Raw genomic sequence first — 72,089 nt, forward strand, 5'->3', positions numbered from 1 at the left:
TCTCCAGAGGCGATGTGGTGGAGTGGAAGGTATAAATCTAAAGAACTGGAATCGATAAGATTTGGTTGAAATCCTGCCTCCAACAGATGTGACCACCACCAAATTATTTAACTTTATTAACACTCAGTTTCCTCACCAGCAAATTAGGAGTAGCCATGCTGACATTGCACAGTTACTTTGAGGAGTAAATGAGTTAATGCATGCAGATTCCCTGGTCCATAATAGATGGCCAACAATAAAAATAGGGATTTGTATTCTTTTTCTCATCTTCCCCTTCCTGCATCAAGTATAATTGACCTAATGACCTAGAAACATGTACATATTATGATTCAACAATTTCTGTTTAAAATTTAGAGGTAGTCATGGTAGGATACATCCAATCTTCCCAACCGTGGACTGACCCCACTCCATTTCAGATGGGTTTAGCTGGGAAATGTGAATGGTGCTTCTTTTTTCCTCACTTTGAGTAGCACGGTGGGAGAGGAGGGCCTTGGGGAGGCTGGCAGCTGAGTCCTAAGCTTCTCAAGCACACAGAGGATTTTGCCAAGGCAAAGCACACTATTATTAAGATTAACAGTTTTCAGATGGAGTCAGCCTTTTCAACTAACTGACTGACTGGTAATAATGTTCATGAGATGCCATTTCCTGCCAAACAGTAAGATGTGGAATTTGTTAAATTAAGCCATGTGATGGGTCTGAAATGTATTAACTTAATCCATAATGAATGTCATTCCATTCCTTTTAACATGCTTCCCCAATTAAGTTATTTAGGCCTCAGATATCTAAAGAAATTGAGCTGTCCCACTTGTTGCCAATTGGTTAATTCCTTGATGATGGATAAAAGCTACTAACTGCTTTTGTTTTTAAATCTGTTTTTTTTTTTCAGTAATAGCAACCTTTTAATCAGTGGTTACAAAGAAAATGTTTAATACTCCATAAGAAAATGCTCAAGAAAGTAAAAAAATTAGGAAGACGAACACAAAGAGGCCCTGCTCAGCCTACCCGAGCCACTCTAACAGGACTAGCTGCCATTACACTCAACATGCCACCTGGAGGAACTTGGTGTTCATTTTTATTTTTTTGCCCTGTGTTGGACATATAGTAGATGTTCAGTGTTTGTCGGGCTAAACTGAACTAAATTCTGGAAGACTCAAAGTTTCTGACAAGTGTCTCTCCACAAGAGGAGCATTTCCAGATTTCAGCATGCCCTTTTCATTCTCAGGAGAATGTGATAGAAATTCTCGGTAGGAGTACTATACCCATATCTACAGGGAGTGAGGACAATTCTTACGTAGGCAAGCGACCACCACACACCACAAGTGACTTAGCCATGTTGGGCTGCCCGTGCCTCAGCTGCCCAGGTGAGTATGATGCTCAAAGAATTTCCTGGACAGTCAGTGTGTAATTTGCCCACAAATGTCTGGTATGATCTTTCACAGTGTGGCCACCTGACAGATAATCAGGTGCAATATTTCAGTTTGTCAACCTTACCTTAAATGGTAGGATATACAATCTGAAAGAAGCTTTAGACAAAGACCTGTTCAGGGTAAAATCAGCTCCTGTGATAAGGAACTAATGTTTGTTTAGTTTTGTTATCTTGGGGCCCACTCAATGTTACAAGACATGATCTATCACCGAAGCCTCTTATTACAAGAGAAGGAGCTTGGTGGGGAACCGTGGTAGTTTATACCGGGGTTTGGCAAACTGTAGCCTATGGGACAAATTCAGCCTGCTGCCTGTTTTTGTGAAGTGTTATTGTAAAGTTTTATTCATACTCATTTGTTTATGTATTCATTGCCTGTGGCTGCTTTTGAGTTACAAAAGTAAATAGACAGAAGTAAATAGTTATGACAGAGACCATATATTTCACAAAGCCTAAAATATTTATCATCTAGTCGTTAACATTAAAGTTTTGCTGACCCTTAGTTTTGATTTTTTACAATATACTCACTCTTGGGCAACCCGGGTGGCTCAGCGGTTTAGTGCTGCCTTCAGCCCAGGGCATGATCCTGGAGACCCGGGTTCGAGTCCCACATCGGGCTCCCTGGATGGAGCCTGCTTCTCTCTCTGCCTGTGTCTCTGCCTCTCTCTCTCTCTCTCATGAATAAATAAATAAAATCTTTAAAAATATATATATACTCTTTCTGTCTTCTCTTTGGTAAGACAATTTCCCCCACTGATGCTGGCTTGCCATATTATGGTGAACAAAGTGTATGTCCATGCCCCTTGATTTGGGGTCTGCAGTAGACAAAATTCAAGATTTCTGTCCACTGGCTAGTCAATTACACAAATCTGGGCATGACTGAGAAGGGAATTTGCAGAAAGAATTAAGGTTACAGATCTGAAATCAGGAAGAGGGTTCTGGATTATCCAGGTGGGTACAATTTATTCACAAGAGCTCTTCAAAATGAGATATCAGTCTGGCTGAAGTCAGAGAGGTGTGGCAGATGAGATGCAACACCGGGGATATTGGAGAGGCAAGAAGCTTGAGAAGGACTTGGTGTGCCTTGCTAGCTTTGAGATGGATGAGGAACTCAGAAGAAATGTGGACAGGATCTAGGAGCAAAGGTGGATCCCTGCCTAACAGCCAAAGGGATACAGGAACCTCAGTCCTGCAACCACAGGGAACTGTATTTGGCCGATGGCCTGAATGAATTTGGAAAAGGAATCCGTCCCCAGTGCTTCTCTCTAGTAAAGAGTATGAGACTTGTGTCAGACTTCTGACCTATAGAACTGTGAGATAATAAATTCGTGTTATTTTAAGCCACTAACTTTGTGGAAATCTAGCATACGGTCTAATATCTTACTTGATTTGACCAAAGTAATGTTTGAATCCACAGGATTTAAACAATGACTGCAAATGTGCCAGGGCTTCTACCATCACCAAAAGAAATGTGTTTGAGGTTTTCCATCATCATAAGAAGTAGATGATCTGGCTAACCTGCTGATCAAAAGAGGATAAAGCGCACCTAGAGCAGACCTGGACCCAACTTGCAACTTAGAGTTGAGTCCAGCTGAGCCCAGCCTGTATCTACCAGCCCCTAGGCAACCCATGGACACATAAATTAAACATATGATTGTTTCTAAGAGTCATTAAATTTTGAGATGGCTTATTATGGAACATCATGGTGGACAAATGATAAATAAAAAAAACTGTATTGGAAATGGATTACTCCCAGAACAAAAAACTTAAAATCTGTGGCAGTGGCTGGGAATGAGACAGTGCTTAATATACAAATACTGCAGCTAGAAAAAATATCAACCTGATAGAGGAGTTGGAAAACTAAGAGCCCATGGGACACAATGGCAAACACTGGTAAAATGTTGCCCGCAATGATCTAGAAGGTATACATGGTGCATATAATGAATTTGCAGATTTGAGAGAGCATATCTGTGGCAAAATGTTGAAAGCTAAGCTGTAGCTACTAGCAGCATTTGAGAAGCTGTGTGTGAGAGAGAGAGAGAACTCAGAAACAAACTGGCTATTTTTTGCAAGCAGCATTTTGAAGGAATATAGAAAGTCCAAAAATCTCAGTGTTGAAAATAAAACTGAATCTCACTAAATCAATGGTGTGACTAGTATGGTGAATTCTATTAAAAATAAAATAAAATCCATGTGTTGACAGAAGATGTATGTTTAATGTAAAGACCAAATCAGAGGTATGACTATAACACCCTTTGTTTGGCAACAGAAAATACAGGGCTTCATATATTGTCTTGGCTGAACAAAAAGTCTTGTGGAAATGTTAGGGCATAGTTCCACAGAAGCTGGATGAGGCTGAAGTATGCACAGTTGAGTTTACATTTGGAGAGGTATTGTTGGAAATAATTATGTGTTTTGGTACATGGTGTTGACTAAATCAAATATCTAGAAAACCCACGTGGCTTTTGAGAGATCTGTATTGTCAAAAAGCACCATTAGACGTGTAAGAAGATTGAGATTTTTCAAGGTATAAACATTCCTCTGGGCCCCTCAACTTTCTAGAGATAGGAAGAAGTCTGAGAAAGCTGCTCAGATTTTAAGACAAATATATTCTCTATTGGCTTCATTGGAAGTGGGCAAAGAGGATGTTGGAAAAAAAAAAAAAAAGAACTTCCAGAGGATAGAGTCAAGGATAGTGAACAAGGACACAAGACAGATGCATAGGGAGCAGAATTGGGGCCAGATTGGGAAACATTTCTTACCTCTAGGGAACAGGCACCAACATCATTTCCCTGCAGTATTTGAGACTTGCTATGATCAGTGGCAGGTATATGCTCAGCATTCTTTCCTTGTCAAAGAAGAGTAGACCTATTCCTTTCCACTGTTGTGTGTTAAGTATAGAGGGAGCATAACAGTTGTTTTTTACTTCTTTGGTCTTTAAACTAAAAGGAGATAAACCCAGCTTTGATATGGACCATGAGATCATTGGCTCTGAGCCTGATGCCATAGGTAGATGACAGTTTTGAGGGGCTTGGGATAGGTTCCTTCCATGAGCAGCTACATGGATGCTGGGTTTGAACTTGCAGTTTGAGTTGGTCAGTAAAATATTAACAGAAGTGACACGGAGGTGTGACTTGTCCTTATGTAGTTAATCTTACTCTTATATTCTGCCATTGCCATGATAAGAGAACGCCCTGGCTAGCCCACTGGTACATGGAAAATGAAAGACACATAAAGCAGACCTGAATCCAAACTGAAGCTTGACGCTAAGCCCAACTGAGGCCAGCCTGGATCAGCCACCTTCCAAATGATCCACAGACATTTCATGATTGTTTTAATTCCCTGTGTTTTGAGGTGATTGCATAATATTACTCTAACAAAAGCTAATGACACAGGGATTTCTCTTTTTTCTCTCGTCTCCCAAGAATTTCATCATCATGAACAGCAATGGCAAGTCCTATATCTCCTGATATTTTTAACATGCTTTCCAATTTACCATGTTGCTGCCAGACCTTGACCTTGGGAGCCAGAGAACCTGGTTTCTAAATACCAGCTCTGCCATATATTGGTTATATGATCTTGAGTCTGAAAGTTAATACTCTTGAGGTCTCAGTTACTTCATCTATGAAATAATGATAATCATCCTAACTTCATAGGGTTCTATAAGGATAAAATGAAATAGCAGATTTCAGGAAGCACTGTGCTGCCTGACATAAAGCAGGACCTTAATATAAGTTGAGCTTAAATAATTGGAGTGGGTTAATGGATGATTTCCAAGTTTATTTCAATGCCAACAATAGCTTGGTGCTGAGAGATTCTTGATCTCCAACACAATACCTGCTCCTTGACGCTTGTTTAATGACGACAAACATTTATATCCCACTATTTGAGACAATCCTCACTGAAAGAGTTAACACATTGACTTAAATTTGTACTCGGTTGTGAATGACTAACATCAGAGCACATTTTAATCGATATCCATGGGAAAGACACAGTATTTGTATTTATGATTGGTTTCCTGGTACCTCTGAGGTCAGTATTTGGAAATGACAGAAAATACACCCAGTAAGTTGCAAGCCAAGCAACATTTGTGTATTGCCATAATCCTAGAGGAAAACACTCAAAGAGTATGTATATATTACAGAAAAGGCACCATAACTACTTTCAAGAAATCAGTGTACTATTGGTTGAAATGCAAACTAGTAAAGCCACTGTGGAAAATTGCATCGAATTTCCTCAAAAAATTAAAAATAGAACTACCATATGATCCAGTATGTCCACTACTGGTATTTACCCCCAAAGTATGAAAACACTAATTTGGAAAGATATATGCACCCTTGTATTTATTGAAGCATTATTTACAATAGCAAATTATGGAAGCAGCGCAAGTGTCTATCAATAAATGAGTGGATAAAGAAGTTATATAAATTATATAATAGAATACTATTCAGCCATAAAAACGAATGAGATCTTGCCATTTGCAACAACATGGATGGACCTAGAGAGCATAATGTTAATTGAAGCAAGTCAGAGAAAGACAAACACCATATGATTTCATTCACATATAGAGTTCAAGAAACAGAACAAAGAGAAAAAGAGACAAACCAAAAAACAGACTGTTAACTATAGAGAACAAACTGGTGGTTACCTGGGGGGGGGGGGGGGGGTGGAGGTATGGGTGAACTAGGTGAAGAGGACCAAGGGTACACTTATCTTGGTGAGCACTGAGTAATGTGCAGAACTCCTGAACCATTATATTGTACATCTGAAACTAATAGAACACCATGAATTAACAATACTGGAAAATAAATAAATAAATAAATAAATAAATAAATAAATACTCCCCTCAAAAATAAAACCAAACAGTGTAGAGCAGTCTACAGCACCCAGGCAAAAACAAAACAAAACAAAAACAAAACAAAACAAAAAAAACTAGCATAAAATTGACTCAGTGACTTATTTAAATTTATTTTTGAAATATATTGTATTTCACTATATTTCTAAGTGCAGTGAAAATCTTTACATATGGAAGCCAGAGCTTTGGAACTTAATATATCTTCATTCTCTAATCTTTTATTTTAATCTGTATTGTTGAGAAGAGTACGTACCATACACAAATTTGCTTTCTTCTTGTGAGACATGAATATCATAAACTTATTTGTAGTTTTACTTGAGAATTCTGGGCACCGCCTGGTCTCTGGGTCATTGTTGTTAATAGGAAATCTTACAGTACAATACTGAAACCCTACCAGGTAGCAGAGCTTGAAATAAATGTCTACTAATTCCATTAAATACTGTGAAAATGAACTTTCTGATTAGTTCCCCAACAGCACCTCATTTTGCTATGACTCTTGCCCTCAAAATGGAACATAAATAGAAACAAACAGTAATAAATAAAAACACAGTTCAGGTTATTTGAGGATTCTGTTCAATTTGGGTTTCAGTTAATTGCAGTTTTGCTGCTTTTCCTCACAATGCCATTTCCCTTACCATAACTCTGTAGATTACCAGAGTGGACTATTTCATGCACAATTTATTGCAGAGACAGGCAGTATTTATCAGTTCCTTCATGGCAAAGAAGAATCATCTGCTTGAAGGCCATCACTCACACCGCTGTCAGCAGAGTGGTGAAGAGCTGAATAATAAAAGAAAAGATCCCCCACAAATACTGGATCTGTGATAACTTCATTAATTTGAGAATTAGGAGACTTTTCAAAATAAGGGGGGAAATACCCAACCTTTTAGCACAACATCCCAGATAAGATAGAGTCCAAGCCTTGGCTCATCCATCATTGTTTAGAATTAGCTTTCATGCACTTGACCTTAACCATCACTCTTTTTGTCAAGCCTGGGTGTCAACACAAAAGAAATTGGTTCATGGATGAGAGTGCTGAGTATGCATCTGATCACACTCCTTTCAGGCGCTTACCTTCTCACAGTAAGGGATCAATTAAAACCAAATGGAGCAGATTTCTCTGGATATCTGGGTCGTCTATGTGGAATGCTATGGTTTGGGCAAAGAAGCATTTAACTAGAGAAGAGAGAAAGAAGCTCCTGGCCCGAGCACAAACAGGCCAGGCATGTATGTCATAAGCTGCAGGATGTAAACACATTCAGCACTGGACACAAAAGGACAAGGACACAAGAGACCGTCTGTCATGTCATTACCTGAATATCTAGCTGTATTATTTATAAACCAACTTGCGGCAGATGTTGTCTTTTTTAACACAAATCCTCCTTCCAGGGCATTATGCATGAGGCCTAATTGTAAATGCCTATATTGTTTCTTTCCCCCACTGATTTATTGTTCTATAGACATCTACATGGGAACACAGTGTGGAACTGTGCTGTTTTCTCTATTAATTATTTTCACTCTTTGATTACTAATTTCGGAAGACAAACTTTTCACTGTTGACCTCCTCGGGAGTGGATTGTTTTACAACGAGACTATATTAGGGAAATGAGTCCCCAGTGAAAGCAGAAGGGCATGAAAACCTTGTGTCTTATTTACATTAAACCCAAACCCAACTTTCCCAGTCATTTTGCTCTTAAATCTTTATCCATTCGTACAAGGAAAAGTCAGAGGTCCTCAAACAGTGATTCTATTGGAGTTATTGCACAATATCGAAGCTATTACATTAAAATCAAAGTCTTCCCACCCTCTTACCTACCCCCCCCACACACAAATCATTATTGTTAGACACTAAAGCAGTTATCCATATCTCTGCACCAAGGATGCAAAACCATAAGCCACCACACATGGCGCACAAAGTAGGCTCTCAGAGACTATGAATGTCCTTCAGATTTAAAATTTGACATGATTTCCAAAGTAAGCTTTCAAGATAGAATGAGTTACACTTGGGAGGAGAGGTTAGAATTCTTTTCCTGAGAAAATTTTGAAAACTTTTATTATGCTGTAGGATTTGATGGGTCCCCTTGCCCAAACACTGATCTGTGTGTCTGTGATTTCTCACCCGCCTGCCTACCAGGAAAGAATCAAAATTCCTGGGGAGCACCCAGGAAGACTGGCCCGGACTCTCTTTCTCATTCATCTCCACTCCCTCCCTCTTACCTCTGCTCAATAAGAGGGTGTACTCCATATGAGCCAGGGCTGACATGCAGAAGACAGGGGCTGCTGGTGCAGTTGTCCTGAGCCCTGCTGGGGAGATAAGGGTGGACGTGATGGGGTAACACTTGTTGCTTTGGCTACTGCTTGGGCCCCACATGTTCCTCAGTAGTCTCTGCTGAACTTGGCAGAGGCATGTGAACTTGGACTTGGGAAAGTCAGGACAGACTGTCCCCCTCAAGTCTCTATCCTGTGCAGCAAACCCTTCTACCCCAGATCACTTAAATGATCATCTAGCTTCATTAGGGATGCCCCTAGAATGGCAACCACTTTCCCTCTTGATTAGCCCCTCATTCTGTTTTACAAAAGTTGGAATAATTAGGGATCCTTAGTTGTACCTAGGCTCTGTCCAGAGGAGGCTTTGCAACTTTCTATCCTATCTGCTTTCTGGAGCCACACAGAGCCATGTGTCAGATCTCTTGAATTGTTTGGTGACAGCATGCAGGGCTACAAGGCCAGATTTCATTCTGGAATATGGGAGAGAGAGTCACCTTGTGCCCACCATACCCTGTTCCCCTCAACTTTGTCAAGGGTGGTCAGGCATCCTCCCATCCTGGGGGAGATTGAATAGGTGAGCCTGGTTGGGGCAGGCAAGGATGTCTACCCTCTGGAGAGAGAATGAAGGAGCAGATAGGAAATATGAAACTCAAGGTCCTTAAAGAGCTCAAGTGGCTGGGTCATCTTGATGCTTGGTTTTCCCTAAAGTGATGTTCTTTATTTTGCTCTAGTAAAATCATTCCATTTCAGGTACTAAAGAACTGGCCTTGCAGGCCTGCTTTATTTCTCAGGAACAGCCACATGCTTATAAAAGTTCAAAGGTATTTTGTGTGTAGAAGATCTGCGGGCCTCACTCCCTGCATTGTTAGACTTCTTACCTGCCTTTCAGAGTGGGACTATAGACATAAAAAATACTGACTCTTGGGCTGCAACACTGACAGGCAGCCATTGTCATTATAATCATGACTGATTTGTTGTTAAAAGGCCTGTTTTATGATCAAATGTATCCATTGCCTTACATGTATAGGTTCCACATTCCATTCCAAACCATTAAGCCATTTTGCGGTAAAAATAAAGGACTGCAATTCCCCTGCCATCTAGTTGGTGTAATGGGGTCCTCCTTTCTTCTCACCTTCATTCAATCATTCACCCAGCAACTATTCTCCACCATTTGTGTGAAACCATGCTAAAAACATATCCTCGGTACCTGCCACCATAGTGCACCCCCAATGAATGTTTATTGAGAAAATTTTGGTTGTTACTGTCTTATTGGAGCCAAAAAGTGGGTAGGCTCTATAAGGAGGCCCTGAATTTCAAACTACTTTTCTGGGAATGGAATGTTTGCTTATTTTCACTACACAATATTTAAAAATGCTTCTTTAGAAGTAATTATAAATTCACAGGAAGTCATAATGAGGCTACAGAAAGGTCCTATGGACCCTCTACCCAGTTCCCCCCCTTGGTAACATCTTCCAGGACTATAGCCTAACATCAAAAGCTGAGAACTGACATTTGTAGAGTCCACAGACCTTATTTAGAATCTCCCCAGCTTTACATGCACTCACTTGTGTCACCACACAATTTCTCAGTGTCTGGCATTCAGTACGTGGCATAAGACCACCATCTGGCATCTTAGGAGAGCTTACTTAAAACTCAGAGCTGAGCACCTTTCTCCCAGGGGCCCATTCACAGGAGCTTCCTAAATGGATTAGCTTTCTCAAATTCTCAGCGCGTTCTCTCTCTCCCTACCATCTCTTGGCCTCGCCTCTAAGAACACGGACAACAGCGCCCTGGCTGATGTGTGGCAGTGATGACAGGAGGTAAGAGGATCTCAGAATTGCCTCTGATAGATCGGCACCTGTGATTGGATCCAGCGGAAGAGGTGGGTATGGGGGGTGGGGTTATGCAAAGCAGCAAACCTCAACCCAGAGGCTGAGGAGAACCTAGGTCCCTAACCAGTAGAGCAAGACGGGAGCAGGAGGGTGGATGAGAGCTGATCCGTGACTGACACGTTCAGTATTTCTCAGCAAGGTTACACGTGCTGGGAGCTGGGACAGGGGCTTGCCTCCCCCACATCACTTCCCTGCACTTGGAGTTTGAGCTCTCTGCTTGCCAAGTTCCCTGGATCAAGAGGATCTCGGGAAGATCCAAGCACTGGGGAGGAAAGGCGGAAAGATGGGAGTCTTCCCAGCCAAAACCTACTTCAATTGATCAGCCCGTCTCTGAATAGCAGCTTTTGACATCTCAGTGGGTTGTGAGGGAGGTGTGGTCATCACAAATGAAACAGACCACAGGGTGTGGAGGAGACCTCTGCAGGGCCCCTAATCAATTACTAAAAACACAGAGAGGGTCCAAGGAAAATGAGCGAAGGAGACAGATGCATGCTGACACTCAGTGGTATGGCTGGGCACCAAAGGAGAAGTTGGGGGATTTTTAACTTCACAGAGGAAGAGGTGATTGTTTTCTTTCATCAGACCTTGCCCTCAGAAAACAAAACAGAAACCAGAAGAGAAACATTGCTTATGGAAAAAAAAAATACATATAGTGGCTGAAAAGGATGAAATAGGAGGAATGGAATTCTGCTTTTATGAAATAATTTAAATAGTCTTGAATGCCCAGAGGGCCCAGGCACTATATTATGTGTTACAGAGAGGTTGGCATCTCCCAAAGGGGATATGAAATGGGAGATGAATATTATTAATCATCCCTATTTGCTACATGTTAGGAAACCAAGGTAAAGTGAAAATGAGTGATTTTACCTCCTGACTCACACGCTGTGGCAGCCACAGAGCTGGGATTGACAGACAAAAGCTTGATGCCCTGCAAAGCAGACTGATGGAGTGCTTGCTGCTGGATGTAGCAATGGCTGGGAACCCGACATGCTACATGGCAGAGGCTGGTCATAGAAACGCGAAGAACCCTGTGACTGTGGCCGGGGACTCCCATCTTGGGTCACATCCACCGGCAGTTTACCTGCGTGGCCCCGACTGCTTCCAGTTCCATCACTGTAACACTAAAGGATTGGGCTGGTATTGACCTTCAGTGGTCAACCTGAGCTCACAAAGAATAGACTAGAATAGCAGATTCATTTGGATAGGAATTGTCTGTTTAAGTCATTTCAATATCCCCGGGCCCTAGACCAATGCCTGGGGCTGAATCCATATCTGTGGGATCATACTGACTGCTTTCTTGGTGCCGGGCAGTGACTGGCACCAGGAACAGATAGATGCCTGAGGCAGCCATTCTCAAAGTGGTCCTGTGAGGTATTAGTAGGTGTTTTGAAGGGTCAAGAGTAGGAAGTCCTATGGGAAATGCTACGTTTAGCTTTGTGTTGGAAAGATTTCTCATTGCCTTTAATGAGTGAATATGGTTTGTGAATTTCCAGGAAGGGTATAGGTTTGTATCACTTCCCGGGTATACCTGATGGTAAAAACTCCTTCTTCCCCTTCCCGCTCACACTTCAGGTATATATTGCTGTGGGCATTTGTTCCTTGGAAAAACCTTCCTCAAGCAGTTTATAATCTCTTGCCTAAGCTCTTCAAAGCTGTAACTAGTCTTCCATGCTCATTGGTCTTGGCAACGGTTGAGATCAAGAAAACTGTGGCCACCAGTCATTGCACCCTGAGGCGTTTAGCCCACTCTGGAGCCTCCACAGTGCCTCTCTGGTACCTCACCGGCCTTCCAGCATGAGCATGCAGCTGCTGGATCACTCCATGGGGCAGCCTGGGCCATGTTGGCAGAAGTCTCATATCCAACCCAGAGTCACTTCTAACTTAAGGCCTAAGCTTGCACCCCGATTATTTAAATTGAGAAGCGTCAGAAACCTTAGAGGCAGTTCTGTCCATTAATTCCAACCCAGGAACACAGAGTCTAAATCCTCCCACCATCACAGATGCAGAGATGACTAACAAAGAAAACTGCTCTTTCGACCCCCTCCCCAGAAGGCGCCTTCATAAGTTGGAGGCCAGAATTGTCAACGTGTGACCCTCCGAGTCCCCACATGTCAGCCTCTCTCACGCATGACGGGGCGCGCATTGTCTCAGGCAGCGGACTCTACTCTTGCCACAGCCCAGATAAGTCACGGGTGCCCTCGCTGAAGGGAGCTAATTGCATTTGGAAATACTCCAGGTACGGGGGGGGTTCATTTGGTCAAAGATAGGGGCGAAGGTAGGGGAGCATGTGCACCCACTTTTATGAAACACACGATAAGAATACGAGGGCCCGTGTTGCCTAATTTATAATGGATACCGCACACTCTCCTCCCTGCGCTCCCTTCCAGGCGAAGCATGTGAGAGGAGCCATGGCAGTATTTTTCTTTTAGGTATAACAGTCTGTCAGTATCAAATTCTCTCAGTCAGTGGGGAGCAAATAGTGTTGATTTACTGAAAATCTGGGATTATGTCTGCTCTGTGGTGAGTGTAGATTTAAGAGAGGAGAGGTAAGGGGTCTCCAAAAGGTGAAGAAAAACACAAATGAAAGCTAGCAAGGAAAAAATAGCTTGACAGTTAAGATACAGTGCAGCCACCGTCAACATCTCCTGGAAAGAAAAGCCCAGGAATGAACACACACACACACACACACACACACACACACACACACACACGCACAGGGACGCACACGTCCGCCTGCATCAAGCCCCATGTACTGGAAGGTTTGCAACCTTTTCCATTAACCCCTTTCTCTTTGGGGCATTATGGATGTGTCAATGAAGGCTTAAATACTGTCATGCCTCACGCTGGAGAAAAATTGTGACAACAGACACAAAGTTTTGTTTCAGTTTTGAAGAACTGGCTTTTAAAAACAGACTTGCAAGGAGCAAACAGGGAATTCTTTCCTTCCAGGGCCTTCTGACACTTGACCACTTTCCTGGACCTTTGTGTCACCAACATTTCATTATCCCGATCATGTCCCCAGTCTCCCGCGCCTTCTCCCCTTTGCCTCCAAATAACTGTCACCCTGTGTTATTTTACCCCAGGAATATTCCCCAGCAGCGCCTCAGACTCCCTGTTGCCCCTACTTCTTTAACTCTTCTTCCTCTTAATCTCCTTTGAGATGGAATACGATAATTAAGTGGAATTAAAATGTGGAGAGGGAAAAACCCAGCCCTGTGACAGTACCTAAGAGCTCTTGAGAAGGGATTTTGGCATCTTTCCCTTCTCTGGGCCTCTCAGAGCTGTAGGCAAAAACACTGAGGAGGGGGTAACATAGCTGGTGGCGAGTGGCCAAGGTGTTGCACCCCTGCCCCGTCCTGACCCCCACCAGCCCCAGAGGTGCTTCGGGTCTTTAGGACAGTTAGCAGGTGAGCAGGGACTATTACTATCAAGGGTCCCAACACTGTCACTGTGGGTCAGCTGCTCTGGAAAAAAATCTGATTGGAAGGCAGCGGGGAGGGGCTGAATGTGGTATTTGGGAGGGTCCCCAGGAGCTGCGGAGGAGCGAGTGGCAAGGGATGGACACCCTCAATAGCCCTTTTACTGTGGCCAAGAGACACAGGCCTGCTAAGTGTAGAAGAGAAAGAAGAGGAAAGAGCAGCAGATAGTATTAAGAAGAGCCACTGGGTGGGGCCTGGGTGGCGCAGTCGGTTAAGCGGCTGACTCTTGGTTTCAGCTCAGGTCCTGATCTCAGGGTCCTGGGATCAAGCTCCATATCGGGCTCTGCGGTCAACACAGTCTGCTTGACATTCTCTCCCTCTGTCTCTCTCCCCATGCACTCTCTCTCTCTCAAATAAATAAACCTTAAAAAAAAAAGTTGCCTGTAGTGTTTAGCAATTCTGGAAAAGAAAATAGAGCTCTCCAGTGATGCAAGAAATGCCAATGTGTCTCTTTATTTGCTCAATCGCAAATCCTGCATCTCCGTAGTTGGGATTCCTACGTGCTTTTGCTAAGTGGACTCTCTTAGCTTCAGATTCTCCAAGACGGGCATCCGAGGTTAGGACAGAGGCCACGTGTGAGGACTTGTGGACTTGTGGCCTGCAAACCGGCCAGGGGATCGAGGGGTCCAACGTCATAGCTTGGCCTATACCAGTCTCAGCTTCTGCCTTTTGTCCGCACAGGATTATTGACAACACCCTCCTTTCATTCTTTAAAGTCCTGGTCTTAACTATAAATGCTGAGGCCAGCCTACCTGGAGGCACTTGAGGATCTCTTTTAATCAGGCCTTCAACCACCCATCTTTTGGGGGAACAAAAACTGTCTGTAAAGAGTTGAGAGAAAAATGAAACTCCAAGGCAAAGAATAACTTCTCCTTCTCAGAGACCAGAGCAGTTAGACCTCAGAAGAGGCCCCATTCCTGTGTGCTTGGGCTCCGTTTGGACAGTGTTTCCCTTTCTCTTTCTTCTTTTCTTTTTTTTCCTTTTCTTTTCTTTTCTTTTCTTTCTTTCCTTTTTCTTTTCCCTTTCTCCTTCCTTCTTTTCTTCCTTCCTTTCTTCCTGTCTTCCTTTTTTTCATTCTGCCTTTCTTTTTCTTTTTTTTTTTCTTTCCTTGTTTCTTCCTCTCTGTCTCTTTGTCTGTCTGTCTGTCTGTCTGTCTTGGCACTCGCGTTCGGGTACTCCCTGGCACGCTGTGACCAATGTGGCTCACAAAGCAGCCTCACAGGGGCAGGGGTGATGCAGAGACCCACCTAACACCGGGCCCCGCAGAGGGACCCACGAGGGAGGGCAGGCTGTGGGCGCGAGGAGGAGCCTTTAAAAATGCAGCCTAAAGGGCGTCTTTCACTTTATTATCAAAACCCAGGAAAAATGCTGGAGACCGCGGGAGGAAACAAACCGCAACTCCTCTCAGATTCTCGCGTCCTGCGCGGTGCAACAAAGCCTGCCTTTTTTACATTTCAAAAGAGGCTGCTTTCTCTTTAAAAAGTAGGAGCTACTTGGTCTGATGCGGCTGCCTTTATCAACCATGAAGTTCCCAGCAAGGTGCTGTTAGTGGCTGATTAAACCTCATACCAGCCCGCGTCCCCCATGGTAACCCAGAGGACATCCGCTGAGACCCGAGCGCTGATTCGGTTTAATTGCCCCGGCTCTCTGTGATGGCCACGCTTCTTGTCTCTCAAGGCCTGGAATGGAAATCCATGTGATCAGATGAACTATCCGGGTGTCTTGACAGATCTGAAATATGAATATGGAGATGGCATTGTGCTCTGCAGCGACTTCTGAAACCCCAATGGTAAAATACGATCTGCCACCGAAACGATTTCAGGCCTGTGCGATTCACGTAAAACTCATTTTTTAATGGAACGCTAATTATTAATAAATCAGGCCAAAAAGAGGGGGAAGTACACGTGTCTGTGGGTGCGTACACAATTATGTGTAATAATGCACGTGCATACCTGTGTGTGAGACGTGCCTATGTGTGTATAAATATATATGCACCTGTACATACGTACAAATATATAGGGCTCCTTCTAGACAATATTTCCTTATATGTATCTGTCTTTGGGTTCTCGCTTTTGGGGGGATTTATAGGATAATAAGAACATGCATTCACAAAGCATCGTATTCCAAGGAATTCAAACACTGAGCCTACGTGGGTTCTTCTCCCTCTTCCACGATGACTGTAGGAATGGATGATGCCAAGTTCTTCTGTTTCCTGGAGAGGAAAACCTGGTGGAGGCCGCAGTGAGCAAGAGTAGAAACTGCAAACCCCTGGAATCCGACCACATTCCTGCCCCAGCGGAAGGAGGAATGCCAGAAAGGAATCAGTTGAGATCCTCTGACAGACCCCAGGCCCACTGAATTCCTCATAAAACTTCCCTTTCTTCTGGAAAGGCATCTAGCCTAGAGAACAGAGCGACCACTTAAGGAACATTGAAGAGGGACGATTCTTGACTTTCTCCTCTCCGAACTCCCTTTTAGAAATTGATCGACCCCCTCCACCCACCTCAGACTATTCCCTTCAAAAATTGTAATCTACTCGACAAAGTAGTGGGGCTGGAGTAACAGCTTGAGTTCCGAGAGTCACACACACAAATCCCTGTGATGACAGCGACATCTTTCCCATCCGCACAAATTGTCCGTCCTTAGCACACAGGCTTGCTCTATTTCTAGTCTCACTCTAACCAAATCAAAGACACTTTACTGATTTCTTCTGCAGCCTTATTCTGAGTAAATATGTGATTTCCATTAGGCTTTTTGAAATATGTAAAATATATAGACTCCCATTACTACCTTCAGGACCTCTAGGTGTTTGGGGATCCCTTACTGGGAATCACTCCGACGCCCAAAATGAGTTTGAAGATGAAAATTATTGCTAAGGGGAAAAGAACTGTTGGTGTAACAAGATATTTAAAAGCAAAAAATTTTCCCACCTGGGTTGGTCAGGGCCAAGCCACTGAGAAAGGGATGTTTTCAAAATGAGAGTAACTGCTAAGGCAAAATGTGTAAAACTAAGACAGGAAGCAAAAAAAAAGGAAGAGTATTAACTTATAAAAGAAGGAGATTTTACTGTGTTAGCTGTTTCCCTGAAATGGTATTTCTATTCGGCTGGGCAATTTTCCGGGCTCCCAAAACTTTATTAGGTTTTTGGCAATTACCCCAAGGAGACCCAAAGAAAGGCAGGTTTATAATTACACAACCGACACGTGTAGCGTGATAGAAATAAAAGAAGCTGCACAAAACTTTTCATCAATTAATATATTTTTCATCAGCGCAGTAAGGAAGGAAATTGTAAATTTATAATCCAGCAGGTCTCTAAGTTTTCCAAGAATGTTGCATTCTATCAAAACCCTGACTTGGCTCCTACGTTACTTAAGTAGGGCTTCAGAAATAGTCATAAATCTCTTTATTATATTTATTATTAATGCATTTTAAGACATTTTCTTAATTCTAAAACTCCAGGACGTTTCATGGAGAAAGGCTGACTGGGAACCACATCCTGCTAGAGGTTTGGTAGCATCTGAGAGCAGGTCATCAACCAGAACATTTTACCATGTCCACAGGGAGCACTGTTTGGGGTTCCGCCGAGGAGGCTTACGGATACTCCGCACCCAACACTGTAAGGACTAGTTTCTGGAAAACAGACAGCAGCACCTAGTGCTTTATCACTGGCTTAACCACTCTGTTAATAAGCAGAAAGGAGGACGGTCAGTACTAATTTCCCATTAAGTCGTTAATGCAAATAAAGACAACAAATAGGCAAAATTTTTGACTTTCTTTCATTTATAGAGTTTCTGTATCTCAAATATAAATGTAAAACCTCCTACACTGAGTACCTTATAATTTTGGTCCACTGATGGATGATCCAGAATCAGGTTCACAAAGGCAAATCTTTTCTCCCAAAGAGAAGCCACTTAACTTGATGGGATGAGCACTGGCTATTATACTATATGTTAGCAAATTGAACTTCAATAAAAACAAACAAAACAAAATAGCCATCTCCCTGTACGGATATCCAGTAAGTGTCTCCTGCAGGGGGTGCCGTGGACGCAGGAACCCAAACCCACCGCCAGGGGAGGAGGCTGAGGAGCTGCAAGGAAGCAAAGAAAGGAAATTTGACGGCTGGGTATTCGGAAAGTATTCCTTACAAGTCAAGTCCACGAGGCGAGGGGGGTGTCTCTCAAGGGGAAGTGGTAGGAACCCCACGATTAGAGACACTCCTTCTAGGAGGCCTGGCTGGAGCTTCGGAAAATTAACCATAGGGAACAATCGTGCCCTGGCAAGGGATGGAGGAGACAAGTTTGAGATGTCTTTCCAGCTCTAATTTCTAAGAATCCGATTAGACTACAGAGAAAACAAGGAAATTTGAAACCCAGGAGGGGGGACGGCAGGGGAGGGTGGTTGGGGAGAAAGAAACAAAAACCAGAAGAGAGAATAATGCAATCAAGTGAAGGCTCACAGTGAAAAACACAGCAGGAAGGCCCTGACTGTGAGCCCATGCCACTGGCCTGGCTGGGCTCCTACCTGGGCTGCCATCTAAGGGGGTGTCCTAGGGGAACCCAGGCAGGGAGCTGAAGACCCCAGGGGCTGACAGAAGACCCTTCTGGACTGACTTTGAATGCCATGAAGAACTTGGGGGCCCTTTGTCTGAAGAAAATACTGAAAGAAAGACACCCTGTGGTAGAGCAACAGCCGAGGCTCCTTGGCTGGTCGGGTTTGACACTTCCATTTGGTTCTTAATCAGCCAGTCACATTAAACAGTCTCCTCCCCTGTGAGGATGAGTGTGGACTTGAACTCTGGGCTCCTTTCTTTCTAAAGGACATCAGAGGCATCACAATGACACCTGATTTCCCTGATTTTCAGCATGCGTGGTCACAGAGAGTCTGGATATCCAAGGTGCTAGCTAGTTCCTTCACTCTCTGCCCTGTTTTTATTTTTTTTTAAGGTTTTATTTATTTATTCATGAGAGACACACAGAGAGAGAGGTAGAGACACAGGCAGAGGGAGAAGCAGGCTCCCTGTGGGGGAGCCTGATGCAGGGCTCCATCCCAGGACCCAGGATCATGACCTGAGCCAAAGGCAGACGCTCAACCACTGAGCCACCCAGGCGCCCCACTCTCCTGCCTTACTAAACTTAATTTAAATCAACCCAGATTAAATACTTAAATGGTATTCCAACATGAGTCAACAAGGCCCACATATTTGTAACTGAGTGTGTGTGTGTGTGTATATCAAGAACAGTAAATATTTCCATATCATTTTTTTAAACTGGTCTAAAAAATTGTGACCTGAATTGAGAGTGAACCAGTTTCCAAAAAAGCAGTTTTCCTGAACATGTACAGACAAAGGAAATAGTTTCCTTACGGAAAGGAATCACTTGAAAGCTTTTAGACCAGACCCTGCTCCGGCTCAGATTTCCTTTCTTTTAGCCCTTTGATGAACAACTCATATGGAGATTCAGGCGCCTTGTGCCTGGTTTGAATTTACGCTGTTGCTGACTTTAGTGGAAAACTTTCATAAACTCAGCTTAGGCTTTGTTCCTTTCCTCTACCACCGTCGACCAATTTCTGATATGTCCTTGGATCTGCATCTTGGGTCATCCATGTCAACAACATGACAGCAAATACATTTTCCTCCAAGAGACCCAGTCTTCATTCTGCTCCTTTCTTCTGGAGCTCTGAGCATGGCCATTCTCCTCCTGGAGCAGGTGGAGGGTGGGGTGGAAGGGGAGGGCAACCAGAGTCTGGAAGGCGAGATGGAGCAGCCCCGATGCTTGCGCACAACTGCCCAAGATCACACATCTCCATGGCCGAGTTATTAGCGGAGCAATGCCACATGGATTTGGCCCAGCACCCGAGCAAGAGCGTGTTCTCCGTGCACCAACACCTCTCTGCAGCAAGGAGCTGAGCAGAGTACAGTTTTAAAGAAAAGGCTTTGCCTTCAAAACAGGGCTCTTTCTTCTGGTCACTTGAGAATAGCATTCTGAATGGATTTCCCCTCCTCTTTGCTGGGCTCTTTGGGGAGAGCTGAGAGGCGAGGATGCCCGGAACATTCTGTTCAGGAACCTGTGCTGCCTTCAGGATTGTGTGGTGAAAAACAAGAGCCTTGGAATCCAGCCAGTCTGGATTTGGAGGCCAGCTCTACCATTTAAGTGGGTAACTGTGAGCAAGTAACTTCAGTCTTCCTGGTCCTCAGCTTATCTGTGAATTTGACATAGGATCCTTAATTTATGGGTAATCATGAGGATTAAATGAGATTACATTTCTAAAGTTCCCTGTCTTGGCTTCATTCTTTCCCTCTGACCCCACGCTCTTGTTGATAACTTTGCAAATTCTCCTGGTCCTATGTAACGAAAACAATTTGTGTCCACTCCAAGAATGGAGGATCCAAGAATATCCCTAGGGTATGTGGGCCGAGGCAAATCACACTGTACGTCCCCACTCCCAGCATGTTTACAAAGACACGATCAGAACTAAGTGAATTGCAAGGGCAATTTTGAATTGAAGATGAGTATGTCACCAAAGAAAAAAATCTAAGGAATATGTGTGAAAGCACGAAAAAATGGCATTCTGTTCAGCCTCAAGATGGCAGTGTGGAGGGCTGTGACATGCCTGTCATGGACTTTCTGTCATCCATGTCCCCACCCAAGCAGCACTGACACCCAGATGGCTCACGCATTATGCTCAGTGTTTGCTCACTGTCACAGGACACAAGGACCTCTTGGCATAGCCTAACCACCTGATTGGTTCAGGGCTCCGGGAGTGACTGATCGAAACACTTCTCTCTTGCACAACACTTTCTGAACTTCAGGAGGCTCATTTGCCAGGGTTTCTTTAAAAAAATTGGTTATTAACAAGCCATATAGATCTAGCATGAGGCAAATCTGACAGATCACTACCCACACACCTACTTCAATGGAAAAATAGGTAATCCATTTATATAAAAAAAAAAAAAAACATGGAGGTGGGGCACCTGGGTGGCTCAGTTAGTTAAGCGTCTGCCTTCGGCTCAGGTCATGATCTCAGGGACATGGAATGGAGACCCAACCAAGTCCCTGCTCAGCAGGGAGTCTGCTTCTCCCTCTCCCTCTGACCCTCCTCCTTGCTTGTGCTCTCTCTCTTTCTCTCTCTGTCTCAAATAAATACAAAAATATTTAAAATAAATAATATAAAAACATGGAGGATGTAGCTACGTAACAGAGGCTTCATTCTTGAGAGTAGGCCATACGTGTATGATGGTATATCAGTTTCCTATTTGCTATAGCAAATAGCCACAATATTAATGGCTTAAAACAACACACATTTATTCTCTTACAGTTCTGGAGGCCAAAAGTTCAAAATCAGTTTCACTAGTGTCAACTTTGAAATCAAGGTTGATGTCTTCCTGAGGTTCTAGAGGGAGAATCTATTTCTTGCCTCTTCCAGCTCCTTATGGCCCTATGTGTTCTTTGGCTTGTGGCTGCATCACCCCAAGCACTGCCTCTGTAGTCACATTGTCTTCTCTCCTATAGTCAAATCTCCCTCCACTTTCTTTCTACTAAGACATTTGTAACATCATTCAGGACGCATCCACATAATCCAGGATAATACCCTCCTCTCCAGATTCTTAATTCAATCACATCTGGCAAGTCCCTCTTGACATACGAGGTAACATTCGTAGGTTCCAGGGATTGGGATATAGATAACTTTGGGGGCCATTACTCAGCCTATCACAAATGGTAATCCCCTTTCATTAACAGTTTGTCAGCAACTGCCTTGTTAGAATTGTTCTTTGCCCAACTGAACAGAAAAAATAACAACAACAATTCTTTGGCAAAACAAAACAAACAAACAAACCAATTCTTTGGCACCCTAATTTTAAATCTATAACACAGCTGCAAGACCAGTATATCACAGGAGCAACATTTCCTGTAACTGCCATTGTCTTCATCATCTCCAGAAAGGAGCTGAGACGCGGCTTCTAAAGACATTGACAATCTAAGACCTTGCTTCCCTATGTGCAGAATTACCATATATGAACATCTCAGTCATTTGCCATCTAATCAAAATTGATGAAGTGCTCCAGATCTGGCAAGAAAAATATGCTTTTTCCAGACACATAGAAACCTAAATATATACCCCCTTAAGGGACAGAGAGTAGCATTTAAGCCAGGAACGGTTGCCCAGTTGAAAACAGGAGGTTGAAAAGGGACAGCTATTTAAAAGTCAGTCTGATATGACCTGTTCCCCAAACAATTCATCTCAGGGTTACAGTCATTGTTGTTAGGTGGCATAACATTTATTACTAGAGTGTCCTGGGCTCCTTGGATTGGTAAAAGACACATCTATTCCTCAGAGCACAAGCAGAGTTGATAATGTCCTCTTACCCTAGGGGAGCTGAACTTCAACCGTCAAGATACTGGTTGACATTAAAACTTTGCAACACCTATCATTGTCTGTCACCTCCTGAGATATACTCTCTTGTGACTGGTTTCTCCTGTCACCAGCTACAGATGCCATTTTACTCAATCTCTTTTGTAGACTAGCTCTTGGGTCCCTGACACTGCCTGGTTTGCTGAGTTTGGTCATATGCTCAAAGCTAAATTCACAGACCTCCAGACCTCATAGTGTGATGGGATAGGAAATAATCAGAGGACCTGGACAAAATAAGACTGTCAGAGAAACTGCAAATTAGCAAAAGAATGAGAGCCCCTTGACCCTGAGCACATCTGCCACATATTTAATTCCACGTTCTTGCCAAGCCCTGAAAGCCCAGGCTAGGGAGACTTGGGAACAGCATGGGGTTACACAGTCTAGGAGAGCGAAGAGGTGAAAAGCCTGGCGGGTTGCCACTCTTGCAGTCCACTCTCCCGGAAGGAACCAGGTGCATGGGTGGTGGGGGAGGGGTCATTATAAGCCACAAGGATAGTCTTGGACATGAACATAAGGGGCTGCAGGAATGTCTGGGTGACCAGTTGCCGGTTGTACTGTATTGATTTTATTTGCTTTACTTTGCCAGCTGGCTTCAGACGAGAGGAAGAAAATGAGGTTTTAGCTGTTCTTTGGGTTTTCTGATCTTAAGGCTACATTAAGGAGAGATTCTGACATTTGGAAGGAAGTGAGCCAGTAAGATCCTGGGTGGCTCTTCACTTCTACATTCTAAGGTCAAGTTGAAAATAGGCCAGGTACAGGAAGGTTTCATTTTGGGAAATGCCATAAGGACCTTTGCGATAGAGCTCCACCCACTTGTCCAGCCTCATTTCCACTCCCCACCCCCCCACCCCCCACCCCCGACCTCGACCCCCACCCCTGACCCAAAACACACTTTCAGCTCCTGGTATTGGGAGGATCTACTTTCAGTTTCTCTTTGCTCTTCCCATCTTTTTGAGTTCAAATGCCACTGCTTCTTGGATTCTTTTCTGGATTTCTTAATCAGAATTAGTTTACCCTTTCTACATCTTCTTTAGTATTCCTTATATAATTTATTACATGAGGTACCAGAATAACTGATTTTTCTTACTAGGCCAAAAGTGTTTGAAGGTAGCTCTGTCATTATATGCCCAACCTGGTACATGATCATAATTACATCAATAGTGAGAAGATGGCATTCTTGTGTTAGACACTTGCTGGTGGGACAGACATGAGCTGTGGACCACTAGGCCTGGTGCCAAGAGTGATGGATGCCTTGGAAGGAAAATGCATGAAGCCTCAGTTCTTTTTTCATTATTGTTGTTGTTTTATTTTCTAATTGGAGTTCAATTTGCCATCATATAGCATATCAGCCAGTACTCATCCCCTCAAGTGCCCCTCACCCAGTCACCCCCACCCCCTGCCCACCTCCCTTTCCAATACCCCTTGTTCGTTTCCCAGTTAGGAGTCTCATGTTCTGTCTCCCTCTCTGATATTTCCCACTCATTTTCTCTCCTTTCCCCTTTATTCCCTTGCACTATTTTTTATATTCCCCAAATGAATGAGACCATATAATGTTTGTCTTTTTCCGATTGACTTACTTCACTCAGCATAATACCCTCCAGTTCCATCCACGTCAAAGCAAATGGTGGGTATTCATCGTTTCTAATGGCTGAGTAATATTCCATTGATATATAGACCACATCTTCTTTATCCATTCATCTTTCGATGGACACCGAGGCTCCTTCCACAGTTTGGCTATTGTGGACATTGCTGCTATAAACATTGGGTGTTAATAGGTGTTCTGGCATTTCACTGCATCAGTATCTTTGGGGTAAATCCCCAACAGTGCAATTGCTGGGTCATAGGGCAGGTCTATTTTTAACTCTTTGAGGAACCTCCACACAGGTGTCCAGAGTGGCTGTACCAGTTCACATTCCCACTATATTGTTGTTGTTTTAAAGAAAAGGGCCTTGACTAAATTTAAAAAATTTTAGCTGCTATGTTATTTTCTCTTGGGGAGGTGAAACCAGGATGCAGAATGAGCTGCAAGATAACCACGTATGTTCTGAGGGCAGAAAACTTGCCCACCTTGGAGTTGTCAATAGGAATTCATCCTACTACAAGTGCTCCATCTTGATTCCTCCATACTGGTATTTATGCCAACCCGATTAAATCTTTCCTTGGGAAGAACAAAAGAAAGTCAAACAAAGATCAGAGATAATAAGGCTCTGAAATATTCCCAAGTGCTTGCCCATATTTCATATACTTTCATGAGTTAGGTTTGGGCATATGATTGCTCTGGTCAGTGGCCTGCAATTGGAAGTGCTGTGTCACTTCTAAGCCAGAGCATAGCAAAGTAGGCATGAATTCTCTGGACACTTGCTTCCTGGCTTTGGTGATCACAGACGACTCAGGTTGAGGTAACCGAGCCAGGGGACCAGAGCAGCCTGGATCGCTGAGTCACTGCATGCACAACAGCCTCCTTGGAGAGTTGCCCAAACCCACAGCAGACTCTGTGTGAGGGAAATATAAATGTTTGCTGTCAGGAGCCCCTGAACGTGGGGTGGCAAATGGCCTATCCTGACCGGAGCAGGCAAGTTGTTCGAAAACACTTTCTTGGATTCTTCCGAAGCAGACCTCTACTAAGTGCCCAAAGCATTGAAATAATTGTGACACCCATCTGTTGACTGTGTCTTGCCCTTCATGGAAATCAGTTTGTACCTGAGCTCAAGGAACCTGGCAGACTGATAGGTTCAGGGTGAATTCAGTGAGTGTGTTGTAGAAAATTCAGAGGAGAAGCACTGACATATGGGCTATAAACATGTGAGCACCTTCTTCCCACAGATTCCTGAATTATAGCCTCACAAATCAGTCATCAGATGGCAGGGATGGAGAAGATGAAGGGTAGTGGTGGATCAGAGAGTTAACACTTTTGAGTCTCCTGTCAGGGGCCTTTCAAAGTCCCCTATCTCGCACACCTCTATTTGACCTCTTACGTGTATGTGTTCGTTACTTAATACTTATTAAATACCTAACAATTACAAATTCTTATTTGGTGCAGAGACATTTCCCTGGTCATGCTCTAGATACACCCATCCTACCTGGATATTGGTCAGCATTCATGGGTCACTATTTACTGATTCAAATGCCAGACCTTCAAACAGAACAAGCGTTCAATACTCTTTGAATGAACAAATTCATTGCATTTCTATCTTACCCCACCTTAGATCTTACAAACAGAATTCACTAGGCTGAGCTAGAGAAAACAATTACTTTCAAGTAAACAGCTACCTGGTTGTCTACATTGGGCTCCATGAGAAATATTCTAGAATTTCTTTTCCTCCAGAAATAAGGAATTATTACAGAAGCCTAGCAGGGAAAAGGAGTTTGATTTTGCAAACAACCTTAAAATACAGTCCTCTGTCTCCTCTCTTCCTCCCTGTAAGCACCATGAGGCATTTTCTATTAAAAATTTCAGCTCTGTTTCTTATCACCTTTGCCCTCTTCTCCGCTCTGACTTTAAATTCAGGAGATGGTTTCCCTAGGGAATATAGATCCTAGCGCCATGTGATCTGGCCTAAAGGGTAGTATGACAGAGCGAAACAAAAGGGGATGCTAACCTTGCTTTCTCCCAGCCCCCCATGCACACCTCCCCACTGGCTGCCAGGGCCTTGCAGTGATGAAGGCTCAACATTCTCAGGCACACCCGGTAGTTTGTATGCTTAGGTCCCTGGCCAGGTTGATTCACGGGGCTGGAGAGGGAACATGGAGCTTATAAAATTCCTGACATTTCAAAGTGATTGTTGAAAAATATATTTTTAATATGTCTTTTATAGTTTTATCCTTTCTTAATAAAGAGTTAATAGTTGGTCACAGTAGAAAAAGTGAAAAACATATGGAAAATCAAAAAGGGAAAAATCATTTTTCATTCTAACCGCATAGATACTGCTACTAACAGGTTGGTTTGAAACCTCTCTGTCTTTCTCATTTTGTGCGTGTGTGTGTGTGTGTATACATATGTATTCAGATCCAACTACTTATCTATAACCATATATACTTAAGATTATCTTCATAACTTAATACGAATTATCTCAAGAAAACAGAACTTCTCTTCCGCAGACAGCAGTATAAATAAATACAATAGAGCTAGGAAAACATCCTGATATAGCATTCAAAGAGAACAGTGTGACACGAAATCCATGGCTGACAAGAAACAAGTAGATCAAATCCATGGCTGAACTATAAGTATTCAGAGACTAGAGATGAGTTTGGAAAAATGGTAGACAGACATTTGAGACATGCTAGGAAAATCTAACATTATTTGGAATTTTTCTCTGTGGACCTGAAATGTAATCTTTCTTGCTGTTTCCCCAAATCTCCAGTGTCTAGAGTGATGTCTTCTGGAAGACATCAAGGAAAGATGTTTGTGCCACTTCTGGGGTGAAGCTCTGGGATATAAACCCAGAATAACTCAGAGGAGGCCAAGATTACTCATTGACCTACTTCAGCAACAGCATGAGCTTAAAGCCAGAAGAAATGAAGAAAACAATAAGTTGCCACCCCCTCTTTAGTAAATGCCTGGATCTCAGAAGGAAGAGTCTCTAGAGAGAATTGGAGAAAGGGAGAATGTGGAACCGGGTTGGAGTGCATTCCAAAGGGTGCAGTGGTTTGGCCTTCATCTAAACTACATGCACATAGTTGCAAAAGGTGGTATCGTGCTATGGCTGCTACTGTACACCCCACAGATTTTTGCATCACACATATTGTAAGGCCATCCATGAAAATAAATACCCATAAACATCATCATGATAACATAGCTGTGACAGAGATTGGCTGGCTGGTTATGCTACATATTACTAACATTCGTCAATACCAGGTTCTCTCTCCTTCTAAGTACATAGAAGACTCCACTTCTCACCTGCTGAAGGCAGGCAGGCACCGTCATGGGCCTCATCGTGAGCAGAAGCAACACGATGCTGCTCTCTGGCTTAAAAGAGTGAAAAGAATGTGGACAGTTCTCCGGTTTCCCACATTGCCTTCTTAGCAATCACAGAAGAGGCCCTGTGTCAAGATGATAGTGCCAAAAGATGAGAGGTGGTTTGGATGGCTGAGTCATCGCATGAAGGAGAGCTGCCTGTAATATCATCCAGACTCTGCAAGGCCAAAAATACATTTTTTGTTGGTTAAGCCACTGAGATGTTTAGAGTTGTCACTGCGGCGTTAGTCAGCCTACCCTGACTAATGCATTGGTCACAGAATCCGTTTCCTCCTTCTCTTGGTTACTCAGCTAGGTTACCTTCCCCAGCCTTCCTGGCCTTTGTGACTGAGTTTTAGCTAGTGGATTATGAGTAGAAGCAATGCATGTTACCTTTGGGATGAGATAAGTAAGCAGTGGGTGTAGCTTCTCCCCTCTTTTTGTCTTTCTGCTGACGATCAGGAAGTCTAGGAGGTGAAGGAGCCCCACCTTTTAAAGGATTTGGGGTACTGTTTGGTGGAGAGCTGCCCACCATTCAGAAACACTTGCATCAGACTTTAAGTGAGTGAGCATAAATGTCTATCATATTAGAATCCATTACACATATTTTATGCTATTTACGACAGCAGCTAGCATTATCTTAACTTTTAAAGAAATTGGTGCTTTGGAGTGGAGTACTTCCATAACCCAAAACCTAAAATACATGCTGTCTTGCTCAGAGTGGAATGGCAAATGGCAAGGAAAGTAGAAGTCCAAAAGGCTGAGGACTCCATCACACATTGGTCAGACATTTGGTAAAATTGTTGCCTGCAATAACTTGGAAGCCCATACCGAGGCTGTTGTTGGAAAGAGTCAACATGAGTACATGATGGCTACTGTTATGTGATTTTAACAAAGTTTTTGAAAAAAAGATAAGCTGGTGCAAGAACTGACTGGTTTTCAAGCAGAAACGAAAGAGAAAGGAAAGAATTTGTTTCAGATTTAATGTGAGAGAGAATTTAACTTCTATCATGTGGACATACGGAGTTTTGGTCTTTACAACAGGTATCATTAATTTAATATGGCTGTATAGTATTTTATATATGAGCATACCACAATTTGTTTAAACAAACCTTGATTGATGAACAATTGGGATGTATCCAGTTGTTTTGCTATTGTGAAAAGTCCTACTTTAAACATCCTGGCACTATAGCTTTATCTATTTATCTGATTACTTTCTTAGAATTTGGGTAATTGGAAGTGTAGGGTTAAAGAATATGGACATTTAAAATTTCATATAGTGACACCTGGTGACTCAATCGATTAAGCGTCTGCCTTCGGCTCAGGTCATGATCTTGGGGTCCTAGGATTGAACACCGAGTTGGGTTCCCTGCTGTCAGGGAATCTGCTTCTCCCCCTCCCTCGTTCCCCGCCCCCATGCTGTCTGTCAAATAAATAAATAAAACCTTAAAAACTTCTTTCATATATTTTGCCCAGGGGCCTGTAACTAAATTGACAGCATCTTGAGATCCCACGGGGATGGTCTCATCAGTAACTTTATCAGTAAACTTTATAAGTAAAAAAAAAGAAAGAGAGAAAGAAAGAAAGAAAGAAAGAAAGAAAGAAACTTTATCAGTCTTTCATTTTTTTTAAAGATTTATTTATTTATTTATTTATTTATTTATTTATTTATTTATTTATTTATGATAGACAGAGAGAGAGGCAGAGACACAGAAGCAGGCTCCATGCCGGGAGCCCAATGCGGGACTCGATCCCAGGACTCCAGGATTGCGCCCCGGGCCAAAGGCAGGCGCTAAACCGCTGAGCCACCCAGGGATCCCCTCATTTTTAAAATAGATGAGCCAAAAATATAATGTCCCATTGTTGTTTTAATTATTTTTCCTTTCCTATTAGTGAGGTCTAACACAATTTCATGTTTACTGCCACTTGCATTTAGTCATTTATGCGTCTTCCTCTCTTGTGATTTCTGTCTTATTTACAAGGACTCGGTGTAGTGTGTCTGAGACAGTTCTACTTTCTGCTTCTTCTCCTGACATGAATATAAAGAGCAAACCTTTACCTCCCAGAGTATCTAGGTTTGCACTATAGATTATATGGTCACCCTAAATATAAACCCTTTGTGTGACAATATGTTGCTATCTACCCCAGACTGTCACTAGTTTTAAGTTCGTTTAAATTTTTATGTTGTAGGGATGCCTGGGCAGCTCAGTGGTTGGGCATCTGCCTTCAGCTCAGGGAGTGATCCCAGGGTCCTGGGATTGAGTCCCACATTGGCTCCCCACAGGGAGCCTGCTTCTCCCTCTGCTTCTATCTCTGCCTCACTCTGTGTGTCTCTCATGAATAAATAAATAAAATCTCTTAAAAATAATAATAAATACATTTTTTATGTTGTAAAATGTGTCCATTTTTTTTCCTGCTTTCCAGCTTCAGTGTCATACTTTGGAAAATTTTGCCTGCCCCCAGGTTATAGGAACAGCCACCTAAGTTTTTGCGTGTTCGTTCTAGGATTTCATTTTTTTTAAAATTTTTATTTATTTATGATAGTCAGAGAGAGAGAGAGAGGCAGACACAAGCAGAGGGAGAAGCAGGCTCCGTGCACTGGGAGCCCGACGTGGGACTCGATTCCCGGTCTCCAGGATCATACCCAGGGTCAAAGGCAGGCGCTAAACCGCTGGGCCACCCAGGGATCCCCTAGGATTTCATTTTTAAATGGCAGTACATCACTCTCCCTCACCATCTTTGAGCCTTTACTCAAATGTCACTTTTTCCATTTAGATTGTGTCCCATGCCTACCTCTTGGGGAAACACTAACTCTCTTCTTTGTTTAATTTTCCTCCACAGAACCTGTCACCATGTAATTTACTACAATTTTCACTTAATTGTCCTACTGTCCCTCTCTCTACCATTAAAATATAAGCTCCCTGATGGCCGGAATTTTTGTCTTTTTTGTTAACTGTTATCACTAGGAGCTAGAACAGGGCTTGGCATATAGTAAGTGTTCAGTAAATACATTCTTGTTGAATGAACGAAATTAATCTTCAATTCATCTGAAATTTATTTGTAAGTAATAAACACTCAGCTTACTTTAATTTATCTTTTTCCTTATTGAATTAAAATTTAATTTAACATATACTGACTCTGGCAGCCCCAGTGGCCCAGCGGTTTGGCACTGCCCTCCACCCGGGGAGTGATCCTGGAGACCTGGGATCGAGTCCCACGTCGGGCTCCCTGCATGGAGCCTGCTTCTCCCTCTGCCTGTGTCTCTGCCTCTCTCTCCCTCTCTCTCTCTCATGAATAAATAAATAAAATCTTTAAAAAAAAATAACATACTGACTCTATATTTCAGTGCTGTGTATTCTGTTAATTAGTCTTTATTCTTTCACCAACATCACATTTGTGTGTGTGTGTGTATACATACTATGATGCTATATATATAGCATTTACGTATTTATATATAGTAGCATTAATTTATCTCACAATGCCTTCTGGGACAAATTCTTCAATAACCTTTTTTATTGTTTAGTTTTTCTTATCTTTGTTCTCAAATGTTTACTGTTATGGATAAAACTTAGAAGAATTTGTCATGCTTCTATAGATACCCTATTGGGGGCTGTGATGGGAATAGTATTCAAATTAAAGATTGATATAAGGAAATTTTACATCTCTATAATGTTGAGATCTCTTGCCCATGAGAAGGTACGAATCTCCAATTTTCAAATTTCTTTCTATTAGTTTTGTTAACACTGCTGCTAGAACAGATGATTTCTATATGCAGTAGCTTAACACAAAAAGTCCAATCAGGGGTTGACAGGGCTGCATTCTATTTGCAGGGTAGTTCAGGGATGAAAGCTTATTTTTTATGTTTTTACTCTATCTTTCCCTTCTCATTCCAAAATCCTATGCCAGCAAATGGGGGAAAACACAAGACATACCTGTTTCTAAACTACTTTGGCCCAAAATAATACTATTATTTCTACATTAGGTCCTTACCAACATTTGAAAGAAGTTAAAGGAAAAGAAAGGAGTAAGAATTGAAAAAGAAAAAATCAAAGCATATATATTTGTATGTGATAGGATCTTCTATTTAAAAAAGGAATCCATAGATTTAACAACTAGATGTTTCCTGATTTAAGATCAATTAATAAGATAGTAGCATCTTTTCTATCCCATTAATAACAAATATAAAATATAGCAAAAAAAATCTTTCATAATAACAACTATTGCACTCTGAAAAATTATCTGTTAACATTTAATCAAATGATGTATACATATACCTCAAGAACCAGCAATCTCACTGCTGGGATATATCTCGAAGAACTCACATTTCTATTTTTCTTATTCTTCCCTTACTGCAGTGGCTAGGATCTCAACGTAATGTTAAGTAGAAGTGGTGAGAATAGATACTTTGCTGTGTTCCTAATATTAGGGGAAAACGTTTGATATTCTTCATTAAATATATTGTCCATAGTGTTCATTGTTGTTCATGATCAGGTTGAGAATTTCCCTTCTATTTTTTTTTTTTTTTTTATGATAGTCACACACACAGAGAGAGAGAGAGGCAGAGACACAGGCAGAGGGAGAAGCAGGCTCCATGCACCGGGAGCCTGACGTGGGATTCCATCCCGGGTCTCCAGGATCGCGCCCTGGGCCAAAGGCAGGCGCCAAACCGCTGCGCCACCCAGGGATCCCTCCCTTCTATTTTTTAATTGCCACACTTTCTATCATGAATAGACATCAAATTTTGTCTTTCTTTTTTTTTGCATTTATTGAGAAGGACAGATGCCTATTCTTTTTTATTAATTTAAGGTGGTGATTAATTTTCAAATATTAGACCATCTTTGCATTCCTAGGATAAACTTTACTTTGTTGACAATCTTTGAGTCTATTGTTGGATTCAACTTGATCATATTTTGTTGAGGATTTTTACACCTATATTTATGAGAAAAATTGGCTTGTAAATTTTTTATTAGTATAATGTCTTTATTTAGTTTTTTTAAAAGTGATGCTGATATAAAATGAGTCAGAAATTTTTTTATAAAATTGGTAGTACTCGCTCTTTAAATGTTCAATAAAATTCATCAATGAAGTTACCAAGCCTTTAGTTTTCTTTTGAGGAAGATTTTTAATTAAAGATTCAAATTCTTTGAAAATGGGGGCTGTTCAAATTTTCTATTTCTTCCTGCATCAGTTTTGGTACACTACCTGTCTTTTAGAGATTGTCAAATTTATCTAATTTGCCTAATTTGTTGGCATAAAGTTGTTCATAACAGTCTTTTATTATTATTTTTATGTCTGCAGGATCTGTAGTAATATCCCTTTTCACATTATTGATACTGATCATTTGTGTTTTCTTTTCTGCCTTGATCAGTTTCACTAGAGGTTAATCAGTATTATTGATGTTGTCAACAAATTAGCTTTTTGATTCATTTATTTTTTTTATTGTTTGTTCTTTTTCTATTTCATTGCTTTTTACTCTTCATCATCTTCCTTGTTCCTACTTTGGAATTAATTTCCTCTTCTTTTCCTAGACTCTTAAAATGAAAGCCTAGGTCAATGATTTCAAATATTCCTTTTTTTCGAATAGAAACATTTTAACTCTAAATTTCTTTCCCTGTAAGCCCTATTTATCGATATTGCCTGAATTATGATGTACTTTGTCACCATTCTGTTAAAAATACTTTCTAAATTCCCTTGTGATGTCTACCTTGATTATGAATTATTTAGAAATGTGTTATTTAAATTCCAAATATTTGTCTAATATCTAGATACCTTGTTCTTATTTTCTCTACTTGAATTCCATTATAGTCAGAATATAATATGTGTGAGTTCAGTCTTTCTCATGTTTATTAGAACTTGTTAATCTCTCAGAATATGATCTACCTTAGTGAATGTTCCAGGTACATTTGGAAGTAATATATATTCTATAATTGGGTGCAGCGTTCTATAAATATTAATTAAATCAGGTTGATTGTTATCAACCTTTTAGGTCTTTTTAATCTTTACTGATTTTCCATCTATTCTATCATGAATTGAAAGTGTTGATGCAATCAAATATAACTATAAATTTATATAGTTTTTTACACTTTCATTTTTATCAGTTTTTACTTTACATATTTTGAGGCTTGGCCATATGGTATATGCACATTTAAGACTGTTATATATTCTTATTGAATTGACTCTTTTATCACTATGAAATATCTCTCTTTCTTTCCGATAACATTCATTTTTATGAAATCTACTTTGTCTGATATTAGTATAGCTAGTCCAGCTTTCTCCTACTTGGTGTTTCATTTATGTCATTTTCCATCCCTTTATGTTTATATTATTCAAGGCTTTATACTTAAGATCTGTTTTTTAGGCAACTTATGGTTTGGACTTCCCTTTTTACTTAAATGACAATATTGACTTTTTTTAAGGTTTTATTTATTTATTCATGAGAGACACAGAGAGAGAGGCAAAGACATAGGCAGAGGGAGAAGCAGAATCCTTGTGGGAAGCCCGATGCTGTACTTCATTCCGGGACCCCAGGATCATGCCCTGAGCCAAAGGCAGATGCTCAACCACTGAGCCACCCAGGTGTCCTGACAATATTGACTTTTAATTGGAATGTTTAGCTCATTTACATTTATGAAATTATCAGTGTATTGTTTTCTATTTGGTCATTGGTTCATTGTTTCTTTCCTTCTCTACTTCTCCTGCCTTCTTTGGATTAATTGATTATTTGTTTTTTCATGTTTGATCTAGGCTTTCCAATATGCACCTTTCACTTCTCATACTCTATCTTTAAATAATATTATATTTCAGGTATACTTTTATTTTTTCTCCCCCCATCCTTTTGCTATTTTTTCATGTACTTTACTTCTCTATATATTATGAACTTTACAATTCATAGGAATTACTATTTTTTTATTTGAAAAGTCAATTATCTTTTGAAGAAAGTTTAAAAAAAATAAAAAAAAATATTCTATATTTCCCAGTTAGGGATTATCTCTTCAGTTCTTTATTCCCTTATGTAGATCCAAATTTCTGTTTGGTATCTTATTCCAGCATAAAGAATTTTTTTTTTTTTTTGGCATTTCTCATAGTGTGGAGCAGAGCTCCAATTAATAATTCTATCAGTTTGTGATGATCTGAAAATGTATTTATTTCAACTTCATTTTTAAAGAGTAGTTGTGTTGGATAAAGAATTCTAGGTCAGTGAAATTCTTTTTTAGCCCTTTGAATATGTCATTTCACTGTCATCTATTTGCATTGTTTTTAACCAAAAGTTTATGATATTTCTTATGTGTTCTCCTATCTATGCCTGTACCTTTTTTTCCTGAATTATTTGAAATTTTTCTTTTTATTACTGAGCTTTCAGAAATTCATGATATGTATTTTTTTTACTTCTATATTATGTCACTTAATAATGTCTCACAGGTCACTGAGGCTTTACTTAAGTTTCTCAGTCTTTTTTTTTTTTTTTTTGTATTTTGTTTTGCATAATTTCCTTTGCTATGCTTTCAAGTTCACCAATCTATGATTATGTAGTGTTTATAAATTTTATTTAGTGAAATTTTCCTTTTGTATGCTATATTTTTTAACCTCTAGAATTTTAATTTTTCCCCATGTTTCGTTTCTTTCTTTTTTATGTAATGTTTTAAAAAAAAGTCCTCAAACATATTCAAGATTGTGGTTTTAAAATCTGTTCTTTTTTTTTTTTTTTTTTTTTATTTATTTATGATAGGCACACAGTGAGAGAGAGAGAGGGGCAGAGACACAGGCAGAGGGAGAAGCAGGCTCCATGCACCGGGAGCCCGACGTGGGATTCGATCCCGAGTCTCCAGGATCGCGCCCTGGGTCAAAGGCAGGCGCCAAACCGCTGCGCCACCCAGGGATCCCTAAAATCTGTTCTTGATAATTTCATCAATTCCGTCATTTCTAGATTTGTTCCTATAATTGATTTTTTTTTCTCCTTACAGATCACAATTTCCTGTTTTGTGTCATATCTTGTAATTTTTAACTGGAAGACACATCATTAATACTGTTGTTGAATTTTTGAGAAATTTTCATTTTATTTTAAAGAGGATTTCAATTTTGTGGGAGAGTCAGTTAAATGATCTGACCATTTAATCATTTTGAGATCTGTTTTAAGTTTTATGAGAACCAGTCTATAATAACGTTTATGATTTGCTTTATTGTTTTCATTCTTTAGCTTTTACTCTTTTATTTATTCCTTTCTTTATTCATGATTTTATTGTGAAAAAATTTGAAATGCATAAGAAAATTGAGAGAGTAGTACAGTGAACAACCATACAGTCATGACTCAATATGCCAATATTAAAATGTTGCCATGTTTGGTTAATCTATCTGTAATATTCCATATATAATTTGTTCTCTATTTAGCATGTGGATATTTTGCCTTCAATTTTTAAATTTTACTTTATATTTTTATATACTTGTCCAAACCTATCAAAATCCTCCATATATTTTCAACTATTCCCTGAGAAAAATTTAAAAAATGCATGCATTTACACACTTATGTGTTTTTCTTGCTGCCACCCATCTCCTTCACCTCCTGATGTCTATATGTGCATGTGTGTGTGCATTTTGCTTGCTGTGAAGCTTTTGTCCATATCTATTATATTTAAATTATTTTATACCACATATATAGATAGCTTTATATCAATTTAGATATTCCATCACAAATTTAACATTTAATTTTTGTTTTGTAATCACAACAATAATATTTACTGAAACTTAGATTGATTTTTTAGATATTTTTTGAAGATTTATTTATTTTAGAGAAAGAAAGAGAAGGGAGGGACACAGGGAGAGGAAGAGAAAGAATTTTAAGCAAACTTCCCACTGAGCATGGAGCTTGATACAGGGCTCAATCTCATGACCCTGAGATCATGACCTGAGCTAAAATCAAGAGTTGGATGCTTAACCAACTGAGCCACCCAGGTGTCCCAAACTTAGATTGATTTTTAAAACAAGGTCTGTCGTCTGTGGATTCTGAAGGAGTTAATTCCCATAGATTTCTGAATGACCTAAAACACTATTTACATTTCTATGTATATGTATTATAGATATACATATAGACATTTTTTTTTCCTTCTGAGAAGGTCCATGCCTTTCTCAGAATCTCCTAGGGGTTAAGAACAAAAAAATTAATTGATCCATATTCATTAATGGCTCTGTAATCCCATAATTCCCCTATCCCTTTTGGTTCATCTTTTCCATTGCTGGAATACTTCAGCAAATGACCTTTTCCATGAATTGTTTATTGGTGATTTACTTCCCAAATTCATGCTCTTTTTGAGTATGCTTTTCTTTTGCCTTTATAATAGCAACTTGACTATTTAAGGAATACTTGGCCGAAGCTATCCTACTAAAATCCTCTGATATTGCTAATGTGAATTCTGGGCTCGCTTGATGATTTCTATTGTTGATTACATATTTCCTCTTATTGAATGTTTGTAATAATAAATGGCATTTACAGAGTGTTTATTATATGCCAGACAACAGGCTAAATATTTTTGCAAGTGTTTTCACATTTCATTCTGTGAAAATCTTACAAGTTATATACTACCTGTCTAATATCAGAGCCATGCAATTTGAACCCAGGTTAGTGTGACTGCAGCCTTAAGCAGTGTTATACTGATTTGAAGGATTATTTTTCTTTTTGTTCCAAGGTTCTGTATCTTTTCTCAGAGAGACCTCGGGGGGGGGGGGGGCGGGAAGGTTGACAAATTTTTATTCATTTGCCTGTTATGGTGAGCCTTTGCAAACCACATATTTGTATTTCCCTTTGTGTTTTTTGTTGATCATGTCTTACTACTTCAAGCAGACAAACTATATGCCAAACCTCCATTGTTTGATTTCCATAGCTATAATCTTCACTCTGATCATTTTCTTTCCTTTGTCCTTCCCTCTCCATTTGGAGTGATTTTCTCAAGATAATTCTCTACTGATTGTTTTTTTAACATCAGTTCTGTGTTTTGGTTCTCCTGCTGTAGTTTTAATTCTATAATAACATTCTTCTCCTTTATTTTTACTTACCTGTGGCAGTTTCCTTTTCATTTTGTTATCTTCTCCCATTTCTTGTTTAATAGGTTCATTTAACTTCTCCTTTGCTTAGGAGTGTGATGGAGTTGTATATTTTCTATTATGTTATGCTTTTTGTCTCCCTTATCCCTCTTTCTCTCTCGCTCTCTTTGTGCAGGTTAGTCTCATTTTCTCCCTTTTCATTGTATGGTTTCTCTAGATCTCAAACTTCTGTTTTTATTCTGCATTCTCACTGTTAAGTGGAAACAGGACCTTGTAGCTCTGAATTTATCATCACTATAGAGAGAGCCAAATCTTATTCCATTGAATTTATTCTGAGAGACTGAATGGTGTAGATTTAAATATTGCTTCATTCATTTATTTTCAAAGGAAGTTAGGGAGGGAGCTAAGACCAGGGACAACTTTGTCCATGGAATTTTTATAAACATAAATAGAAACCCCTTCATTAGGCCAGCAATTGCAGAGAGGAGTAAGGAAGGGAGTCCCTCAGGTTTCTGTTTGTGTATCTACCACAGTATGAGTAGAAAAGTTGACACTTCTTGATACCTGGCACCCAGGCATGTCATTTGGTCAGTCAGATATTTTCTCAACTCAATAACTCTGGTTTGTTGCTGCTGATCTAGGGTTGTAATGTTGTTTCATAGGAGATTATCTCAAATCTTTCATCTGTACTAAGCTTTCCTCCAGATAATTCTCTCAAACTTGAGAAAACAATGTGGAGCCTGTGAACATTGAGACAGTTTGCCAGCTTGGTGACCACGGTTCATCTGTAGGAAGGGAATGGACACCTAGTAACGTTCCCACCTTTTCTGTGAACCACTCACATCTCTGTTCCCATATGTCCATGTTGGGAAACATTATCAGGAACTGACAGAGTTGTCTCAACCCACTTCCCTTAATTCTCTGTCATTCTCACAGGTACAGGAATTATATGTCAACTCCTGGAATCCTCTTTTAATTTGGTATGAAATTTTCCTTTAAATTGTAGTATATCTGGCAGGTATCTCTTAAATCTTAGCAAATACTTATATTTTAGAGGCAAATGGATGTGATTAAGAGGGATTAATCAGAAAGACTGGAGAGTAAGATCAGAGAAGATAAGCAAAGCAAGTATTTCAAGAAGGATAGTGTGTTATTAATATTAAATGCTGCAGAGACAGCATTTAGAATGACACCTGAGAGGAGTCCATAGGGCTTACACAACAGGGAGACCATTGGTATATGTGGAATAGAGGAGTCAGTTTCAGTGGAATGTCTGAAAGATGGCAGAAGGTTATTAAATACACAAAAAAATGTGAAATAAATGTGAGCAGAGTATGTGACAGGAGAGATGGCCAATGATATCTCTGGTCGTCATTCCCTTCCCCATAAAAGAAAGCTAGATTAGAAATCTCCAAAATGCCTTCTGCTGTGAGGAACTGCCAAGCTGAAATAAGGGCTCACTTTTCTCAACACAAACTACCCAGCAACTTCCCCATTAAATCTGTAGAAAGAATATGTTATGAAGTCCTATCACTGAAACAAATTGAAATGGACTCTAATCAAGCTTTTTTTTTTTTTAAAGATTTTTATTTATTTATTTGAGAGGGAGAAAGCATGATGGGGAGGGGTGGTGAGGGGCAGAAGGAGAGGGAGAAACACACTCCCTGCTGAGTGGGGAACCCAACTCAGAGCTCCATTCCAGGAACCTGAGATCATGACCTGAGCCAAGGCTGATGCTTAACTGACTGAGCCACTCAGGTGCTCCTCTAATTAAGCCTTTAGGTCTAATTTCCAAGGCACAGGAAATATGGGGGAGAGAGGAACAAGCTTATGATGTCAACAAGAAAACAGTAGGTCAAGTCCAGAATGTGGGACACTTTACAGGGCAAGAAGTCAATAGTAGCAAAAGAAATAATAAAAACTAAAATTTAAATGTAAAAGAAGGATAGAAAGAAAAAATTATGGGAAGGGAGGAAGGAGGAAAAGAAGGAAGGATGGAAGGAAGGAAAGAAGAGGAGACATGTAGTTGACTTCTCCCACCCCATCTGAGTTCCCAGCAGCTGCGGAAGACCAGTCTTGTTCATGCTGGCATAGTCCACCTGGTATCCCAGAAGCTCACTCAGCTGGTGAACAGAGCAGCCCAGAAGTGACCACCTTGCGGTGAGACAACTCCGAGATGCATGACCCACTGCTCCTCAGAGTAGCCCCTGCAGAATTAAACCCCAGTTGTCCGGGATCCCTGGGTGGCGCAGCGGTTTGGCGCCTGCCTTTGGCCCAGGGCGCGATCCTGGAGACTCGGGATCGAATCCCACATCAGGCTCCCGGTGCATGGAGCCTGCTTCTCCCTCTGCCTGTGTCTCTGCTTCTCTCTCTCTCTCTCTGTGCCTATCATAAATAAATACAAATAAAATTAAAAAAATAAATAAATAAAAAAAATAAACCCCAGTTGTCCACACTGATAATCTGCTCATCAATGCAACTTTTCTTGGCCTCCCATGTCTTACTTTTCTTGTTCTTTCATTCTCGTTTCTTTGCATTATCTTTCAAATACAGTAACTGCACACCAGGCCTTATCACAAAGTCTGCTTTGGGGGAAACCTCAACAAAGACAAGGAGACTATTTGAAAATAAAGAGACTTCGAAGAGAAAATACCCAAATGCACATGTGGGCATCAATTAGATCTAGGTTTGAACAAACCCACTGTAAAAATGATGTATTTGAGGTAATCCAGGAGATTTGAATACAGATTTAGCATTTGATGATAGTAAGGGAATTTGTGTTAATTTTGTTGGTTGCAACAATACTATGATATTTGTAAGAAAATGTCTTTATTTGAAGATGCATGTGGGTAAAATCTCTTATGCATAAGAATCAGAAATCATTTTACATAATGTTAGAATTTTTTAAAGTACTTTAAGGCAACAAAAGAAGGAAAAAGAAAATAGAATAAATAAAGGAAAGGTGGCAAAACGTTAACAATTATTGAAGCAGAGTGATAAGTATCTAAGAGTTCATCATGCTACTCTATTATATTCCTTATTTTGTGTATTTTCAAAATCTTTCCTAAGACAAAGTTGAGTCCTTCTTTTGGAAGAGAAGAATTCAAATTCCCAGAAAATACTAACATCCATAGAAGGTAAAATTCCTCAAGGACAGATGATTTTCTGAGCTCTAAGTAGAGAAAAGACTTTTCTACAACTCTTTCACACAAGACAAAAAACAAAGGACCCTCCTATCTCTCTGCAAAATGACATCCACTAATTAGTCAACTCCTGTATTCCCCACCTGCAGCCTTGCCAAGTGCCACATGTTTCTCTCAGAAGTCTCAGAAACCAAACAAACTCTACTGAAATCAGCATATTCCATGCAAGAGGCCAGCCACTGAGCAGTCACATGAGAAGTACTCTGCGCACCAGAGCGGGTTTTCAAATATTCTGGCCAAGAATAGTTCCAAGGGCAGAGCCCAGGCACGCCATGCAGCTCACGTAAAGAAAATTCCATACATTTTCCACGGGCTGATTCAAGATACCCACAGAAATAGACCAAGGCATTGCTGAATCAATTCTCAAGACAGGAAGGAACCTTCGAGAAAGAAATAGCACTCAGTCTCCTGCAAGGTAAAATGTGTGCCTCAGATCTGCGAATGGAAGAGGATCACAAACATATGGCTAATGACTCATCCCAAATGGAAAAACAGAGTTGGTTATATTTTATGGAGATTTTACATGTTGAAGGTACATCTGTTGCTATTTATGCTGACATGTATGTAGAGATTGGCAGACCAAGTTCTCTGTAGGGATGAGCGAAATCCAAACCAAACCACAGAACTTTCTAACTTTGAGGCTGGCTCCTGGGATGGAAAACAGTTTCCTGATCCCTTGAAACACTGCCCAGCTGAGCAGGGTGACTTGGAGAGGCCCACATCACAGGACTGCGGAGTTGGATGAAGCAACAAAAAGTCCTGCTTTGTGCAGGGCCTCCAGGGAGACGAGAACAAAGACAGGAAGCACGAGGTGTTGGAGAGCTCGGGGAACGGTCGAACGGCCCTGTCATTACCCAACGCCTTTTATGGGTGGCTGTTTCAGGCAAAACAGAGCACATCTATTCTGACACAAACACACCACCCAGAATCAGACGAAGCCTGCCCCCCTTCGGATCCATTAATAACATTCTCTAACAGGGAGTCCCTGGGCCCTGGTGGACAGCTTTTCTCCAGGTGTGTAGCTCTGATATGTTTGAGGCCTTTTCCTCACTTGTGTGTATTTCTACTATTTCTCATTTTATTGCTCATCCGTCCTTACTTTTGTTCAGTTGCATGATTGTTTAACCTCTGAATAGTGTCGTGTTGGTTTGATCTAACCTGTCTTTCTCTCTCTTTCCCTTCTCCCCCCCCCCTTTCTTCTTTGTTTGTTGTCTAATAGAGGAGAACCAACAGGCAAATAAGCAACCCTACCACAAAGCTGAAAGGGAGAAAAGTTCTGTGAGGATCCCCTGAACTGAGTGGAGTACCCACCCCGCAATTTGTGTGTTGACGTCCTAACCTCTGCTATTTCAGAATGTGACTCTGTTTGGAGATAGGGTCTTTAAAGAAGTAGTTAGCTTAAAATGAGATCCTTACAGTGGGCCCTAACCCAATATGACTGGAGCCCTTATAGAAAGAGAAAATTTGGACTTAGGTATGATGGGAAGACCATGTGAGGACATAAGGAGGAGGTGCCAGCCACAAGGCACGGAGAGAGGCCTCAGAAGAAACCAACTGTGCTGACATCTTATCTTCTGACTTCTAACCTCCAAAACTGTAAGAAAGTAAGTTTCTGGTGTTTAAGTCACCCAGTGGTGTAGTTTCTTATGACAGCCTGAACAAACAAATGCAGTCAACCAGAAGAGAAATTTAGTGGGATCAAAAATATCCAAAGGGGTAGAATGTTAACCATGGTGTGATAGATGGGTGAGTTAGCTCAGGCAGTAATGGCAAGACTAAAAACAGAATCAAAAGCTTAGCTTGCCTACACAGACCCACCCAAGGCTCACCCCCACCCCCAGGAGGGTCTCTGGCCTCATCCACCGAGAGGCTTGTGGCCCAGGAGCCTCCAAAACAGTACACACTGCCTTGGCTTGTCTGATCCTTTTCACCAGACAACTCTACCTTTGATGTAGGTAAACATATATGAAAATTAAAATGCCTGTTACCACTTAACATGGTGGAGAGCCATCTGTGATCCAAGCACCAGCTCACGCACTGCATGTTGAGCTCCTCAAAAGAAAGAAACTAAAAAGCAGAAAAGCAGAAATGTAGTAGACCATACTACAGTACTAGTGAGCCCACTTCAGTGAACACACTCACTATTTGTTTCTAATCATCCTTGGGACAATGGCTGCTGTTGAGTATTGTATTACTCATGTACTAAATTAAACTCAGGTTACTTTTAATATTGTCTAAAGTATTCTCAACTAAATCTCCTCCTTCAAGGTCTGCATTATGAAAGTCCAAGGACGTATTACTGGCAGTCATGGAAAATGTATTTAACATTCTTACAAATACTGTAACTCCCTTTTTGGCAGAGGGCAAAATTGCTCCTTCTGCATTGATTTAAGTGAGGTCTGGCTACTCAGCGAAGCTCAGGGAGTGGGGCTGAGAAGGTTCCACTGCATCAGAGGGCACATTTAGTCTCTGGCCTCTCCTCTCATTTTAAACCCTTGACTTTAGGCAGAGGATCATAGATGTCATTCATAGAGGGGATGCAGCAAGAAAAGACCCTCTGGGTCATTAATGAAAAACTTGAGCCCAAGTATCACCTGATAAATATAGGTAGGAACAAACATTTATTTGCTCTATTGAAGGCCAAGGACCAAGCCATCCCCATTTAAGGACCTCAAAATCTTGCTTTAATTGTAGTTACAAACTTTATGTTAGGTCCAGCTTCTTCCCACTTTCAGTCATCATAACATCCATGTACCCTCCTTCTTGATGAAAAGGGACACTGGGAGAACTCCAGCAAGCAACTCAGGCCATGAAATTTCATCTGAAAGAATCAAACGATATTGGAAAGGGGAAAGATTCCCTTCTGGGAAGTCAAAAGATCTCATTTGTACCCATGTGTGTGTGTGTAGGGGCCGGTGTATGTCTAAGCGTGTGTATTTGGAAAAATGGGGGCAGGGAGTAGCATCCAGGGATTAAGGTCTTTGGAATTAGACCTGGGTTTGGGTTTGTCCTTGTGTGGTAGGGAGAAGAATGCCCATGTCCCCATCCCTCCACTCCCCACCCGAGGACAAATACATCCTAATCTCTAGAACCTGTGAGTATATCACCCTTACATGGTAAAAGGAAGTTTACAGATATGATTGAGGTGAAAATCTCAAGATGGAGAGATTGTTTTTGAATTATCCAAGTGACCTCTATCTAATGATAAGGGTCCTTATAAGTGAAAAAAAGGGGTAGAATGTCAGAAAAGATGTGATGACAAAAACAGAAATCAGAGAAAGGTGAGAGATTGGAAGATGCTGTGCTGCTGGCTTTGAAGGTGGAGGACGGCACCACTAGCCAAGGAATGGGGGCAGCTCAAGAACGTGAAAAAGCCAAGGCAATTCATTTTCACTGAGCCTCCAGGAGGAACCAGCCCTGCCAACCCACTTTAGACTTCTGAATTTCCTGACTGTAATACAATGCATTTGTGTTGTTTTAAGCCATGAAGTTTGTGTACTCTTTTACAGCAGCAGTAGGAAACTAGTACACTTTGCTTTAGCATTGATGGATAGTGACTTGCTCTTAGGCAAGTCATTTAATGAGACTGAGCCTCAGCTTGTGTATCTTAAAAGGTATAATAACCTCTGCTTTATAGGGTTGTGCACTGAGAACTGAATGAGGCGATGCAATATGAAGCCCCTAGCCAGTACCTGTTGGGATTAGTACCATCGCTGCCTCTGACACTGTGATTATAGGCCAGATCTTCAACATCTCTCTATTTCCACATCTTCATCTGTCAAATGTGATTTTAGACTTTTCTTCACCCAGGCTACTATATCAAAATACAATAGACTGGGTGGCTTAACCAACTGATACTTATTTCTCACAGTTCTGGAGCCTGCAAGTCCAACACCAGGGTGCCATCATGGTCTGGCTCTGGGTAGGGCCCTCCTGTTGGCTTGCAGATGACTGTATCCCCACATAACAGAGAGAATGAGCTCTAGTTTCTTCTTCTTACAAAGGTGCTTAGGACACTTCCATCATCCATCATAGGAACTCTATTCTCATTACTCCATCTAAACTAAAGGTCCTACCTCCTAATATCATCCCATTGGGGTTTTGGGGAAACAAACATACAGCCTACAAGTATGTACCTATTTTTCAGAATACAGATCAAATGATCTTAATAAACCAGAATATTTAAGGTGAGATTCAGTTAAGTAAGAATAATTCTTTAGCCTTTGTTGCAATAATACCCAATATTCCCTCTCACTTATGGACAAAGTGCATCCCTTCCCACCCCTGCTTAGATGGCATTTACTGCCGTCTACTATAATCTTGAGCTTGTGAGTCTTCCTCTGTCTTGGGCCATAAGTACCCCCCAGGGCAGACCCCTGTCTAATTCATGTTTGCACCTCCAGAAACCTCATTGTGGGTGTTTGCCAGAGTTATAGAAACTGTGCAAAACTTCCTGTTCTTTGCCACACTCAGTTCCAGACTCCTTTTTGCTACTGCTACATGGCTGAAACTGTTTTGCTGTAAACCAGTAGTTTTCAACCCTGGTACACATTAAGATCACCTGGGGAGCTTTTAAAAAATTACTGGTGCCCAAGCTCCACCCTGGACAAATTAAATGAGTTCTCTGGGGGAGGGGCTTGGACATCAGTAATTTTTTAAAAGCTCCCCAGGTGCTTCCAACATACAGGCAGGGCTGAGAAGCAATCCAGTGCTCAGCCAGTCACATCAAACCACTAACCGAACTCAGAGTTCAACACCAGGAGTGAGAGATCATTATCTAGTCTTCTCACCAAATCTGAACACTCCTCATTTGAGACAAAAGTGAATGTTAGAAACTGTGGGAGAAGGAATCTGTTTCTTCCCGTTGTTTAAAATGGGGATCCGCCATCATGTCCACCTCATAGATCAGAGAGCCATAGCATCTGCTTGGACAGGTCATTTCAGACAATAGTGAGAATGTTATCAAATCTATGTTTTCATTTTATTTAAATACTCATCTGTGTTTCTGGCTATGATAATGATCGACCCTGTCTAATCAGCTAATCAGTGAGCCCATGATGGTCCTGGCACCACAACATTTCTAGGCCGAGATCATGCGGCCCCAAGAAGTCCCAGAGCCTGGGTGAGTGGACACAGGACAGGACACATAAGAAGTTGCCTTGGGCCCAGCACAGAACTCTTCCTTACTACTCCCAGGCTGAGCTGAAACAAACCAAATCATACCCTGCTTTGCTTTTAACATGCAATTTCATTTAAAAGGAGCTTTTGGTAGTTTTGTTTAGGCAGAGCCATTCACTGTGACCTATTGACACAGCTATCAGACTGCAAGTTGGCTGACAATCAATATTGGAACTGAAACTCCTCTACGAGTTCCAAGAAACGTGTACACAACTACTGTAGAAAAAGCTGTGATGTGAGAGCTGAATAGGCTTATAACTCTTTCCATTTTTATTTTCAAGTCTATTACAGTTTGGCCACTATTCTAGAAAAAAAATGTGTTATTAAAAGCTCAAAAACTAAGTATAGTTTATGGAATAAACTTCACCATAGGTCAGCATTTGCTATGCTTACAATTTTTTTTTTTTTGGTAGGGGCTTTAAAAATCCATTAAAACAATGTATTTTATATGCTACTGTACTGACTGTAAAAGAAGTTTAAAATAAAATTCTAATAACCTCAAGGAAATGCTCAGTCTTTAATATCAAGTCATTGAAGGATAGCCCCAAGATTGTCATCTCTTCTGATATATGGCTCTTTCCTAGCTGGCAGAGGGATATTTATGATCCCCATTAAACATATATGAGTAAATGATACAGATGGCTTGAATGCCAATTAATACATATGAAAATAACTAATAATATATCTTCTTTTCATAAATGATTATAATTTGACATTCTTAAAATAACTTCATCTAGTTCTTTAACTTATGCTAATTATGCTTTCCCTCTTTGCTGCTTCTTTTATTTATCTGTGTTGCCTGGTACACACGCACACATGCAGTCACAACCTCAAGTACAAAGGCAATTACAATCACTTAAATTTATATGGACACAAAGTCAGCTAGGGATGTAGATATGTAAAAACTCAATGTGTTCTCTCTAATTATAACAGTCCCTAGCTTTCTTTAGCTATTTAGGGAAATATTAAGAAGTAGCACATTTTTTCCCATCATATTCCATTTCTGTAATAAAATTTTCTCTCCACAAGTTTGATCATGAGAAGGATAATATTCTGAATTTAGAATTCCAAATCATATCTTATACAAGTTGTGAAAAATTAGTGTAGTTCATATAATAGGAAACATTTGAAATGTTTTTGGTAGATTTCATTTTTAAAATTATATTTGTGCTTTTATTCTATAATCAATTTGTACCTTTTGCATAGTTATCTTTATGTTTTTAAGATATAATTTATATACATAAAATGCACATATAGTAAATGTACCATTTTATGAATTTTGATGATTGCACACAGCTGTGTAAAAACACCCCAATTAAGACACAGCATATTTCTATCACCTACGAAAACTTCCTCATGCTCCTTTGTATTACTCTGTCTATCTTAGGCTGTAGATGCAAATGCTATTCTGATTTCTATCACTATAACTTATCTTTGCCTATTCTGTAACCACATAAATGGCATCAAATAGTATCTGCTCTTTTTATCTGACGTCTTTTGTTCAGCATAATGTTATAATGGATTAAGGTTCATCTGTATTGTCTTTTACTATTTATTCCTGAGTGTTACTCTATTCCATTAACCTCCTGATAGACAATTGTTTCTCTGGTAGTTTAGGGTCATTGTAAATAAAACTACTATGAAAATTCTTGAAGAAATCTTTTGTAGGATAAATGAAAATATCTAAGGATTATGCATCTAAAGTAACATACTTTATATGGAGAAATCAAATCAAGAAATTTATGTCTCCTTGCTGCAAACTCTGATGCATACTAGGATCTAAAAGAGATCAACATATTAATATGTGGTAGGATGCTGACCAAAATAATGTCCTAGGATCTTCCCCTAGGACTACCTATATCTCTTCCTTAGCACCTTAGTATAAACAGAGTTGACTCCATTTTCTTACTGCCTAGTATAGTGCTTGGTACTCAGAAAAAGCTCAATGAATTCTCACTGAATTTTTAAAAATGTATGCATAATTGACTTAAACAGATGAATAAATAAATGAACAAGTGATTGATTCCTGAAGTTCCACACACCTAAGTATAACATCCAAGAGGATCATTGCCCCTGAGATAAAATATGGAATGAAGCTTTTCTTTCTCTCACCCAAATAAACATGGTTCTATCCTCCAAAAGTCAGAAAAGAAAAAGAACTTTGAATATATCACGAGAAATAAAAATTCAAGAATAATACTGGGGTGAGTTGGTTGAATGCCTTCTCCTGGTGCTGTTCTAAAATCTCAGTGTAGACAGATAGTTTACCAAATCCAACCTAGCAAAATCCCTTAGCAGGCTTCTAGGACCACCTGCCAAAAGTGGTTAACAATTAAGTATCACTGCCTCCTCTGGAGAAGGTGTACACCTAAGAGGTCTTCCTGAAATACTCAGTGACCTTCCATGACCATCTGTTAGGGAGAATGCATCTTCCCCATTCTTGAGGTTTCCTTCCATGGGGAGGGCAACATAATACTCCTGGCTTTTTCAACCCTGTCTTCCACTCCTTCCCTGGGAGAAGGGTAAAATCAATGACCTGGGAATGAGTTGGGAAGAAGAAACTAAGCATGTTTCTGAAAAATCAGACTCTTCCTCTCTTCCTGCTCTTGAGGGCTAATAGTTCATAGGAAGCACACATGTTGTCTTCTTCCTGCCCCAAGTTTTATAAGGCAAGCTTCCATGTCTGGAGGCTAGTCTACTTCTGAAGTAGGTGTATGTATTACAAAGCTTTCTTGCCTAAGGTTTTCCAATACCAGAATAGAAAGGGGGTCCCCTTTCTATATTTTGACCTCCTATCTGTAATAGTTTTTATCTCATTTCTCAAGTTGTTTAGAAGTCAGCTGAGAAAGAGTGTTTTGCTTTGGCCTCTTCATATCCCATTGAATCTTGAACCCATTTCTTACCCCCAATCCTATATGACCTCAGAAACCTATCTGTTACATTTTCTTATTCTTGAAGGATTCACACTGAATTACTCCAAAAGCATTATTTAGCCTAATTTTGTAAAGTAGTAGTTGCATTGCATGGCACAAAGATGAAAATTAAATAGTCCCAAAGATGCATGGCCCAGACTAAATATTGTTCCTATGGTCATCCCACATACACAACAGAGGGCCTGAGTGTAATCTGTTTACAGAATAAAAAGTCAAAGACACAGGAAGATTATCCAATGAATCTCTGGCAGAAAGAAGCTCATGGTAATAGCTGCATACTAACAAATGTATTTATATAAGGACTTCGGATAGAGAAGCAACGCAAAGGAGCATTTACTTCCTCCCAAAGAAATCTCTAAATTAGCCAGAGTTTTCTAGAGCTGCAAGGTCAGCAGAATCTGGCCAAGGCCTAAGCTTACAAACTGTTTTTGTGCTCATTTGAAGAGCAAGATAGTGAAAGGGCTCATCTATTTAGGGGCTTTTAATAAATGTTTTCAGGTAATTACAGTGTTGCTGAGCGTTAATAAAAGGGATAAAGGAAGGGCTATGTTCCCCTCTTCCTCATGGTTATTTACACGTGGTAATGTCCACTTTTTTTATATCTGTGGGCCACATTAAGCACTCTCTTCAGAATGTTAGCTCTGGAAAGACACCATTGGTCCAAGACCAGGTCTTTGAAATTGCTAGGGTGAAGGACTGGCTTTGGTCAGCAGTCATTTTTTTTTTTTTTTGTCATAGTCTGGCATACCCTTGGGTTATAAAATCTCTCTAATGCTGGATACCCACTCATGCTCCGAGCGACGTGCCCAGAATCTCTGAGATGTCTCTCCAAATACCTAGGGGAGCTCAGAGGTGAGTCACAGTGCCAAATGCTACCGCCCTATTAATCTTGGTGTTGATCTCTCTCTACCAAATACTCCACACTACCACTTGCCTTTTACTCCTCCTCACCAAAAGGAGTAAACTCTAAAATTCCCTCTTTACAATGAACTTGATCTCAGCATTCACAGCCAAGCATTCCCATCACTTTCTTGGGTACCCCAACTACACAAATCCAAGCAAAGAGTGAAAAAACAACTTTGACATTAAAAACACGGGAACAACTAGCCATGTTGGTTTTGATCTGTGACTGAAGTGAGGCGAAATGGTGATGTGGTTTTACCTCCCTCTCCTTCCTTCACACTCCATCACGAGAGCTGCCGACCTCACTCAGGCAAACGTGTTTGGTCATCTCTGATCCTTTCTCATTTCCCCCTAACAAGCTCTGCTTTGTGACTGCAATTCTCTGCTTGTGCACAAATTTATTCCTTTGGACTCACTCCGGAAGAGTAGCCCATGTGTGTTAAAACCACAAAATGGAGCTCATAATGATTTTGCTGCTGCCTTATCCATACCTCTAGCTGCAGGCAAGGCATTGAAAACCAATGAAATCAGGCAGCTTTCCTCAACACAGAAATTAAGATGTCGGAATGTTAACAGAAACCCACAGATGGGAGAATAACGCTTGTTCATTGTTGGAAAGAGAACACTGCCTTTATGCGTCTTTGATAGATGAAAACTGTGCATCTGTCAGGTGGTGATGGCCTAGGATATAGTGAGGCAACATCAAGCATAATCTACCAGCAAATTCTTTAACACAGAGCCTGCGAGGAAATTTCCAGTGTTCCCCTTTTATCATGCTCACAGACTCTTTAGCACTGACCGCCCTTTTGCCTTTTTGGTGCTGTTTACAAGCTGAAGACATTTCTAGAAGCCAAAACCCCAACTTTCAAGTAAGGTGTGAAATGCTGTTTTTTTGCTTGAGGCTTTTTTTCAACTGCCTTTCTCTTCGAGGAATAGTAATGACTCCCTTCAAGAAGGCTCTGGCAGAGAGGGTGATGAAGAGAAGTAGATCCTTCTCCCTCACAGAGGAAATTGAAATTAGCCTAATTAGATTTTCTGAGCACTTAGATACCACAGTGATAGACGCCATCTAAATACATAGACAGATAGGAGGAGAGCACAGATGTTGTGTGAGACCACTGATTTAGTTCCAAGTCAATACTCTTAATTAACTGCAAACTGTTTAAATATATAACATTCCCAACATGCAGCCAGTAACACCTATGTAAAACTCTTCATGTGAATACCTTAAAGTAGAAAGCAAAATAGCAATCGCATCCAAAACCACGAAACTGTAATAATAATTACTTATATTTAATATAGATATACTGCTTCTAATTGCAGCCTCCCTAATGGTATGACACACTTGGTAGATAATCGTCTCTTGTCCAAAATGGGAATACAGCCATCGATGAGGAGCAGAACAACCCAGCTGCAATCGAAAAGATACCAACTATCTTGTATAGAGGGAGATTTTTGGTTTGGGTTTTGGTTTGTTTAATGAGTCCCTGACCTAAGTAAAATTCCTCTCATTCCTAAGTTTGTTGGTACCTAGATCTCATGGTATTGGTTGCTAGCCAAGCTCCTTGTCTAAAGTGGAGGGTAGAGGGGAGGCTTACTCCTTACTCAAGGAATGACAGTATGCAGTGGCTGAGAGAAAGCAAACTTTGAGAGATGCAAAATGCCCTGTGGTTGTTGAACCACATACACTCATATTCTAGAGCCCCTTGCCTCTGAGAATCTCCAGGGCCACTGGAAATACCCACAGGTGGTATATATATATATATTTTTTTCTAAAAGTTGAAATAGTTTGATTTCCTTATAGTTTGTTTTCTTATTGGTCATACAAGAAAACTCCAATTATTAAACATGGTCCCTTCACTTGCTGTTCCAGAAAGTAACCAGAAAGCCATTTGGAAACAAAAACACAAACTAGAGGATTAATTCCTCAAAAGATGGGCCCTGTGATTAGGACTATGAAAAGCAGCAGCAAATATTTGTGAATGCACAACTGAGGGACCAGTTGTACTGCAGTAGTAGCCAATTTTTATTTAATCATATAATGAATGTTTATTAACTATTTTATTCTGTGTTAAGTCTAGGATATACAGCAATAAACAGAAGATTTACCTGCTTTCATGGGGTTTATGTACCATAAAGAAGGGAAAGACTAAAGACATAAACACAAGCAGTTTTTTTTTAAAGAAATTTTTTAAAAGATTTTTTTATTTACTTATGAGAGACAGAGAGAGAGAGAGAGAGAGAGAGAGAGAGGCAGGCAGAGACACAGGCAGAGGGAGAAGCAGGCTCTACGCAGGGAACCCGACATGGGACTCAATCCTAGGTCTCCAGGATCACGCCCTGGGCTGAAGGAGGTGCTAAACCGCTGAGCCACCTGGGCTGCCCAACACAAGCATTTCTAGTAATGATGGTGGAGTGGCTTCATGAGCCCTCTCACAGAGGATAAAGTTTGTACCAAAAAAAAAAAAAAAATCAAAAAATTATTTATAGGAATGGGAAAACATCCAAAAGCAGACAGAAGACAGAGGAGAGTTTACTATTAAAAAAACTGCTACTGGAGGGGATAGGAATTGGGAATTTGTAGTTACCTTATCTGAAGACATTCTCCAACTTCCCTGGCTTGGGCAAAAGAAAGTGTCAGTCACACAGGCTCAAGATTCCAGAGAACAGAGTTCAGGAGGAATTTAAGAGGGAAATCTGTGAGCAAGAGAATGGCAAAAGAATTGAAGCCCAAAAACTGGAGTATACATTTTGCCCAAATCACTGGTTGACCACTAAATTATGCATCCATGGGGGCAGGATCTTGTCTATCTTGACAAAGACATCAAAAACACAGGCCATGGTCAGAAAGGAATTTAGTCTTTAAAGATGGAGCTGTACCATGTGAGTTTTCTGAATGTACCAAGGGTAAATCTAAATATTCAGCAGCCGGAAGCCATAGGAACTGAATAGAGATATCAAGAACTACACACCATCAGGGAGATAGAATTTTCAGTCTGATTCCAAGCAAATTAACTGCTTGGTAAAACAACAATAACAAAAAATACTCAGGATAATAATGACAGAGTTCAGAGTTGTTACATTTTCTGCAATGTCCACTTTTCAAGCAAAAATTACTAAACATGCAAAGAAACAGAAAAATGTGACCTATACTCGAAATAAAAACAAAAAAAGTCAATAGAAACTGATTTAACTGGGCCCAGATGTTGGTCCCATTAGATTTCCAGGTAACTTTGATAAAACAGTCAAAGTATTTATAAAAAAAACAGTCTAAATGAATGAACAGTTAGAAAATCTCAACAGAGAAATGACAGCTATAAAAAATGGAGATTCTAGAGCTCAAAAGCACAATAACTGAAATGAAAAACTCACTGGATGGATTTAAAGGCAGGGTACAGTGTCAGGAGAAGGAATCAATGAATTAAAAAAGAGATTAATAGGAATCATGCAATCTGAGGAACATAAAGAAAAAGAGTTGACGAATAATGAACAGAGCACCAGAGATTTATGGGGCACTATCAAGAGATACAAAATAGGTGTAATTGAAATGATAGGAGAATAGAAAGGAGCTGGACAATTTTTTAAAGAAAAAAAAACTTCCTAAATTTTGTGGAAAACATTAAGTTACAACTCTAGGAAATTCATCAAACCCCAGGAAGGATAAACCATCAAAGTCAAAGAGCTGAAAGTAAAAATAAAGAGCAAGTCTTTAAAGCAGCCAGAGAAAGATGGCATGTTATGTGTAGGAGAATAATGACATGATTAATGGCTGACTTCACATCGAAATAATGGAAGCCAAAAAAAAAAAAAATTAGAGTGGCATATTTCAACCACTGAAGAGACAGAAAACAAAAATTGGTATCTAAGAATTATGTATTCAAAGAATTTATCATTCATAAATGAAAAAGAAATTAAAGGATTGCCAGACAAACAAAACTAACATAATTTATTGCCAGCAGAATTATGCTATTAGAAATCCTAAAGGCAGGATGGCTGGCTGGCTCAGTCAGAAGAGCATGCAACTCTTGACCTCAGGGTCATGAATTTGAGCCCCATGTTGGGTATAAAGACTGCTTAAATAAATAAAACTTTTTTTTTAAGAAAGGAAATACTAAAGGAAGATTTTGAAACTGAAGGAAAACGACATCAGATGACTACTCAGATTTATGGGAAGAAATGATGAGCTCCAAAAATGGAAAATGTGTGGATAAATAATAAGAACTAAATACACACACACACACACACATACACACACTTTTTCTTCTCATCTCTTAATTTCATTGAAAGACACATAGTAACTTAAGCAAAACTGATAAAACTATACTGGATTTTTTTGTTTGTTTAAAGATTTTATTTTTTTATTTGAGAGAGAGGAAGCACACAAGTGGGGGTAAGGGTACCAGAGGGAGAGGGGAAAGCAGGCTCTCCACTGAGCAAGGAGCCCAATGTGGGGCTTAATTCCACAACCCCAAGATCATGACCTCTGTCGAAGGTAGACGCTTAACTGACTGAGCTACCCAGGCACCCCAATGAAACTATATTGTTGAGCTGATAACATGATTGTTATCATATTTGTATGACAAAAACAACACTGAAAATGGTGGAAGGGGCAGGGAAATTAAAATATACTATTGCAAGGTCATTATGCTTTAGTTGAAGTAGCTCAAATATGAACTCTGAATAAATTGTGATAAATGAAAGCTTTATGTTGTAACCTCTAGAACAATCATTATTAAAAAAATGTAAGGATTAACTTGATAGCTAGACAGTCAGCCACCAGAGGAATTAAAATAAAATATTAAAAAATACTTGATTAACACAGAAAAGGTGGGCAAGGAAGAACAAACAAATAAACCTATGAGATGAGACAAAATAAATAGCAAAATGGCAGACCTAAAATCAACAATTTCAATACCTGCACCAAATTTAAAATGATTAAATATTCCGTCAAAAGATATGACTGTCAGGTTGAATGCAAAAGCAAAAAATCGATTATAGGCTGTCTATAAGAGAAACTCTTTATAGGAACAAACAGGTTAACAGTAAACAGATTGAAAAAGATGTAGCATGTAGCAGTAAGCACAAGAAAATGAAAGAGGCTATATTCATAGCAGACAAAATATTTTGTCTTCAATAAGGTATATTCTTAGAGATAAAGAGGGAAACTTCATAATGGCAAAATATCGAGAAAATAGAACATTTATATGTATTTAAAAATCTAATAACAGAGCCTCAATATGGTGAGGTAAAAATTGACAGAGAAACAGACATATCCATAATCACAGTTAGAGACTTTAATATACTTCTCAGTGATTGATAGACTAGCTTGACAAAATTTTTTAAAAAATCATTGAGGATCTACAACTAAATGAAGCTGTCCACCACTTTTTCCCAATTATGATTAATAGAATACTGTACCCTACAAATGGAGAATATACCATTCTTTTAAATTCATATTGCATACATTCACAAAGGTAAAGTACATGTGGATTAAAGCCAATCTTAAATTATTTCAAAAGATTGCAGTCTTGCAGAGTGCTTTTCCTGACTACAATGAATTATAACTTGACAACAATAAAATTTCAAGAAAACTCCAAAATTTTGAAATTCAGTAATTCACTTCTAAATAATCCACATGAGAATCATGAGGAAATCTTTAGGAAATCATGAGGAAAGCTTTAAAATATTTCGCACTAAGTGAAAATGAAGCACAACGTACCAATATTTGCAATAATTCAGCAGAAGTATTGCGTAAAGTTTATAGCTTTAAATGTTTATAGTAGGAAAGAAGAAAAGTGTGAAACTAACACTGAAGCTTCCGAGTTAGGACGTTAGAAAAGGAAGAGCAAATTACATGTGAAGTAAGTAGAAGGAGAAAATAACGAAGATCAGAGTGAAAAAAAAATCAAAGAAATAGCAATAAACAGAAAAAACTATCAAAACAAAAAGCCAGTTCATTGAAATACTTAATAAATTAATAATATTTAAAAAATGAGAGAACACAAATTACCAATATCAGTAGTGAAAGAGGAGATAACACTACAGGTCTTACAAACTTTAAAATGATAATAAGGAAATAGCATGAAGAATTTTATGTCAATAATTACAACCATGTAGCTGAAATGAATAGATTCCTGTAAAGACACAAATTTCTGGGCAGCCCAGGGGGCTCAGCAGTTTAGCGCCGCCTTCAGCCCAGGGCGTGATTCTGGAGTCCCGGGATGGAGTCCCACATGGCGGTCCCTGCAGGGAGTCTGCTTCTCCCTCTGCCTGTATCTCTGCCTCTCCCTCTCTCTGTCTCTCATGAATAAAGAAATAAAGTCTTTAAAAAAAAATAAAGATACAAATTTCTAGAAGAGAGACAAGAAGTCAAAAATCTGAACAGCCTAAAGTCTTAAAACAAAAACAAAAACAAAAAACAAAAAAAAACCTTTGTTTTAATTAATCATGAAAACCTTCCCACAAGGAAAACTCCAGGTCCAGATGAGTGTCTCACCAGGTCAGTTGTGAGTTCTACCAAATATTACAGAAAGAAATAATACAAATTTTACATAAATTCTTTCAAAATATACTTTCCAACTTTTTTTGCCAATATTACTCTGGTACTAAAACAAGACTGGAAATCTTTACAAGAAAAAGAAACTACAAATCAATATTCTTCAAGAATAAACATGCAAAAATCCCTTAACAAAATGTACCAAATTAAATGTAACAAAATATAAAAAAAGAATACTTTGAGCAAATGGGATTTCCAGCCTGTTTAATATTCAATAATCTATCAATGTAATTCATGTATTAAGAAAATAATAAAAACAAAAAATATGATTTTCTCAATAGATGCACAGAAATCATTTAACAATTCCAAAACGTATCCATAATGAAAAGTGACAAACTAGTAAAAGCAAAAGCAGAAAGCTTCATCACAGTGATAAGAAAATTCCATTTAAAACCCCCCCACAAATAACATCATCATCATACTACACAATAAAAAACTGAATGCTTTCCACTAAGATGAGAAGCAAGCAGGGATGTCCACCCTTACCACTTCAATGTAGCCATTGTACTTGAGCTCCAAGACATTGCAATAAGCAATGCAAAAGTATAAAAGTGATGGTATCATTTTCTATTCCCACCAACAGCATATGAGAATTTCAGTTATTCTATATCCTCACCAGCATTTGTTATTGTCAATTTTTTTCATAATTTTAGCCATTCTAGACATTGTATAGTGGCATCTCATTGTGGTAAGTAGTGATTTTGAGTCTTTTCATGTCCTCATTAGCCATTCATATATACACATATTGGAATGGAGGAAATATGTCTTTATATGATGATTCTATGATCATACATATAGAAAATTCTAAAGACTTTATAAAAAGTTCCTAGATCTAATAAGTATATTTATCAAGGTCGAAGGATTCAAGGTCATTAAACAAAACCAATTGCATCTGTATATACTAGCAATGAATAACCGGAAAATGAAATAAAAATTACAATTCCATTTTACTATAGCATCCCAAACATGAAACACTTGGAGATAAATGTAACAAATATATGCAGAGCTCTTAAATCTTTTTATTTCTGGAACTCCCATAAGCATTGCACACATTAGTTCTAGTACTTAGTTATATTGAATTGCTTATCTGTAAAAATTCTGAAGCAAAAATTCTGTTTTGTCATCATTTTATCATCAGTTCCTAGCATGGAGCCCACCTGAAGAAATTAATAAATATCTTTTCATGTATTCTCCTAAAAACACAACATCCATACATGAAAAACGGTTTTGAAAATGGGAAAATGTAGAGATTGCAGGATGTAGTGTAGAAAAAATGTAGAGTAGAGAATGTATCATCCATTATCCCTTCACTGTCAATATTTTGGATTGTCTCCTTTCAATCTTTTTTTCCCTATATGAAGTGTTTTAGACTTTTTCATAACACGTTATTCATACAGCAGCATACACTTGTATAACACCGGTCAAATTTTTACCTTATTCCTCTAGTTACAATTTGATTTACTGAAACAAAATAAAATGTAGTCAGCTACCAGAAACTCAAAGGCAGCTGTCCCCATCATAAAAGTAGTGAGTCAGTGTTTTAACACAATCACTGCTCTGGTTCGCCCACATCAACCCCTGGCCCCACACTGACATGTGTTGTATTAACTATGAGGGGATTTGTCCCAGGTGTTCTTTTGTAAGACTGTAGCATAAATGCTTTTTAAACTCACTCATCCAAGGGCATGTTAAAACCAGAAAGCAGGAGATGGATTGTATGCCCGTTATAGGAAAATTTGGGCCATGATCTAAATACCTCCAATATAGCATATTGAAACTGCCTCTGGAAAACAATGCCGTCCAAAAAAAGTACCTAAGTACTAAGTAAAATGAGTTCCTGTCCCAATTCCTTGTGCTTCAAGAAACAATTTAGGTCACAGCAGAGGCATGAGATTCAAAAACAATAAACCCTGTATGCTGAGAAAAATAAATTCAAACAGGGAAGTACTTTCCCAGATAGACCAATACAAGTATTTGTCAGCTACAATAAAAACACTCCGATAACAGTATCAAACATCCAAGAAATGTCCAAAAGCAGTAACAACAGAAGTAAAACTCTGGTCATTAGACACAACAGACCAATGGGATCACTGTCTTAGAGCCAAAACTGGAATAAAACCTAGATTGATTGAAATCTCCTATATACCCTCCGAACTACCCGAGCTTTCTGAAGTGGTGCCACAAAAACTCATCAGCTGTCGTGAGGAGCATCCTCCATAAGCTCTTTCCTTAGAAATTAGATATAGTTCCAAATTCTGTGCCTTTACTTCCTACACAGTAGAGGTACGCCTGGGGAAAGCAAAAGGCAGCAGGGTAAGAGATAATCACAGAATCGCCAACAACCCTTCGCCAAACTCAATCATCCAGACACCTGCAAGCCGTGGGCTGGCTGGGCAGAAATCACCTCTACATGACACTTGCTATGTCTTCACTGGATGCAAGGAGAAATCAGACAGGAAAGGGAAAGAAAGACAAATTGAATGAAAAGGACCAGCCGAAATGAGAGAAAATGACTCTTCGGGAAACCAAGGTACTTGGCCAGACACACACCAGGGTCCTCCTCTCAATGCAGATCTCTTAAGGACCAGCATCCTCAACATCTTGCAAGCTCATCACCTCAGAGCAGTCTCCCCTGGTAATCTCGAAGGTTCTCCTTCATGTATATGCTGTCGGAGTTCACGTCATTTCTCCTCATCTCCCCACCAGATCAGAGCGGTCTGTTGCAGTGAATTGTCTGTAATGATTGCAGGGAAAAGACCATAGAGCATTCATTGCCTTCCATCAGTGGTGCCTCCATTAGCTAGTGCAGAGCCCCGCTAAGTGAATTAACAAATACATACAAATATATTAACTGAAACTTCCTGAGAACTGTGTCTTTTATCTCGTGTTCTCCAGGGCTTTGTGAGATGCCTGGCACATAGCAATCGCTCAATACTTTCTAAATGAAATCACACTTGAATCATACTAAGGATGACTTTAAACCCCACAAATGATACTCTTTTGGTTTTACAAAATGGGCTGTCTCCAAAATGAAAATTTGTACTGTACATTGTTCCTCGGACAAGGTCATCTGTCAGGAGTTTAGAAAATGAGAATACCTTTTCAGAATGAAGGCAGCTGGATTCAGTCTTGGTGCTACTCCTTTGGGCTTAGTGTCCCCATTATCAGCGGCAAGGTCCAAAGGACCTGCTTGAGACCCAACACTTTCTCTGTTAGATAAACATAAGATATCTTGTGTCGGTCTAGAAGTAGCCACCACTAGGGGCGGACATTAAGGAAGGGTAGATGGCAACAGTTCCTACCCATAGAAATTGTCCTTGATTTCCTATTTTCTCCAACTAAAAAAAGGAAAATAGAGTTTTTCACAATAGCTGACTCCACAGAAGAGACATCTGTTTGAAAAACAGGAAATAAAAGCTAGTGCCATATTTTTGGAACAAGAAAGCAGGTGATCTGCCCCATAGAAATTTTTGTGAGAGAATACAAGATGCTGGTAGGCTTTGTGAGTGAAATAGATTCTTTCCCGGTAGAGAAGAAAGCTACATGAACATAGAAGCTTGAACAAATGGAGAAGGGTGGAATGTCAATACTAGAGACTTGGCTGGCTCTGAAGTTCTGGTTTCTCCAGCCTCCACAGTGGCTTGGGGGTCACTCGAAGCCTCAAGGAATGCCCAACAGGTAACAGCTCTAGATCTCACCTTCATTCTACCTCCTAGCTTAACCAGACCTCTTCTAATGGCTTGTTCAACTCTTTCCTGGATGGGAGTACATTTGTCAGACTGGGAACCCTCAGAGTCATTGCCTGGCACCTGGCTTTGACGATTACCACCACCATAGGCTCCACCCCCATCAATGGCAGTACCACTGCTAAGATGACCCCATGTCTGTTGATCCCCTATAATTCCACCGGAACCCCTACTTTTGGTGCCTCCAGTGGAAGGACATTTCCCTTTAGATTGACGGTCCTTTCAACAGACCTTAAATTCTCTGGTCCCAGGTGAACAAGGCTTTTTTATCTTCCTAAATTAAGTCCTTATTTTCAGCTTTCCACTGTGGTTTGTTAAGGACCTTATTTCAAATATTGGGCAAGATTGGGAATCTTGCTCCAAGTTGTATTACCAGCCTGCTTCCCAGACCTCTGCCCTCTGTCACCACGTACCACAAATGTCCTTTGATTTCTCTCTACTTTGGATGCTCCCTTCTGAAGCATTTCTTTTCCTTCCACATTTTTGCCTCCTTCCTTAGTTTGAAAAATCTGATACTGATATTTACTGGGAACTAAAGACTTCCTCCTTATTTGTCCCAGGGCAGGAGCTGGCACAGAGCTGCCACATGTACTACCACCTCTCCTTCCTCTGGCCATGGAAGACATTGTATTCAATCATGGTCTGAATGCATCTTCCCTCTCCACACAGCCAGCCCCTTTCCTGCCAGGTGGAAAAGCACACCACATAGAACTTTGCCATTCCTTGCTCCATATCTCAGTATTCCTAAAATGGATTTGCAGCTTAGGGTCTGACCCTTGAGCAAAACGAAGTTTTCTTATCTCTTTGGTAAGAGATAAAGAGAATCTGGAGAATAACAATGTTAGCTCATGAATAACCAACAAGCCTATTGATCTAAAATGTTCAAGGCTGGGCTTCTCTGGGGAGAAGGAAGTCTGGGTGATTACCAAGGCCTTTTCCTTGGGAAGGTACACTGCTAAAAAGCTAAACACACCTGAAAAGTTTGTGCAAATTAATTCTACTTGCCTTGCCCTTTTTTATTATCTACCTGAAATGTCTCAGTCAGTCACATTAGGGCAAGATAAGACTGGGTGTGCACTTCCCAGCTGTGCTTACAAAATTCTGTGATGTAGAGAATTATGGAGTGACAAGGAGTACTAGAGGTCATTGAATCCAACTTTGCCTGAAGCTCAGACAAGTGAGTGACCAGTTGTAGATTTCTAAAACTAGGTAGTCACAGAACAGGGCCGAAGCAAAAGTAACATGAACATGCAGTCAGGGGCATCCCACTGAGCTCAGTTGTCTTCCTCTGAAAGGCCCCCCATCTTCCCATCTTATGTTCCTTTCCTGCCTTCTGGTGTCAGACTTTTTTCTGGGAAGAGCACATTTGTGTGGGGGAGGGTTTGCAGTGACGAAGGATAGCACCACCCAAGGTGCACTTTTAATGATGAATGGCCCTGAAAATGATCAATTGAAACATCACGTGAGATGGAGTTTGTTTCTTCTTGGATAGAAAGGAAATAAAACTCCAGAAAGTAACCTTTTCAGATCAAAGACATGACACAAGAAACATAAGATCCCTGAAAATTAGATACAAGAATGATCAGATTCATGAAGATCACCAACGGGCACCATATCTGTTAACACAGAACATGAGACCAAGAGATTGGGCTCCCCTCACTCACGCGTGGGCCCCTTGAAGGAAGACTGGACATCCCACGAGGGAAGGCACAAGCAGAGGGCAATACAGTAATCCCAAGCTATTCCTACTTCTCTTTCTCCATTTGCTTCAAAAGAGCTTTCTACTTGGTTACTTTGAGGATATAATTACAGTGGGACGGGTGGCTTTAGTAGAACCAAAGTTTATCAACATCGTTCATATTTAAGTAAGACTTTCATCGGTGACCTCATTTCTTGGTCGAAACCACAACATAAACACAAATATTTCTTGCTGGTTCTTCCCTTCTTAGGATAGAAGAGAGATCTTGAAGAACATTATCTGAATAATTCAGGTCAAAAGTAGCCTTATCGTTAGCTTTGTATGGGGGATTCCTGGTGAAGCATTTATTTTGTTCCCCTTGAAAGAGCCCAACCAATTTACTGACTTTTCTAATGAAGATTTAAGTCCCAAAGGCCCATCTCAGAATCCCTTCCCTGGATCACTACATCTCTCCTAAATGCCCTGGGACGCCAGCCTTTCCAGAGGTAGTTATGCTGCCCTCCACTTTAACTTTCCTTTACATTTTTGGCTCATGCCGTATGGCATTTAGTCTTAGGAACACACACACACACACACACACACATACACATGCACACACATACACATGCACACATATACACATGCATATACATACATACGCACGCACATGTGCATATGCACGCACAGACATGGACATAATGTTTACATGCATGCACACCCTCACACTTCTGCACCTGCCACCACTCTCAAGGTCTTCTGGGATCTCCCTTAGACTATCCCCTAGACCCTTACCGGCTTTCAAAGCTCTGGCAATCCACCTTTCACCACAAATCCCAGTTTCTCGGGCCTTTGAGGCAACTTGTGCATGTAATGATATGCGCTTGGTTACTGAAATAATGATAGGACCTTATACACACAGTAGCCTTTCATCCGTGAGTGCTTTAACAGTGACATATGCTACGAGCTCACAGAGCAAAGCCCCTCACTTCTCCCTCCTGTGACCCTGTCCTTACATGGGAGACATCACGGACCTCTCATTCCTCACGGCAACACCTCATAACCATTTCAGGCAGGAAGTAAGGAAATCTGTCCAGTCAAAACTGTAGAAAGGAATTAGGTAATATAACACTTTTCTTTCTCTTCTCCAGAAACTCTGAGAAATGTACTGATTCTCAGAATGATCGACCCCTAGACAGTCACCCTGAATTGTTGCTTTTTGCCTGGGGATTACATATTTCCTGGAGCAGTGAATTTTCTTCTTTCCTTGTCTTATTTCCATCAGTACTGTATTTATTTAGAGCATAAGATAAAAATATCTATATGGCTAGGCTATCAGCCCTTCACATGACGAGTGTGACTATTCTATATTTGTTTGTCTATGATGTAAAGATCTCCCTAGGAGACATGTGCTTCCTCCATAAAAGGCAGCATGTCCAGTAACCCAAAATTTTAAAAAGGAGGAGAAGAAGGGGGGGGGGAGAGGGAGAAGAGGAGGAGGAGGCAGCTGCTAGTTTTCTCAAGAAAATAGCTTCACGGAAGGGGAAAAGCAAAGCTGGGAGCAGATTTAGTTTCAAACCCCACCATCACAAAACTTTGATGAGACTGTGCTTCAGTTTCCTTGTTGGTACATGATGGTAAGAATTCTTACATCGTATGGTTGTTGTGAGGATGAAACACTAACCAAGAAGTGCCTGGTACAGAGTACGCACTCTTATTTCCTCTAAATTCTGAAAACCGAGATGTTTTGTGCTAGTGGAGAAGCTACTGGATGGTAGGCACTTTGCATTTACTGTCTCTGAGATATTTGAAATGCGCTACTGAACTTGGGCTGTTGCATGTAATTATCCATTGATTTGTTGGCTCCACCACCACTGGCAATCTGCTATCTAGTGCCAAGCATGGTGCTAGGCACCAAAGACTCCCTAAGTGGGAAAGCTCCCCCTGACCCAGGAGCTGAGGCTCAGGCTGGGGAGGTGGTGAGCAACAGTCAGTGCATATGGTGTGTTAACAAGAGAAAGCACAGGGTGCTATGACACATATGGAGGGGATACCTTTGGGAGAAGGCATCTAACTTCACCTTGATTCTCTTTTCACACTCTTACATCTGTACCCAAGGCAGTTTCTTCACATTTTTAGGTTTTAAAATATATTACTTATAAAAGGTAGAGAGTCTAAAGGAGCATAGCAGTAGTTCAGATTTTAGCTAAAAAAAAAGAATGGCTTGCATAAAAAATAACCAAATGGCCAATCCCAGTAGCCAATCCATCTTCCCAAAATGCACTGATCCTGATGAACCTCTAAAGAAGCTCTAGAAAGATCCAAGTACTAATTAAAACCAACGATTATTCACCTGTGAGAGTCTTTAACTGCAGGGAGGCCAGCTGGGAGACGTTCATCTTTTAAGACCAGGGTGAGCACCCATGGGATAGGTGTGACCATGAAGCATCAGAGGTAATTATGGTGGCATGCTGCCTTGGCGGAGCAGATGCGGCTGCTCCAGTCTCTGTCTTTCCTCTGTCTGGTTCCTTGACTTTCTCCTCCCTCCCACCTCCCTCATCTATGCCTAGAGCCTGCAAATGGTGCCAAGGGTATCAACCATTCTATTAGCACTCATATCCAAATGGGTTGTTGACTTCTGTCTTAAGATGTCCTCACAGCCTTTCTCAGCAAAGATGACACGGAGGAACTGCAGGTGGAATGCCAGTGAATAGAACAAGAAGTACAGTGCAAACCCAGGAGTATTCCTTTAATGAAAAGAAAATGCACATGGCCCGAGATCTGGTCCCATTGAACTTAAGAGCAAGCACATTAACATTCAACATTCATTCAACAAACATCTCATTGAGCATTTGTTTGCCCAGTCTTTTCTGGGCCCTTGGGATGCAGATAAATTAAACATAGCCCCCAGTCTGGTGAGTAGAAAGGCATATAATAAATAATTAAAATGCAATATATTGATGACTAAATCGGACCTAGCTGAATCCCAGCAGGGAATGGGGAAGTAGATCAAGTGCTATTCTGGAATCATTTCTTCAAAATCGCTTCCACTGATGTCTTATATGGCCCTGGATAATTCACTTAAAACATGCTCCTCTGAAATGTGGGCAATAGTAACTTGTGGCAGCTGGGTTATGGGAGTCACCATGTTAATAATATGAAACCAGATGTTTAGGAGGAAGATGCCGTAGAAATCCAAGGTATTGTTATTATTGCTATGATGGCAACTTGTAAAAACTAACGTATTCATGAAGTTCATGTGTGCACTTGAACTACCTTATCAGGCAGGTAGCTTCTCTTTTCCATCTGTTGCCCATCGTGACAGTGAAGAGAACCCACCGTCAACAGGTGGGAAGTGGGGGGACCGGTGTGCCCCATGTTCTGGTGGGCCTTGCGAACAAAGTCAGGAATGACTTAGATGCAATTTGTATTAAAAAACTGTCTCTTTCTCAATTATGAATTGCAAACCACTCATTTGCATATGTTGTGTTTTCTTTGGGGTCTCCTTTCGTTCTTTGAAGAAGTCTGTTTGGGGCCACAGTGCAGAAGGAGAGGAAAGGCGGAGAGCATGCGGGCCTGGGACTTGCACTCCTCTGGGTCAGGGCCTGAAAGGGACCCGAGCTGAGCTGAGCTTGGGAAACGTCCTTACGAGTGACAGTTGGGTCTTATCTTTAGAGGTTGGTGTCCTGCCCCCATAGTGCACCGTTGGATTTCCCCTAAAAGAAATAGTCCACTGGGAACCACTCTGGGAGAAGATGTGTCCCAGGACAAGAAGGGAGGGCTCAGGAGATGGGGATCAAGAGGGTCTCAGAGAAAAACATGCCCCTTGCCCCGCAGGCTGAGAGTCACCAGGGAGAGGCCTGGGGACCGCAAGGCCCACCCACGGCAGGCCGGTGGCTGCAATGTGGGGCGGACTGTTAGTGATCCCACAAGATGGACACAGGGACACGGCCTACATAATGGCCCCAGTCCCCATCCCTGCCCCCAAAGCAACAGGAACATCTCATTCCCTGCTCATAGCTGGTGAGAGATGATGGCAAAAGCTAGGATGGGACACTAAGGGAAAGGGTGTGTTCACCCTTGAGGACAGATTGGCCAAGGGGGGGGGGCAGTGGTCACCTTCAGAGAATGAGGTGCCCTGCAGAGGGGCAATTCCTCCATTGGTGATGCTGACCTGATGCCTGATGCACCCTGAGCCGCACCCTGAAATCAATGGGATGCTTTGAGAAGGGGAAAGCAAGCAGCTGCTTGTGCCGCATATGGTAACCGAAATTACCCAGATAATGTCTAACAAGTTATGGTAAAAATGATCAGCAAACCAACCTGATGTACTGAAAAAAATAAAAAAGGTGGTGTTCTTTCACTCTTCCTGGAAAGAAGGTTCGAGGAGGGGCTGGACCTAAGGAGAAGCTGTGAGGGAAGGGAAGGGGTGGCTAGGTGCTAAGGGCAGGAGCAGAAGCAGGGAGGACGTAAGATGGGTAAGGAGAGGAACATGGGCCGCAGGTAGGATGCAATCTGGAAGCTGGCCCTGGGCCTCAGAGAGGGGGTGATGGGAACCCAGCGCCCTGACTAGGGAGGGATGGCGCTGATTGTGCAACACGTCTCAGCCTTTTGAACTGAGGAGACTGGGACGCCTGGTGGCTCAGGGCGTGATCCTGGCCCCAGGATCAAGTCCCACATCGGGCTCCCTGTGGGGAGCCTGCCTCTCTCTCTGCCTGTGTCTCTGCCTCTCTCACGAATAAATAAATAAAATCTTTTTTTAAAAATAAGTAAACTGAGGTGACTGTCCCAGTGGGTCCTGTATACAGGCCTCCGGCTTCGGGGCAGGGCAATGCAAGATAGACTTCGTTTCCAGGGAATTTCATCTGCCAAGAAAGCCAATCAGAAAAATTCAATCTCTTCAGAAACTCCACTTATTCTTCCTTAACAGGGGTTTGGGTTTGAATTATGTAGATAATTGTCTTAACTCTTCACTTCATTTTGCCTGTAGATACTCACCCTCAGAGGGGTATTTTGAGGATAAATGAGATACAGGCAGAGTGCTTTGAACTCCATCCATGAAAGGTAGCATATCAATACAGGCCCCATATAATTAAGATGCTTCAAATTGCCAATACACGTATATTTATAACACCTGCTATAATCATGGGATATGCTTTTCTTTCCTTTTTTAATTTTTTTTTATAAGAAGGCAGGAAAATCTAATTTTTTCTAACCACACTGCTTTTGTGCGCTTAACATTAACCTTTCCTTCCAAATGTCATTAACTGCTAATTAAGATGTTGATTTGCAGATTGTATATCTTGCAATAGAAGTGATTTGTGGCTGCTTACTAGGTGTTTATCAACCTGCACTACTCATATTGGTTTAGCAAGAGCCTGGTGCATTTTAATTTACTGAGCAGTTCCCCAATTCTCCACTTATTTCTGCATGTGCATAATGAGAAAAAAATGATAAGGGAGGAAAAATGGGGAATACTATAAATAGTTGCTAAAGAAAGATGCCATAGGAAAGACTTACACGGTTCTAGGTAGATGTTGAAAGAGCGAACAGATTGAATGTATCTTCTCGCTTGAATGGGGGATTATCAGAAAGAGAGTTTGCACACCGGTGAGGTGAGCAGGGGTCCATACGTACCTGTGTGGATGTGCGCACATATGCACAGGTCACAGAAAGCCGGCAAGGTACATGATGAGTGCACTGTCTTGGTTTTCTGGAATAGACATGCTCTTATTTTCCGAGGCCAGCCTCCTCCTTTGCCAGGCTCATACCTTAAAGTTTCCCAAAGAACCTTCTTGCTTCAAATACCATCCTTAAATCAAAGAAATAAGAGGATTGTTCAGTTACTGTGAAGGATTCTGCAACATAGGGGACATTTCCACAGGACTTTTTAATATAATTTATGAATATTTGCTAGCAACATAATTGTCTTTTCTGCTGACATTTTCAAAGCAACACTGTGATTTGTTGGGTCTCTGGAGAGTCCAACTACAAAACTGATAATTATATTAAATATACATAGACAATAAAGAGTGTGTTTACATAACTGTGCCCATAAATATCTGATTGAACAGTCATTGTTCTCAAACCCCTTTTAGGCAGCTCTCCAAGGATTCCAGTTCTAATGACATGATGGTTTAAAAGATGTTGCTCAGTCTTGTTCCATATTTAATTAACTTTCCTTTTTTAAACTTGTGATGGCAGAGACAATAACAAACAGCTCTGAAAAGAAGGAGCACTTTGGAACATGAGCAAGACCTTGTCAGGCTTTGTGCGCCATAGACAGGAGGAGCGGGTGGACGAGCGGGGCTGGCCTGGGACCTCCGGCCCTCCCCTGGGATTCTATTAGGAGGCTGCTCAGAGTGCTCCAATTCTGCACACCTTCCCTCGCACACTCACATCTGTGGCACTGGCCTCGTGCACGGGCTCTTGCATGCAAGCAGCTGCATCTCTAATGATTTCTTCCTCCAGAAAACAAGACGAAAGCAAATTGGAAAACCAACTAAGCTTTGGGAGGCAGAGGCAGTGGAGAGTCGTGGAAAGAACAGGGGGCTGGGAGATCTGGATGCTCAGATTCTGGCCTTGGCTCTGCCACTGCTATTTGGACCTTGGGTAAGTGTATTAGTTTCCCATTGCTGCTGTAACAAATTACAGACTCGGTGGTTTAAAACAAAACAAACTAATTTTCTTGCAGTTCTGGAGGTCAGAAGTCAGAAGTGGGTCTCACAGAGCCAAAATCAAGGTGTTGGCAAGGCTGGTTCCTTCTGGAGGGTCTAGCGGAGAACCTACTTCCTTGCTCTTTCCAGCTTCTGGTGGCCACCCACATTCCTTGGCTCGTGGCCCCTTCCTGCATCTGCAATGCCAGTGGTGGCCAGTGGTCTTTCTCACGCTGTGCCACTCTGATATTGACTCTCCTGACTTCCATTTATAAGGACCTGTGATTGTATTGGACCCATGTGCATACTCCAGGCTTATCGCTCCGTCTCGAGACTCTTTTTTTTTTTTAAGATTTTATTTATTTGTTTGAGAGAGTGAGATGCATGAGTTGTTGGGGAGGGTCAGGGAGAGAGGGAGAAGCAGACTCCCTGCTGAGTAGGAAGCCCTATTCAAGGCTGGATCTCAGGACCCTGAGATCATAATATGAGCCGAAGTCAGACACTTAATCGACTGAGGCACCCAGGCGGCTCTCCATCTTGAGACGCTTAACTTCCTCACATCACATCACAGCACATTGTCTTGTAGATGAACATATTCACAAGTTCCAGGGATTTGGATGTAGGCATCTTTGGGAGACATTATTCTGAAATTGTGCCCGGTAGGGTTAATGAGGTTAAAACCAGCAGAAAGTTTAAAGCTTATTTTCCAGTGAACTGTTTCTCCCTTATCAGCTGTTGTGTCTTTTCTGACCCCACTAACAAATCTAGCTGTCTCTGCAGAAGCCGGGACTCCAGATCAACTGAGATGATTCCATCCTATGAACAAGCGAGATCCCTCATTCCTTACCCCACATAACAAGCCCAAGACCCTGTAAAATTGACATCGGCTCTCAGAGCTTGTCCATAGCCCCTTCTTCTTGTCCTAAGATAACCTTCAGACATCAGGGGCTAAATTTTGCTTCATTCTGATGTTAAGTCTCCACCTGAAATGAACATGGGATGTATATTACATATACATTTACTCAATGTGCAGGCCTAGCCTTTCCTCATGAATAGTCATAAATTCCCCAGCCTTCTTCATCAAGGTGTACATGATCTCAATCCTTATGATTATAAACAACTTCATCTCTGGCCCTTTGGGGAGACAGATTTGAAGCTTGCTCTCCTGCCTCCTTGTTTGGCTGCTTCTAAAATAAACTCTTGCCTTGCTGCAAACCTGATGTTTCAATGATTGGCTTTACTGAGTATTGGGCAGACAGACGTGGGTTCAGTTATAGTTCTGCCTACCACAGAAAGTCAACCAACATTATCTGTTAATGAGGGAGCCAGCGTGAACTAGATTCGTTCATCCAACAAATTAAGGTCCAGGCGGCACAGTAATAAATACCTTAGTCTCAATCCCCATCTTCTGCAGAGCTTTCAGTATTGAGGGAAGGAAAAGCATTCACCAGAAAAATAGAACACAATTTTTCAGCTGTGGTGAGAGCTACAGAAGGAAGTACAGAGTGTAAGGAGAATGTTTTATAAAGCGATCCTGCCCTGGCTGTTGGGAAGGGGGGTGGAACAGCAAAGAAGCCTTCCCTGAGAAGGTGACAGTAAAACAGAGACCAAACAAATGACCTGGAGTTACCCAGCAACATGCGTAGAAGGGCAGGAGTGGTTGATGGGGATTTCCAGTTAGAGGAAAGAGTGGAGTAACCTGAGCTGGTAGGTTATTCAGTCCCCATGTGTAGGCCCCAGGGTGTGGGGTGGAGGGACTGAGAAGCAGCCCCTTCCAGCAGAGGGTCTGCAAGGAGAGGGGTTGCCAGGCGCTAAGGGAGGCCGTGAGAACACTTCAGACTTAGCAAGGGATAAGAAACCAAACAAGTAACTGATAAGTAACTGATGAGTAGTGTTCACATGGTAGATAGTATCATGCTCTTCCTTTTGTAGATGATGAATCTGATGGTCAGAGAAGCTAAATGACCTCCCTAAGGTGATCCATCTGGTAGAACCAGGATTTGGTTGGAGTCAGCTCTCATCACTACACAACGCTGCCTCTTGGGACTGTGGGACCTTGAAATCGAGCCCTTTTGCTAAGAGCAATTGTGAGCCAAAGAGGAATCTCAAGCGCTTTAAAAAAATTCTTTGGGTAATCAACTGGGGGCATGGGGCTGGGGAGGAAGCACTAGGTCTCAGGTGAAATGATATTGGCTCAGTCTGAAGTGAGAATGGTACGGGTGGTGAGAAATGGAGTCAGTACATCTCGTGGAAGTAAGATTGAAAAGTCTTGCTGGTTGATGTGGTGTGAAAAAGAGAGGCAGGTGTCAAAGAGGATGACTGTGCTCCTGGCCAGGTCATCTAGAAGGACCCATCGGGTCTTTCCTTCTAAAATGAAGGGCTCATATGAAGCCGGGGTAAGAAAATAAACATATTCATTCCAAAGCGCTAAAACCATGAAGGCCTTTCATACATATTTAAAGAAAATAAGCTATGAATGAACAGGTATGAATGGATTTGAAGTTCTCAATAAAAATTCAGCAGAATTTCTCCATGGTAATCCTCCCCTTGCAAGCGATGAATCCTGCTTGCCATCACTGCTATGATTCTGTGTTTGTGCTGAACTCCTTCTAATTGTCATCAATTATGATTCATTTACTTTTAGGTGTCTTGCCTGTCATAATATTATCATTTGTAAGTCTTTCCCTTTGCAGACTGTGAGAATCTGTTGTGACATCTCAATAAAGCAGGATTCAATCAAGGTGTGAATGAATTGTTAATCTTGTTATAAATAGAAGGTACCATATGTCAGTATGTAAGGGATGTCTCCCTCTTTGTTGAAAACAATGTTAGTGAAACAAAACAAAAGAAGTTTCAGAAAGAGCTGGTTCAGCTCACCAAGCTTCCAATTATATTATAGCCAACAATTCTCTGCAGCTGATTCAGATTTCTGGGACTAGCATTCACACATATTTATTTAGAATTATCATTTGAAAGAGAAAATTAGTGTCGAGTTTGCACACAGCACCCCAGGTATACCCATTCCTCCTGATTTTGACCATGGAGATCACCTAGCAACTCTGACTAGGTCTTCGAGAGGCACATCGCATGAACCATTTGATCAAAACATCTTTTTCCTTCTTTGCTTTTTCTACATGGCATGCAGATTTTTTTTTTTAAATATGGCTAAATTGGCCTAGCTCCAGCTCAAACTAGTTCATGAAAAATATACCCTGAATCTTTTCCTACACGTGCACTCTCTCAGCAGTGAGGACTCTGGCCCATTCTACCCTTGATAGCACATCCTAAATGTGATGCTAAGGCACCTGCGGCAGTGTGTTTTCTGAGGAAAGCCTGCATGTGCTCAGAGGTCCAGCAAACGCCAGAACCAATAAAGTTTAAATTAGCATCCCATAATCTGGAGCTATTTCCCCTCTGCTCTTCCAGAGCCCTCCCCGACACCTCCCCCTCCCCCATCTCCTAAGCCAATCAGAACGTGCTGCTACCTTGTTCCATTTCTTCAGGGCCTTGCTAAGTGACTAGCTTGTTAGTTCAAAATAAAGTTAATGGCTAATAATGGCTCTCCCCCAGTGCCCAGTGGCGTTGCCACAGAGAATCAATGCAGAAGAGTGGAAAGAGCTTGGCTTTTGGAATCAGCCACTTTTGGGTTCACGTCCTGGTTGTTCCGTTCGCTTGCTGAGTGTCCCGGGCAAGTTGTGTTTATGGTTTTTGAGATTATAGCCTCACCTGTAAAACAGAGATTCATCCATCATGAGGTTGCTGTGAGGATTGAAGAAGGGAACGTACGTTCTGTGTGAGTACAGAAACTGGCCTATTGACTGACACCTGGGTGGAGGCCAGATGCAGCCCCCTGGAGCTCCCCACTAACCATCGGTCCCCACCAATTATCTGGACACCATGATTTTCATTTCCTACCTGTCTCCAGCT

The sequence above is a fragment of the Vulpes lagopus genome, chromosome 1 (assembly GCF_018345385.1).
Source record: "Vulpes lagopus strain Blue_001 chromosome 1, ASM1834538v1, whole genome shotgun sequence".
Lineage (NCBI taxonomy): Eukaryota > Metazoa > Chordata > Mammalia > Carnivora > Canidae > Vulpes > Vulpes lagopus.